This window comes from Sphaerodactylus townsendi, linkage group LG03, assembly GCF_021028975.2.
Source record: "Sphaerodactylus townsendi isolate TG3544 linkage group LG03, MPM_Stown_v2.3, whole genome shotgun sequence".
In the NCBI taxonomy this organism is placed as follows: Eukaryota; Metazoa; Chordata; class Lepidosauria; order Squamata; family Sphaerodactylidae; genus Sphaerodactylus; species Sphaerodactylus townsendi.
This window is the reverse complement of record NC_059427.1, coordinates 53359330-53431418: the sequence shown is the minus strand read 5'-3', so window position 1 is coordinate 53431418 and position 72089 is coordinate 53359330. Positions and strand designations below refer to the sequence as shown.

The 72089-nt window shown below is 42.6% G+C and overlaps 1 protein-coding gene across 2 annotated transcripts; it reads left to right on the top strand.

The window, feature by feature from the left end:
• The first annotated feature begins 38722 nt into the window (after nucleotides 1-38722).
• Nucleotides 38723-59262, top strand: IP6K2 (inositol hexakisphosphate kinase 2). 2 transcript variants are annotated; one of them, XM_048488123.1, is made up of 6 exons: nucleotides 38723-38831; nucleotides 51238-51540; nucleotides 53668-53890; nucleotides 54563-54738; nucleotides 55880-56055; nucleotides 58471-59262. In XM_048488123.1, exons 2-6 carry the CDS (start codon nucleotides 51339-51341, stop codon nucleotides 58966-58968), a joined length of 1275 nt encoding a protein of 424 aa, XP_048344080.1. In that variant the 5' UTR covers nucleotides 38723-38831; nucleotides 51238-51338; the 3' UTR covers nucleotides 58969-59262. The 2 variants fall into 2 exon arrangements, with proteins under 2 accessions (XP_048344080.1, XP_048344081.1); XM_048488124.1 differs by having other exon boundaries at nucleotides 38750-38827.
• Nucleotides 59263-72089: the final 12827 nt, after the last annotated feature.

The following is a 72089-nucleotide window of genomic DNA, read 5'->3' as shown; positions in this document are numbered from 1 at the left end:
CAGCACAAAATCTTCAGTCAGTGTAGATTTTTCCCTTCCTTTTTCCTTTAGGACATGAGGAGAAGAGACCTTTTTGGTAGTCTTCTCCTCTACCATTACTGTTCCTCTTCCTGCATGTAGATAAGGGAGCTTCTGAAGTAGCACCAGTGGCGTAACATCCATTTGGCAGATTGGGCTACTGCCCAGGGCATCAGTCACGTGATGGGGCATGTGAGCAATGGAGTCACGTGCTCTGAGTTTGCCTCGTTACGCCCCTGTCACCAACACATTTGCAGTGGCAAAGGGTAGGAAGGTGCCCCTGATGTATGACATGTTTGTCAAATATTTAATACTGGTGTTTTCTACGTTATTAAGTTATTAAATTATTTCCAAAAACTAAGTTATTGTTGAATTTTCTAAAGCACTTTTCTATTGTATTTTCTAAAGCACTTTTCTAAAGTTATTTTCTAAAGCACTTTTCACAGTAAAAACATTTTAAAAGCATTTTGAGAATGTTGTCTAATTTTTTTATTTCTGCTGTGTGGCATGGCCCATTGCTGTGTTCAGATTTGTGAGTTGGGGCATTTTCTATAATGTGATAATGATTCAGAAATGACCTGGTGCAAAAAAAAAATTTTTTGGTCGTGGTGGGGTGGCCGCCCAAGGGGGGGGGCATCCAACTCAGGTTTTGCCCAGGGCTACAGTTTGCCTCGTTATGCCCCTGAGTAGCACCTGTCTGCACTGCAAGACTATAGAGACTGGAAAAACCGGGGCCCTAGAGTCTGGGAAACACTATAGGGTTGGTCAATACTAAAAAAATTCGGTAAAATTCGGATTTGGGTATTTTGGGGCATAAAATGATTTGTATGCCCGAATCCGAATCATAGCCAATTCGGATATGCCCGAAAATTCGGTAAATCCGAAAAATTCGGGTCCGTTTTATTATTTTTTTGAATTTTTGGTGTTTTTACACGTTTTGGCCTGCAGGGGGTGCAATTTTAAAGCTAGCAGCACTAAACTTTCAGGATATCATCTGGAGACTGTCCTGATGATTCTCCCCAAGTTTGGTGCAGTTTGGTTCAGGGGGGGGCAAAGTTATTGACCCTCAAAAGGGGTGCCCTATCCCCCATTGTTTCCAATGGAAGCTAACAGGAAATGGGGGCTACACTTTTAAGGTCCATAACTTTGAACCCCCTGAACCAAACTTCACCAAACTTGTGGAGTATCATAGGGACAGTACTTGTATGATACCCTGAAATTCTGGTGACAGTAGCTCTAAAACTGCACCCCTCATAGTCACCCAAACAATTTCCCCAGATTCTGTGCTCTGTAGTGGCTGGCTGGCTCCATTGCAGCCAATGGGAAATTTCTGTGGGAAGGCTGTGGAGTGCACATTTCTCATGGTAAACCCACAAAACTTTCAGGGTGTCTTCAGGAGAGTCTCTTCATGACACCATCCAGGTTTGGTGACCGTTGCTTCAAGGGGTTCAATGTTATGGGTAGGGTCCATCTCCCACTGCCCCCACCAGAAATTCCCCATTGACAGCAATGCAGAAGTCACTGCAGAAAAAAGAATCTTGGGCAAATTTTGGGGGGTGCCTGCAGGGGCGCATTTTTTAGACATATCAGCACCAAAATATCAGGGTATCATCAGGAGACTGTCCTGATGACACCCCCCAAGCTTGGTGCAGTTTGGTTTAGGGGGGCCAAAGTTATGGACCCTCAAAATGGTAGCCACCATCTCCTTAGCTCTCATTGGAAACAATGGGGGATAGAGGCCCCCTTTGAGGGTCCATAACTTTGCCCCCCCTGAACCAAACTGCACCAAACTTGGGGGGTGTCATCAGGACAGTCTCCTGATGATACCCTGAAATTTGGTGCCACTAGCGTTAAAAATTGGGTTTTGATGTGTCATCGCTCCTGCTACATGAACCTTGCTGCAGTGAGTGAGCGGTGAAACACGCAATCCAGCATTTTAAAGCTAGTGACACAAACCTTTCAGGGTATCATCAGGAGACTGTCCTGATGATACCCCCAAAGTTTGGTGCAGTTTGGTTCAGGGGAGCCAAAGTTATGGACTCTCAAAGGTGTAGCCCCCATCCCCTATCAGCTACCACTGGAAACAATGGGGGATAGTTGCACCCCTTTTGAGGGTCCATACCTGAACCAAACTGCACCAAACTTGGTGGGCAACATCGGGACAGTCACCTGATGATACCCTGATAATTTGGTGCTGATACATCTCAAAATGCGTCCCCTGCAGGCACCCCCAGAAATTTGCCCAAGATTCTTTGTTCTTCAGTGACTTAGCTGTATTGCTGTCAATGGGGAATTTTTGGTAGAGGGCTGTGAGGTGCACATTTCTGAAGGTATGGTCACAAAACTTTCAGGGTATCTTCAGGAGAGTCTCTGAATGACACCATCCAGGTTTGGGGAATTTTGCTTCAGGGGGTTTAATTCTATGGGACACCAAAAGGGTAGGGTCCATCTCCCACTGCCCCCTGAAGTAAAGTTCCCCAAACCTGGATGGTGTCATCCAGAGACTCTCCTGAAGATACCTTGAAAGTTTTGTGGGTTTACCATGAAAAATGTGCACTCCACAGCCCTCTATCAGAATTTCCCTATTGACAGCAATGCAGCTAAGTCACTGCAGAACAAAGAATCTTGTGCAAATTTCTGGGGGTGCCTGCAGGGGGTGCATTTGTAGATGTATCGGTACCAATATTTCAGTGTATCATTAGGAGACTGTCCTGATGATACCCTCCAAGTTTGGTGCAGTTTGGTTCAGGGGGGCCAAAGTTATGGACCCTCAAAAGGGTAGCCCTCATCTCCTTAGTTCCCATTGGAAAGAATGGGAGATAGGGACACCCCTTTTGGGGGTCCATAACTTTGGCCCCCCTAAACCAAACCTCACCAAACTTGGAGGGTATCATAAGGACAGTCTCCTGATGATACCCTGAAATTTTGGTGCTGATATGTTTAAAAATGCGCCCCCTGCAAGCCGAAACGTGAAAAAAACCCCCAAAAATAAAAACGCAATTCGGCTGGTGATCCGAATCCCATGGATTCGGATCTGTTAGGATTCGGACAGTTCAGATTCGGCCCCTCCTCGTCCGAATCCGTCCGAATCAGTGCACATTCGGTAAAAATTCGGATTTGGACTGGCCGAATCTCCAACCCTAAAACACTATACAAATTTACATGGCCCTGCCACCAGGGGTGTGACCTAACCAGCCTGGATGGCTGAAGCCCCACTGAAGGAGAACCCAGGCCCAGGCCCCAAAATCTCCACTTATGAAGGACCAAACACTATGTACATGATGGAAAGATCTCTGCCTGAGTCTCTGGAAAGCTGCTTCCACTCTGAATAGTAGCGGAGTTACAAGGAGGCTGGGGGTACGCGTTGCACTGGGCGCATGCCTGGGGGGAGTGAAAATCACTCCCGATCCCAACCCCTTCCCCACTCACCCCGTGCCCCCTCAGCAGGCCTGGCCCTGCCCCACCAGCCTGGTCCATTTTCAGCTGGCAGAAAGCTGCTTTCTGCCAGCCGGAAAAGGTAGGGCGGGCGGGGGTGAAGCTGTGGGGGAGGGGCCACAGGGGGTTGAAAACACGGAGTGCACCCCGGGCACACTCCTGCCCAGCTAAGCTTTTGGACAATGCTGACCTTGATGGACATAAGGTAACTTCATGTGTGTATGTTCATGGGTGAGTAACACCTATTGTTTCAAAACAGAATGCTTGTTTTGATATCTATTAAAATATCTCTGTCCCTAGACTGGAGATAATGCAACATATGTGGCTATGGCTATTGATGTGGAGTGGGCCGATTTTTCTCCGTTTACTGAGCCTAGTTGATAGAAGCTGGTAGGCTTGTTCCTGTGGAACACGCAGACTGAGTCATCGTATTCCTTTGATTTTAATTGCCTTTCTCATTTGCCGCATTGTTTCTCATGTGAAAGAAGCATCAGGAGGCTGCTTTGAGCACAATTTGCTGAACAAAGCAGCGTTGCCCCCTCAAGTCCCCACGGTGCTCTCTTTTGCAGGAAATGTCCTCAGAATTAATTACTATACCAAAGATGTTCTCATGGCAAAATGGAAATATTTTTCCCTCCAGTGCGCATTTGTTTTAAATTGAGAAAGCCAAGCAGAGGCTAAAAATAGGGCCCTTCAAGCTGTTGCCCATGCGATTGTGGGCAATAGATTTGTTACATAACAGGGGCTGCGTTATGTGGGAAAGAGCTGCATTCAACAAAGCCAGAAAGAGACCTTATCTGCTCAGGGATGGGTGCCTTGCTGACAATGTTCAGTTTAATACTAGAGTCCCAAAAGACAGATTTGTGGTCCAACCCACAAAACACGGAGAGCAAGAAAGATCAAGATTTGGACTCTATATAAAAGAATTTATATGTATAAACTAGAAGGGGAGTTTGAAACAACTAGTAGAAAGTTGTCTGTGCAGTCTTACCAAACATTTATATAGTGTACTTCCAAGTGACCATGCCACTCACATTTTATTATTTTGGCAGCAGTCCTTTAAAAGGTCCAGCAAGGGCAGGGGGCGGGGGGTCAGCATTATTATTCTTCCTATGAGTACAAATGGGTGAGGAGCAAAGTTAACAGTTTGGCTATTGGCTGCATTGGGGGCCTCCCAGCTCACACACTTAGCCAGGGCTGCAGGTGGGATGGGGGTGGGGCTGGAATTCCAGGGCCCAAGTCAGTTTCAGAGCCCAGTAAAGCTAGATTTAATGAATGTATTTTAGTGCATTTCTGCACTGCAGCCATTACGAAGGAAGAGAACAGGAAACAGGCAGACCCTCTTTCTGGTTGGTCCTGTTTGTCGCCTTTTTCAGCAGTGATTTATAAAGACAGCTCTTCATGGCTGCAAACATTTATGCTGCTGTGACCCAACAAACCTCTTATTTTATTCTTATGAAAGATACAGGGCATGTAAGTAATTTTATCCTCATTTTTGCAGCGGGTTTAAAAATATTATTCAGTGATCCCACAGCTTCCTCTCAATCTTTAAGTATGGAACAGAATTATTGAAGTATGTGGGAATAAAGGAGATTACAGATTTTTAATATTGAGATAAGGCACTCTGTACATGCTCCAAAATATTTTTCTGCCACAATGCAGCTAGTGCTGAAAATAAACTCTTGGGCGAAATTCTAGTTAGATCTTTGCACAAACTAACTACAAAAGACAGGTTCCAAAGGAGTGACCATGGTAGTCTGTTGCGACGACTCATAAAGGTACCTTGTGCTTACCTGCCTCCTCTTCCTGGACAAGGAAATTGATTTCTCACATCACCCCAATCCCCCCCCCCCATTAAGCATTCTGTGAGTATAGGTTTTTTTCCTAGTAGATATATTTTCAAGTCTTTTTGTAGTTAGTATTGTTAGAGATAGAGGCTAATGTCTCACCAAATTCAACTGGGCTTTTTCCCAGTTAATAATTATTATTTTATCCATGGTAACAGAAAGCCAATGATTTGTTTTGTTATGATATTTATTTTGGATCAGAATAGAAGGAAAAGGGGTAGATGGTATTTTTGTCCAGGGGTCCATGGTGGCTTTTGTCAGCCATGCTTTTGTTGCTAAATTTATTTATTTATTTATTAGATTTATAGGCCACCTCACCCCCGAAGGGCTCAAGGCGGCTCACAATACAGCTGTTCCAATAACAGCACGTAAAATACATCACTAAAACTAACCACATTAAAACAAATTTCCATAGCAGCAATTTCTTAAAATTTAAACAGCAAAGTTAAGAGCAAGCAAAATTAAAGACAGGCGCCTGATTACACTGGCCTTGCTGACACAGCTGCTTGTGTCCAGTGTGAACTTCTACTGCTCAGCCTTAAGCAAGCATTCTCTCTTCAGCAAGTTTAGTCCATTCTTTGTCAGTTGTAAATCTCAGACTTTGATCCAGAACCAGGGTCCCAGATTTCTGGCATCGCGCTATTGTATAGCTCTACTCAACGTCTTCCTTTCTACTGCTGTTCTGTTTCTACACCACTGTAAAGAGGGAAGGGAGTGCAAACCTTAGATCCAGGAGTTAGCAAATGCGTAGTGGCAATGGGACATCTGGGGGGGCTTGCCCCGGCCGCCGCCATTGCCGTCACGTGTCGGTGGTGGGGCTGGGGTGTTTCGGGGCGTTTCTGGGTCGGGGCAGAGCAGGGGCGGGAGGGGGCACATGGGCAGCAGTTCTCCCTCCCTTCGTCACTGGGAGTTAGTTAAGAAAATATGGTGGGTTCTTTTTTCCACCTTTGGGGAACATGTATCTAAGAAAAGAAATTTTGGGTAAATAGTCATTCACTATTAAGTCTATAACCAAAGTAGAGATCAACTTCACCGCACTGATGTATTTATTTAACATAGTTAAAACATGAAAATAGAATTTTGATAAATTGATACTATATATGGTTATGGCAGCTAGATTGTTATACGACCAAACCTGGAAAGTTTGGAGAATACCCTCATCGGAGGATTGGCTGATTAAATTACATGACTTGGCTGAAATGGATAAACTATCATCTTTGCTGAGAAACCAGCTCTGGGATTTTTTTAACAGAGATTTGGAAACCATTAATAAGCTTTCTAAAAGTAAGATATCCCCATATACCAACTGCAGATTTTGAATTGTAGGCGATATGAGAAAAGAAAGTTGGAAACTGCATTTTGTATAGTTTATGTAAGCTAAATAATACCATATTGATTTTTTTGCATGTCTTCTTTTAATTAACTGTTCTCCCATATGTAATTTCCAATACATGAAAAGAATTTAAAATGGACTATATTTTCTCTATGGTAATAACTTCTCAGTGGCCTTTGATCATTTTTTGAATGAGTTATTCCTGGACAAAAGTTGGAACAAAATGTATAACTGTGGAAATCATATTGTTGATGGGTATTAGTTTATGTAGATCTTAGGATTTCATTTAATATGTATTCAAAAAGGAGCTTATTAAAAAAGAGAGAGAGTACACGAAGCAACAAAAGAGGCTGCTCTGTCGAGTGAGGGGTTGAGGTCCGCTGCCTTCTCACTCAATCCAGCATGTCTGTATTCTTCACTTGAGGGTCATACGAAATACAAAGGAGAGCACCCTATAAATAGCATCGTCTGAACTTCTGCCAGTGTATTTTGAGACTTCATAAATGATAGGGTGAGCCAGGGGCTCTACCTGCTCCATAATTGGTGGGTTACAAGGCAATAAAGCCCGGCGCCTTGTGTTAAGATCTGAGGGATTCTCAGGTTGTGGCATCTAGAGTTTTCACCAGTTTAACATTCCAGCTAAGACCCAGTGTTGCTGTGTGAAGAATCTGAGCCTGAGTTGTGTACCACAGGGACTGTCACCACACCACACCCCTCAGTTTGGCCAGGTTTTAAATTTCAGTGTTGACAGTAATTTCCAAAGCTGAAAAGTGAGTGGCTCTCTGCATTCAAGTACATGACTGAAGTAGGACTGCACAATTTGTGACACACAAAGCTGAATGTATCCCGCCAGCCATGATATGTAGCCTGTTAACTGTTTAACAGCCCCCTCCACCTTTGCTATTCTGACAGGCAGCAAACACAGAAGGGTTATTTGACTCCTGGGCCTGGGTAGTTGTGTGGGTTTGCGTTCAAAGGTCATTGAGTCGCAAGTATTAATCCTTTGCCTAAGAGAAGTTGTGTACAATGAATACAAGCAGCCCAGATTGTTGCTGGTTTCTCATGTAATGTCATCTGCTCCTGGTGCAGCACAGTAATTGTGTAAATGATCACAAACGCACTTGATAATCTCAGGACTTGATTTGACAATACAACAATCTGTGAATGGATCTGCAGTGTGTTTTTGCTTGTTTCATACATATATGAAGCTGCTTTACTATGGGCCAACCCATTAGTTTTTAAAGGTAATTGTTGTCTGTCAGCCATACTACAGGGCCTCAGCAAGAAATCTTTTCATCAACTATTACCTGCTCCTTTTAACAGGAGTTGCTGAGGATTGAACCTTCGACCTTCTGCATGCAAAGCAGATGTTCTACTGTTGAGTCACAGCCACTCTCCATTAGGGTAAATGACAGCTCTAATTCAGATCAGTGTTGTGGAACTGAAAGGGTTGTTGTTTTGAGGAAAAAAACCTCTTTCCTCTTGTGCCATTATCTGACTTCCAGTGGATCACCAGAGCTGCAGTTTGCCTCAATGGAGGGAAACAGTATGGTTTTCCCCAATTGCTCCATGGGAAAAGTTGAGGAAAATGTATGGAGGTGGAGAGTTATATAGACCCATAAGTCTCAGTGCAAAGAAAATCCCTACAGCTGCTATTTAACATGAATAAAAATAAGCTGGAGATGTGTCTCTCAGTCCCAGTATGTCATCCTCTCTTATTGTCAATCACAATTCCCAACCTTTTCAGTATGATAACACACAAATTCAAATTTACTTGGTATAAAGCAGAGGTGTCCAGCATAGTGGGGTCAGAAGCCATGGTGCCACCAATAGCTTTTCTGGTGCCTTCCAGGTGTCTTTAGGAAGTTGGTAGGCCATGCAGGACTTTTGCCCAGCAAAGCTTCTGATTAAGTATTGGAGATTTGATTGGCTATGCAGATTTTTAAAAAATGTTGCAGCTGCCACCATAGCACAAGGATCTGCATAATGTTGCTGAAGTTAAGCTGTGCTAATCATTTTGTGACTGCCATTTTGTTGCTGCACCCACTATGCCGTGTCAGAATTCCAAATGTGCCCATAGGTTGAAAGCCTGAGGCCCCTGGTATGGAGACCTATGCAAGGTTGGCTCAAGGTTGTTGGTTCCCGAGAGGAATATGACCTTGGCACCCCTTTAGTTCAGTAATCCATTTTCTACAATGACTAACTAGTTGTTTTTGAGAAACCAGCAAATATCCTACAAAGGGCACAGCTGCCCCTACTATGCCCCCAAGCAAGTAACAGCCTGATTGCAGCCTTTTATGTGGATGCTATATTCCTAACTTTAATCACCATCTCCTTCTCTATTATTCACTCTAACCTCCCCCCCAGATGCTCACTCACTCTAGTGACCATCAGTACACATGTTACTTGATTGATGCGTATATGCCATGAAGAAACGATACCAATTAATGTACCCCATGGATGATACTGTTTCCAGGGTCAGCTCTTAGCTTCCAAAATACAAAAGAGAGCAATGTCAAGGACAGCGCCAGCTATTAGGAGGGCTGGCCCAAGACCTACCTTCAGAGGCTTCTACATCCACTTTTGGGTCCAAACCCACAGGTTGGGAAACACTGACCTAGCTAAATATATCTTTTAGGGCTGCTTCTTGAAACACCAAGAGGAAAATGAGTTTTGTGGACTTTACTGCTTCTTTGTCCACTGCTTAAGTACTGTCAGAATTGTCTTATGGTTGCCAACTTTGGATTGGAAGATTCCTGGAGATTTGAGCGCAGAGCCTGGGGAGCATGGAGGTTGGGGGTGAACCTACCCTCCAGAGCTGCCATTTTCTTCAGGGAGCTGATTTTTGTAATCTGAAGATCAGTTGTAATTCTGGGAGAACACTTTGCTCCATCTGAAGATTGGCAAACTTAATTGTCCCTCTTTATACAATGGGTTTGTCTTAAGTTATTATCATATTAAAGCAAAGGAGAGCATCCTCTTCAGATGTTCACTAGATCAACCATATTGTTTAAAATGATTCTGCACCATAAGAAAGGGAGATACTAACTCCATGGTGCCGAACCTTTGGCACTCCAGATGTTATGGACTACAAATCCCAATTGGCCATGCTGGCAAGGGCTGATGGGAATTGTAGTCCATAACATCTGGAGTGCCAAAGATTCGCCACCACTGCATCTTCTGACTGGGCCGCTCTGCTAGATGTTGCTGCTGGTACCTCATCTCCTGTCCCCGGGGGATTTGTTAGAGCTTTGGGAGAGTGATTTAAAGTAAACGTTTGGTTGATAACCTTCCTTGTTCTCCTAGTCTGTATGTACATGTGGTATTATTTTGTGTTCTGTTTCTTTTGCAGCTTTCCCTTCACTACCCTGCTGCTGCATACCTGGCACCTCACAGCTGCGATGACACTTCCTTTAATTTCTTTTCCCACCAACTCAGTTCAGCAAATGTGTCTCTGAGGCCAAGGGAATTGCTTTCTTTGCTTTGGGGGAGGAGTGCAGCTGTTCCTCTCTTCCTTCCTGTAGCTGCCTTGTGATGTCTCATGGACCCAGATCTCTGACCTCTTTTGAAACTGATAACAAGCTTAGCAACTCTCCCGCCCCCCAGCATTGGCTTGCTTAAAAGCAGGAGGGCCACAGGATCCTAATCCAGCCTAATAAAAAAGCAAAGCAGAACAAATCTCACGACAATAATTATAGTACTGCAGAGCCTTCCCTGCAGATGGGATAGAGGGCATGCAAATCAAATTTGCGGATGACACCAAATAAGGAGGGGTAGCTAATTGCAGGGTCAGAATTCAAAATAACCTTGACAGATTAGAGATCTAGGCCAAACTAACAAAATGAATTTCAACACGGAGAAATGTAAGATATTACACTTAGGAAGAAAAAAATGAATGCACAAATATAAGATGAGTGATATTTGGCTTGAACTCAAGACGAACATGAGTCAACAGTATGATTCTGGGCTACATCAATATGAGTGTAGTGTCTCAATCGAGGGACATAATAGTACTACTCTATTCTGAGTTGGTCAGATCTCACTTGAAATACTGTGTCCAGTTCTGGGCACCACAATTCAATAATGATATTTAAAAGCTAGAGCAGTGATGGCAAACTTTTTCAAGACCGAGTGCCCAAATTGCAACCCAAAACCCACTTATTTATTTTACTTATTTAAAGTGCCAACACGGCAATTTAACCTGAATACTGAGATTTTAGTTTAGAAAAAATGGTTGACTCCAAGGCATGAGTTACTCGGGAGTAAGCTTGGTGGTAGTCGGTGGCTTTGCTTTGAAGCAACCGTGCAACTCTTCCAATGGGTGAATCACAACCCTAGGAAGGTTTACTCAGAAGCAAGCCCCATTGCCAGCAAACGAGCTTACTCCCAGGTAAAGGATTGTGCTTTAGTTCTTCACATGAAAATCAGTGGGGTTTAACAGCGCTTAACAGGGTTACCTACACTGCTTCCCAAACTAGGTCTTAGGTTTAATGCTAATAATCAAGCCCAGCAGCCCAGGCCAGCCTAGATGTGTGTGGGGGAGGGGTGATTCCCCCCCCCCCACATGATGAACTCTATTTGCGCGTGCCCACAGAGAGGGCTCTGAGTGCCACATCTGGTACCCATGCCATAGGTTCACCACCACTGAGCTAGAGCATGTCCAGAGGAGGATGACCAAAAAGATAGAAGGTCTGGAATCCATGCCCTATGAAGGGAGACTTAGGGAGCTGGGTATGTTTGTTCTGGAGAAGAGAAGGTTAAAGGGTTACATGATAGCCATGTTTAAATATTTGGATGTCATATTGATGTGGGAACAAGCTTGTTTTGTGATGCTTTAGAGACTAGGAGAAGAAGCAATGGATTTAAACTATGGGAAAAGAGATTCTACTAAACATTAGGAAGAACTTCTTGACAGTAAGAGCGGTTCAACAGTGGAATATGCTGCCTTGAAGGGTGGTGGACTCTCCGTTTTTTGGAGGTTTCTAAACAGAGGCTGGATGGCCATCTGTTGGGAGTGCTCTAATCAGTGGCGTAGCTATGGAAAATGGAGCCCAGGGGACACTCCACATTTTCTGCCCCCCATGGGCCCCCTGCCCCCCACCTCCCATTTACCTTATCCAGCAGCCGGGCCTGGTGGGGCAAGGGGGAAAGGAGGGGCGTGTGTGGGGGCGCGACGTCTCCAGAGAGACGGAGAGTATGCCCACGGTCCACCAGGCCAGCCAACAGGCACAGGCCTCACCCCGGGTGGCACGTACACATCGCACCCAGGCCCAGCTATGCCCTTCCTGCTTCCTGGAAGTGTTGGGGGTGATTTTCTGTCCCCCCCATGTGTTGCCAGGGGCAAATGTCCCCACATGTCCCTGTTGCAGTCCCCACATGTCCCTATCCCTGTTCTGTCCCCCCCATGTGTTGCCAGGGGCAAATGTCCCCACATGTCCCTGTTGCAGCTATGCCTATGATTGTGTGTCCTGCACACCAGGAGGTTGGACTGGACGGCCCTTGTGGTCTCTTCCAACTCTATGATTCTATGATCACTCCAGCTTTTCTTTTAATTTTGAAAATTTCCCTACCCCTATCTCATCGCCTTTCAGAAACAAGTCTATTATATAGAACTCTGGGTAAGTTTATTCTCCTGCTTATGTGAGCCAGGCTGTAATGCTCTATTCTTTGGCACGATAGGAGTTGATAACCTCATAGTAGGTTTTTTTGGTGTGTCATTCATTATTATTGCTTCAATTGAAGTGTGTGGTTTGAATTGTACCATAGCTTGGATTGTTAAAAGCAATTCTGGGCGAGCATTCTGAATCAGCTTGAGCCTGACCCACAGTGCAATTACAGTTGTTCACTCCTTCACGCACAACTCTGTAGAAGTTCAGGCGGAATTGCACTGCAAGAAAGATCATTGGATTTTGAGGCCTACGCGGTTGTCTGGTGCGCCTTGAGCAGCGTTTCCTGTCCAATCCATCTTGTAATGCATGGGAGCTTGGCAAAAGTAGACTAGTGCTCCTTTTCAGCACTGATCTGTACTATGTGTGTTTTGGAAACCTAGAACAGCAGTTCGCAACCTTTTTGGTATGGTGACCCATAAATCTAAATTTACACAGTATAGTAACACATCCAAGGCTGGCCAAAGGCTGTTCGTGTCTGAGGCAACCTATTTCCTTGACACCCATCTAGTTCAGCATTTCATTTTCTATAGAGGCTAACCAGATGTTCTTCACAAAACAACAAACATCACATAAAGGGTAAGTGACATTCTGACATATACAGCCTTTGCATATGGAGGTTACATGGCACCCTTTAAACACGCTCTCCCTCTCCATTACTCCCTCTAAGAAATTCACTCTAGTAACCATCAGAACGTATTTTTTTGGTTAACATGCATATGACAGCAAAGAGAAAATACCAATTACTGCATGACATGGAGCAGTGTTTCCCAATCTTTTTGACGTTGCAGAATCCTTGCCCTCACTCTTCATATCTCATGGTATCCTGTGGGTGGTATGCCCCTGCCATCCACCCCCACTTCCCCTCCCAGTGCCCCTGCTTGCCACTCCCCCCAGAGGCATATCTAGGAAAAATGGAGCCCATGGCAAAATCTGAGTTTTCCGCCCCCAGGCTCCATTTTCCCTAGATACGGGGGTGGGGGGGGAGAGAGAGTGAACTGTATGCTGACCTCACAGAGGAGTGCCCAGGTCTACCGCTGGGCAGGCCAGAAAGGGCCCAGGTCTACTGGTGGGCAGGCTGGGAGGGGTTCAGTCAGCTTGCTGGCACAGGCTCTGGAAGGTCAGCGGCTCATAGGGCCCAGCCTGCCCCCTGCGAGCACCCTTGTCCTGCCTTGTGACCTTCACAATGCACACATGGAGATTTTCAGATTGATAGGCTGACAGGGAGGCCTGGGGGGGGGCAGAGGCCGTGATTGCTGCTGCTGGCTTGATTGGTACCGTGTGGGGGGCGATTCTGCAAAAGGAGGGGGGCCAGTAGCATTGTCGTGGTATCCCTGGAATGTGGTATCTCAGGGTACTGCGGAATCACGGTTGGGAATCACTGACATGGAGTACACTGTTTCCAGGGTCAAATCCGGGTTTCCAAAATACAAAAGAGGGCAACAGAAAGGGCTGCACCAACCATTAGGGAAGGCTGGCTCACAACCCATTTTCATAGGCTTCGTGATCCACTTTTGACCTGAACCTACATGTTGAGAAACACTGACCTAGAAAACAGCAGTACTCCTGGCTTTAATCTGGAATTGGCAAACTTGGTGGTTTGATATCAAAATCCAAATTAGACACAGATCCACTCAACTGAACAGATGTGAGGAGATCAGAATTATTGCATGGACTGAGGAAAAACAGCAGGCAAGGAATCAAGCATACTTGTTACAATGTTTTTGATACTGCTTATGGACTTTGAAGAATTACTAGTGGGAACTCACTCCGACTGGAATTACTTCTGAAGAAGCAATCAAGGGCCCAGTATGCATGGCGAGCCTACCGTGACCAGAAGGAACATTCAGTCCTCAGTCTTTCGTTGAGGGCATGTTTGCTGTTATTATCCATTGCTCTGTTTCCCTACACTTCTCTCACCCTGTCTGCAGTGGGGCAGGCATTACCCTTTACCCTTGGGTTCAGTGCATTTGTTATGGCGAGACTGAATGGCATCATGTTCGCTGGGTTGATAGCACTGCCCTGCATAGGCCAGCCCAGCTACATGCATATTCCCGTCGCATGTGGTCAGATACCCCCCTCCCCCCTCCAGAAAAAAAAAACCTCATCTTAGTAGTTCAATAGCTAGAATAATTCAAATATGCAGCTGGGTATATTGAAATTTATATTGAAATTTCATTATTGAAATTTTGGCCAAGGGTGTGTGTGTGCTGTTTTCACCAACCACAGCAGGAGAAATCCTCTTGCAATAATGTTGGTGCTTTTTTGGAGGGAGGGGGACACTTCCTTCATGATACTGGGGGTGAGGGGAGACACAGCCCCAATCTAATGATCCTACTGCAGCTTGCCATTCATAATTCATCCTACCGGCATTCCCTCCAAGCCTGTTGATAACTGCAGTGACTAGTGGATGAGAGAAGGTGAAGAAAATGGCCTATCTGCCATTTAGAACCAAACGTCATGTTTTCAGATTCAAGAAAAGGTAGCAATTTTGCAATGATTCTCTGCTTTCATCAGTATTGTGCTATAATAAATAATAAATATTGAAATAATAACAGATCTGAAAAGATTCTTTGCCCACTGTTTGTCCATTGTTTCCATCCTTTGGCGGGGGGCGGGGAGAGAAAGGGAGCAGTGATGATGGGACCTGGACCACCATTAACAGTGTGACCCACCTTTTGGCAAACTCTCCCAATCCCCAATCCCCCCCCCCCCTTTCCCTACAGGCTACCAATGTGTTCTGTTTAACACAAACTACTTAGTCTCGAGTCTGTCCAAGCAGACAGCGCTAACTATAATCTTTATGTGTCTAAATGCTACCCATCTGGGTCAGAAAACAGTTGGCCTGTCGTGGGGGAGCGATTGAGGGAGGAGGGAGGAGGCAGCTGCAGGGAAGGGGGAAGGGGAAAGGCATGTATGGGAGTTTGAGGGAATGAGAGGGGGTGAAGCTAGGTAGGATGGCGGTTGGCTGAGGGGAGATGTCTGGGTCAAAGCTGTGCTTACTGGCAAATCACCATTGCTCTAGCAGCTAAGAAAATTAAACTCACACTTAAAATGGGGTTGCTTGGTCGGTGTGGGGAAACTGGAAAGTGAGGGCGGGGCTCGGGGAAATACGTTTGTACAAGAAATCTTGCCCTGACAGTCATTCACCCTTGCCTCAAGGCAGAGACCTGTACATAGTTGGCCTTAGGATCATGCTGCAGAGAGATTGCATGCAGCTACTTGAAATATTACAGCTTCACTGGCCCATTTACACCGACACACATTTGGAGTTTTCATTATTAGTATGCATAAATGAAAATCAATTCAGCTGAAGCAAGGAAAGGATGAAAGAAAGAGCGACTAACCACTAGGATTTAAAAAGTCATTTTCTCAGCTTCAAAGGCTAGTAAGAACATTATGAAATATAATCACATTGCAGGGAGTATGTCTTGGAACATGTAATTCCACCCTGAAGTTCCTATTCTTAGTTTCACTATTCCTTCAGGGGAGGTTGAAGGGAGGCTTCAAAGGAAACTGGCGTGACTCATTTGTGCCACCAAGTCTCAGTGTATGAATGCAGGCAGAAGGGAAGCGTGGCTGATGTTGTTACATGTGCAGGGCTCCGATTATGACTCAGCAGATGCCCCCAAGCTCTGATGGCTCTTTCTCTTAGGAGTTTTTCTTCCTTTGGGAGCACAATTAAATGAAAATTTGTGCCCAAAAGCCAAATCAAAGCTGCACAATATCTAGGGACCCTACCTGCTGTTTTCCTGAAACAGTTTGCTAAACTGAAGCAACCCAAGCTGCATAGAGAGTTTACCATTTGTTTCTCAATGCAATGGGAGAATAAGCGACTGTCAACTACAGGGCTCAAGACAAAAGTCACACAGGGTCCACACTGAGACATGATCCCACCTCGTAATACAATCTCATGGGTCATGAAAGGGGGCGGGGAAAGGCCTATTTCATTTCTGGAAGAACATAAATAGATCATACCATGGTATTAAGCTTACAATTCAGAAAATGGAGCATGTGAACAAATTACTTCAGTATTCCTTCTGTATTTTTTTCTGACATGCAACAGTCCTGGATGGGTGTGTGTATGTGTGTACTATTTGGCCCTGACAGGAAATCCACATGTACACATGGGAGTTCCCCAGTTAGCCAAATGATCCTCCAGGACTGTTTCAGGTCAGGAAAACTGAGGTGATGGTAGTGAAACCCTTTCTCCATTGCACACCACAGTCACAATATGAATCTGTCATTGCAGCAGCCATGAGAACTGAGCAGGACATGCTGCAAGTCAGGTGTGACTGCTATACTGTCAGGATTCAGAATAGGGTTGCCAGACCCAACCTTGGTACTCTGTAGTGTGCGAACTAGTGAATCACCCATTTGTTGGAAGTGAAGGACTGTGTGCTGTTTCTTGGACTCCAAAGGAGGATTATAGAGAACATAAAGAGTCAAAGGGATAGATAGGTAGGACCTGTGCATCCTTTCCTTCCTATTGCTCTGATGCTATCCTTTGGATGTGCAGTTGCCGCTTGGGTTGGGCAATCTTCCTTTCTTCTGACAATCTCCCTTTCTTCTTTCAATCTTCCCTTCTTCCTCATCTTGCTACCAGGACAGTAGGAGACCCTTTCTGCATCTCCATCCCTTGTAACTAGTTAGATGCAATTAGAATCCTATTTCTATTCTATCAGATCTATGGTTTACCAGTGTATGGGACAAAATGCTTATTATGAATATCTGCCCAGCAGCTACAAGACAACATGTTTTAAATAATAGTCACCTGTTGTTACATTTTTGAAAGTATAACTTACCTTCTTCAAAAAGACAGCTAAATTTATTTGCATTTAATGTTTATGAACAGTGAATATTGGTAAGCAAGACACCTCCCCCAACCCTTTTTTATTTTCCTCCCATTTTTCTTCTTCCCCTATTTAAAAAGCTATTTGGACGCTGATTGTTGTTGTTTGGTGTTTGCTTACTGCTGTTCAAAGAGATTAAAAATAAATGGGGAAAATTTTTTAAATGAAACAACCTGGGTGGTATAAACATTTTTAATTGCACAGTGGCTTAATAACAGCTCTCTGCTTACCATTTATTGGGTTGCAAACAACCAAGCAGTCATTACAGCAGTTTGAGTGAGGAATTCTCTGCAACTCTGCAGGCCTTTTGGTTCCTACTAGACCTGTTAATATGCAGGTTCCATTGGTGCTTTTGACAAGTCCTTGCCTACTCTGAAAGGTGCACCCCCCTCTCTCTCTAAGTCTCTCTCAACCCCCCTCCCCCTTACTTCTGATTGTTGACGGCCACTGCAATCTGTGCTAGAGTACATTTTTTTTAGTATTGGGAAGGATTTGGTACAGCTCAACTGTGAGAGAAAATAACTGTCAGCGCTTCAGTAAGAGAACACAATGCCAAGTATCCTAGGAACATGTTGTGCTCATAATTCTTTTTTTAAAAAAAATCAAAGGTACCTTTTCTAATGAAAAAAAAAGGCACCAGTTCAAACATGAAGGAAAAGTGAGAGATTTGAAACAGGTCAAATCTGAATTCAGGTATTTCTAAGAGATGATTCCTAGTACAGTATGCCTACAGACAGCATTGAGCGAGGCAAGTGGCATCATTAGACTGTGCTGGCACAGACTATTACTGATCTGCACTAGCAGTGTCAGTCTCCAGGTGGGACCTGGGGATTCCAAGAAATTACATCTAGAATACAGAGATCACTGGAGAAAAGGGATGTTTTGGAGGGTAGACTGTATGGCATTGTACCCCACTGAGGTAATTGTCCTCTCCATTCTCATTTTCCAAATTTCCAGAAGTTTCCAAACCTGAATCTTGCAACCCCCCCCCCCCCCCCCCCGGCCCCACAGGTGGCCAGGAGTCACTGGCAACCCTAGCCTGCTCACAGGAGTGCTGAAGTAGCCTCAGAGCGCAGGCTCTACCTTTTGCACAGGGCACTGCTGTCTGCCTCAGTTGGCAGATTCCTTGGTCTCATTGAAGCACAGTAAATTATTACATGCTTTTCACTACAGGGGCACCCATTAGATTTCCTGCCTCCAGAACCAAAATGTCTTTTGATCCATTCTTAAAGACTACACCAACATGAAAGGAAATAACTAATGCTACTCCCCTCTGATCCTACTCAGTAGTGGTAGTTAATATGTTCATGGGTGTTGCCCCTCTAGCCAACTGTAGGCCCTTTTCCCTTATGGTGCAACAAGACACTTCCTCTTCCACTGCTGCAGCTCCTCCTTCCCCTTACTATCCCCACCATATACTGCACACTTCCAAACACCTTGTGAGGGACAGCTGTGAGAAAAAAATTCAGTCTTTGTAGTGTCACAGATTGACAGCAGGAGAAACTGTTTCACCTTAGGAAGGGTTGGCAGTTATAGAGATGAACTGGTGGTTGTAGAAACATGTTGGGAATTTTTTATTATTATTCCAGACCTACATATTTTCACATTGTGTGGAAGAAATAAGGAATCCCTCTCATATGAGTCACATCTAACCATTGGCTACTGTGTTCTAGCAAGCTTCTGCAGTTATAGGCCAGAATCCAGATTGACTAGGACCTTCTTCACATGTTTGTGTGTGTGTGTGTTTGGGGGGATTGAAAAGATCTGGTGTGTGTGTGTGCATGTGCACGCGTGCATGCACACACATGATGCACCAGCCAGACAGCATCAACAACCATGTATCTATCTGCTTCTGTCAAGGGGGTGGTAGATGCCACGCACTGTTGTTTCCAAGTTAGGTCACACATCATTCTGTTTTTGTTTTCTTTATCAGTATCGGCACAATTTCTTTCGCCTGTATGTTCTCTAGAGATGTATTAAAGTAGAATAAATCTTGACGTGTAAGAGACTGACTGGATTCCTACCTGAATGCTTTTCTGGAGTGCCAGTGTTACCAAACAGCTGCATTTGAAGCTCCTCCTGGCATCAGACAGGTCAGAGGAAATAATGACCAGGAGATGGTGGAGGTGAGTGACAAAAGGGAAAGGTCACTCAGAGAGTTGGGGAGCTGTGAGATATCCCTCCTGAGGAGGTTTGGTTTCTCTGTGCCAAATGTCATCCTCACCTTTCTGGGCTTCTGTGTGATGTTGTGTCTTGCTCACTTGTTTGTTGGCTGTGTTCACAAGTCAAGAGATAGAGAGTAATACACTCAGAGGTACTGAATATTACACAAATACCAAAGTGTTCAAGCTAAAAGGGAATGATTCTTCACTCTTTCTGTAGCAGAGGTTTTTCCTGGAATTTTTGGAGGTACCGGTATGTATGAAACTATCAATTTGTCCAAGAGTGCCTCTCCACACCCAAGCCTGCATACCAGCTGAAATTAGAAAACAAAAATTTCTGACATCACAGCCCAAGCGACATGCACGTGTGCAGTGTGCTTTTTGAAACATCAATGGAACCAAGCAACCCAATCTTATACATGAGTATGACTAAGTACCATTGGTTTCGGAAGAATTCCTGAATAGCTTTTAAGTTGTAGGAATCCAATGAATCTCCTAAAAACCCTATTTAAATGCAAATGTGTAAGATCAATAGCTAGCTGTACACATGCCATCTCTGTTGTGGCCCCATATATTTAAAGTCCTACCTGAGGAGATCAGGAAGGCTCCCACACTTCTGTCATTCCACAAACTGTATTTCCTGCTATTTAGGACTCTGTAGGGCTGTGGAACTTCTAGTTAAGCAGTGATTCAGAGCTAGAGGTTTTAGACTGAGAAGGAGGACCATGTTTACGCAAGAACCTCACTTCTGCAAATTCCCGGATGCCTCTTTTCAGTGACTCACTGAGAAGAGATAGCCCTCTGTCTGAGATTCTCATGGCCCATTCCATGGCAATTATCTAGTTGATTCATACCATTACTTGACAACTCTCTGGTCCTGCCTCTGTATTATTCTGTAAAATCAAGACGAGAAAAAAAATGGCTGTTCCACTCCAACTGAAAATAATAGCAAACTTCCCATTGGTGTTAATGAAGGAGGATTCCTGCTGGGGATAATTCAAAGTTATTTCATAATTCTCTGCATGTTCAAGAGAAGGTTATGCTAGATTAGGGGTGTCAAACGTGTGCCAGGGACCCGACCAGGCTCCTTGAGAGGACTTATCAGGCTTGTGAGCCAGCTAAGGCAACCTCCCACGCCCCCCGCCCCCCCCAGTCACATTTATGTCCTATCAGGCCCTCATAACAAATAACTTTGACATCCCTAGGTTAGATTGTTTCTTCCTATTGTTTTCAATATGGAGGGGATCTTTTTTTATATACAAAGAAGCTGTTCATTCCATGACACCATATGCAGTCTGAAATGGTATAATCCAGACAGAGGATTAATAGACTCACTGCGCCAAACTACATGTGATGCTTGAAATGGGGGATACTTGCACAAGAGCCAGAGAATCTGGAATCAGCGAGTGATGACAGAAAAGAATGGCAGGATTTTAGCATTCATGAACAGGGGCACATTAAGAGATCTTGAAACCCTAAGCAATGTCAAGTTTAAGAAGGCCCATAGTATTATAAAACAATGATACTTCATTGATAATTGATAATTTTTTATTATTGATAATTAAACAATGAAAATTTTAGTAATGCTACACTTAACTTTCTGCTTGTCTTAAACCACAGGCTTTCCTCCTGTCAATCATCAGTTCCTTAGGCAGACTGGAGTGTGCAATCCTCCCTCCCCTTAAAAAAAGCATTTTAAACGGTCTGTGTTTACTTTTGTTTTGGGGCTTTCCAGAGAATTCTCATAGGCCGTTTCCGCACGGACAAAAGGAGCGACGCGATGACGTCGTAAATAGCAACGCATCCGCGAAAAAGCGTTCACACAGACAGGCGGAGCTGCGTGCATCAGGAGCCCCGCAGAAATGTGACGGTTCGCACGGAAGCGCTGCGGAAGCGGCGTCTCGCCACACTCCGTGGCGGCTGCGCACTCGCGAAGCAGCACCATTGGCTGACGTGACTGCCCTGATGTCCTGCCCATCCCCCATCTGTCATTGCCTCCCCTCCCAGCTACTGTCAGTCCCAGTTCATGTTACCTGTGAGACCAGAGTGTGTATGGGCAGCCACCACCTGCACAGGCGACATGGATCTGGGAAAGGTGCTTGACCATGCAGGGAAATCACCAGGGACAAACGTGTGTGTGTGTGGGGGGGGGGACGGTGACCAAGCTTGGCCTTTTGGCAGTCACCATTGTTGAGAACGGCTTCGTGGCAGCGGTTCGCACGACTGTGGCGTCGGTGCGTCACATGTGGAAAAAGAGCGCTTTGAAGCGTTTTTTGAATATGGCGTCTTCGCGCCGATTAAGCATTTTCGCGACGGCTCGACTGCGCACCTCCGCCACTATGCGTGCGAACGCTCTCGCTCTGACGTTTCTTTTCCCGTTTCCACGACGTCATATTTCGCCCGTGCGGAAATGGCCATAAAGAAACAAAACATGGTGGCAGCAGATAAAGGTATTCATATGTGGTTGCACTTCATTCATATCCCACACTTAACTGATAATGTGATATAGGGGAATTTTGCACACTTCCTCACAGAAAAATATCCTTAGAAAACCTATAATAACTTGCACCTCATTTAAAAAACTTGCATAACTTGAACGATTTGGCAGATTACAATCGGATAATAAAGGTTAAGGCTGCCAACTCAGGGTTGGGTTGTTCCTGGAGATTTTGGGTGTGGAGCCTGAGGAGAGTGAGGTTTGTGGAAGGGAACTCAATGGGGGTATAATGCCATAGAGTCCCCCCCTCCAAAGCAGGCATTTTTCCCCTGTAATCTGGAGATAAATGGCAACTCTGGGAGATTTCCAGGCATCATCTGGAGCATGGCAACTCCAGACAAAAAGGTTAAAATAACATGAGGGAAAAGGGATTGGAGGCTTAGTACTGAGTGTGTGCAAGACACAAACTGATTTGGGTTTAGTACTCCCTTTAATTTTGGGCATTTACTATATATCTTAACGTTTGGACTAGGCAGCAAAGTCCAAAAGCCATTATAATAAAACAGAACTACAGGAAAAGTTAATTTCTATTTGCTTCCAAACATCCACAGCCCTATTTAAAATTATCACCCCACCCCCATCACCGTTAGCCTAGCAAGGAAAAATGCAAGATAACAGTAACTGAGGGGAGATCAGGAAAATGGTCCAGAGGGGCAAAGGATGAGAACATTCTCCCCCTGTGCCGTTGCTTCAGTCAAGTTCAGTGCCTCCTTGTGGGTGCCTCAATGTCAAAATAAAAACAGTATAACAACTGGTCACTGATCTCCCAAAAACATGCATTTTGGCCGGCTTCTCCCTTTTCATGTACAGAAAGAAGAGTGTGGCGTCTTTCTTCAGTGAGTCTTGTTCCCCTTGCTTACTGAATTTTGGCTGATCCTTCTTGCAGTGATGCCTCAATAGGTCTGAAGTGCAATTTCAAGCTAAGAGAAAGTTACCCTTTGTCCTCTCTAATCCTTGTTTATCTGAAGATCTGTGCAAGTAGTCCGTTTCAAAGCCACAACATAAGTAGTTTAAGCCTCAATTGATGTGGAGCAGCCTAGTAAACAGACTTTTTGAAAAGAAGTAGAGTTTGTGCTGGCAGAGGGGAAAACATGTCCGTGCAGCCCTGAGCCACCTCCTCAAGTGGATTCAGGCTCCCCTCATCTGGAATGGGCCATTAGTCCTTTATGAATCATGTACAGAAGATCCCAAGAGCTAACAGAGCTTCTTTCTCATCCTGTTCTGAGAATTTCTAAACTCCCGTGTGGAGTCCGTCTCTTTCTGGGGTCAGTCCTAATATTCCTGCTCCCCAAAGGAAGAAAATACAATTCAGTTTTCCCCGTCTTTGCTCTTTAGAGACAATAGTCGAGCAAAGTGTTAGATGGTAAATCAGTTGACCCTCATCCACCAGGTCCAGCTGCATAACTAAAGACTGAAGTTTTCTGAGCTTGGGGTTTAAGACTCATCTCCTGGTGCCTTTTGCAACTGAGTTCAAGTCCACAGGCAGAGTATAGCCCCAGCTTTGAAAATACTGATATGATTTCTAGGGTGGATATTATTTTTCCACCACTGCCATAAACAAATGGCTATTGTCATACTCTTTTGCCATCCCTGACATGAAAGTCAAGCAGAATATATAAGCAAAACTGTTCAAGCTAGAGCACGTTTGAGAAGAGCGACCAAAATGGTAAAAGGTCTAGAACCCATGCTGTATGAGGAGAGACTTAGGGAGTTGGATATGTTTAGTCTGGAGAAGAGAAGGTTAAAGGTGACATGATAGCCATGTTTAAATATTTGAAGGGATGTCATATTGAAGATGGAGCAAGCTTGTTTTTTGCTGCTCCAGAGACTAGCACAAGGAGTAATGGATTCAAGCTGCAGGAAAAGAGATTCCACCTAAACATTAAGTAGAATTTCCTGACATTAAGGGCTGTTTGATAGTAGAATATGCTGCCTCCAAGGGTGGTGGAGCCTCCTTCTTTGGAGGTTTCTCAACAGAAGTTGAATGGCCATCTGTCAGGAGTGCTTCCATTGTGTATTTCTGCATGGCAGGGGGTTGGACTGGATGACCCTTGTGGTCTCTTCCAACTCTGATTTTATTATTCTAATAGGCAAGGAATGCTGCAGTTCTACAGCAAAAGATGTAGCTACAATATTACAGTCTGTTTACAGACTTTTAAAAATTTACCATGCAGTGGTGCTAATTTGTGCTCATGTATTTATACTGAAAACATCTGGATAATTGATTCTGTAGATGTGAGCATCACTTCAGTTGTACTGCTTCTGCAGTACAGAGGTTGTTCTGCTTATATGCTCCCTCTCTCCTCCCATGGTTTAATTCCATTTTTAAATCCTAGGTTGCAGGGAAGAAACCAGTAGGTCCAGGCACCTGCATTCAGAAGTTGATTAAAGGTTTCTGAAACCAGAAAGTCTTCAATTGTGCGCTGTACTTCAGGGAAGATGGGAAGGAGCATATCCATATGATAGCAAACCAGATTTGTGCCCATCACAAACAAATCTGCATTAGTATATCTGAATGTAGCACAAGTCAGAATTGCATCACAGTGCAGGTCAAACCTGTAAATATGCTATGGGCATGACTGGCATCATATCCCGTGACTTCCTTTTTTAATTGCAATCTGTGCTGACGATTGCCACATGAGAGCCTCTCTGGAATGCCTGGATCTTATCCTTCACCAATACAGAGGACAGAGAAAAATCATGAATAATAATAATCTTTTAATCACTTTCCACCGAAGATCACCATGTGCTTTAAAAGGATATATGTTAAGCCTCTCCAATCACTGTGATGAAGAAAAAACTCAGCGTGATCCCTTCTCCATCTGCTGGAGCTGCAGAAACATGTGTGTGTGCCAGCTGCTCTGTCCAGACCTTGCTGATATGACACAGTTTCTCACATGGACTTCCCTCGCCTCCAGTTTAGGTCTCCAATAAAACCTTGCATTCATGGCAATGAAGTTGCTGGGCTTGTAATTATGAGGATGATAAAATAATAATCATAATCATAAATGCCATGAATGATCCATATTTACGATGCCTGCTGACAGTAAGGGAAAAGAACTCTCTAGGGATATTTATAAAACTCTTTCCACAAAGCTGCTGAATGGACCATGTAGCTGGGACAGTGACTGCATGTGTAAATTCTCTGTTGATTGATTAAAAACTTCACCTGACCTGAATTTTATACACAATGATTACTCTTTAGGGCCTGTTTCTGCTGTCTGACTTCTTCTCGGGTAAATAAAACAGGATTCCAACAGCATCTTAAAGATAAATTCTGTCATACTATTAGATCCATGCTTTCTGTCATGTATCAGATCACATGAGGAGTTTATACTTATCCCAGAGTTGCTCTTGAGTGACTTGTTAAGACAAGCCCCACTAGATTCACAATGAGTCCTCACTCCCAACTCACTCAAGTATTCTTCACAAGACAGTGACCAGCAGTTCCTGGAAAACCCCAGACTGATGATGCACATATTTCTTGATGCACATATCTCTGAACATATTTCTTGATATATACAGCTGGCTCTCAGTCTGTTGCCTACCCACTTCTCTGCATTATATGAACCATCATATTTCCATCGTTTATTTTCAAAAATTTACATCCTACCTTTCTGACCTCATCAGGGTCACCAAGATGATTACTTGATCAAAAACAAACATAATAAAAACACATCTTAAAAGCCACAAAAAACCCAACAAGAACACATTCAAACAATACAGGACAATAAAATACACATTAATAAAAATGACAGTTAAAACACAGGGCAGGATGGAGGGATTGCTGAAGGAATGCCAGATTGAGCAAAAAAGTCTTCACCTACTAGTGCAGTGGTGGCGAACCTTTGGCACTCCAGATGTTATGGACTACAATTCCCATGCTGGCAGGGGCTGATGGGAATTGTAGTCCATAACATCTGGAGTGCCAAAGGTTCACCACCACCGTGAAGATGGCCACAGAAGGGGACAGGCAAGTGCCCCTCGGGGAGAGAGTTCCAGAGCCGTGACTGAGAAGGCATCTCCTGGGTTGCCAACCACCCAGTCTTAGAAGGCAGGAGTACTGAAAGCAGGGCCTTGGAAGACGACCATAGTGGTTAGGTAGGGTTGTTAGGGAGTAGGTGGCCCTTCAAGTATAATGTTCCCAAGCTACATAGGGCTTTAAAGGTCCACACCAGTACCTTGAATTGTGCCGAGAAACAGGGAGCCAGTGTAAATGTGCCAAGATTGGCGTGATATGGTCCCTACAACTCATCCTGGCTGCAGCATTCTGCACTAACTGAAGTTTCAGAACGCTTTTCAAGGGCAGCCCCACATACAATAATTGCAGTCATCTAATCTAGATTTAGGGAAGGATGGCAAGAATTCAAATCACCCAGAGTCAAATCACCAAAACAAAAAACTTTGAACAAAAATAGTATTTTAAAAAGCACAATTTTCGGCACATACAAAGAAACACAAAATAGCCGTTTAATTGTGGCCTAATTCCAAACGAACTGGAAACTCACAGATAATGTTTTGGCAGAGAAGTGCCTCTGCAAACAACATTCTCCTGACAGGGAGTCTCTATTGCCTCCCCTCTTTTCTATAATCCTATCCCAGAAACCCCGCTCCCCACCCAACCGTAATCCCGTTTCCCTACTCAGGCCCCTAAAAGTAAACCTGCTCTTTCTGCCTCCCTCTTCCTAACTACCCTCCTCACAATCTCCTGTGAGGTTACCTGTCTCCTCTGGAGACCATATCCATCCATTCCTCCCATTTCCTGGACACATATGCTGTCCCCAGTGCATAGCACTAAGTGTATTTATCCAAAGGCTCCTAGCTTTCTTTGTAGTGTTCTTTAGGTTCTATTGCTTTAAATAGAATATGGGATGGCAGAGGGGAGACATGGAGTATTAAAATTCAGACCAGTTCAAATGAAAACAGTCTTGGAAAGCAATGCTGGATTATATAAGCAACTGTAACAGGATTATAGCAACTGAGGAGGAATTTTAAAAATTCCCACACTGACAGCCTTCCCCTGAGTCTGCCTGGAATGAGTCAGTGCTTCCCCAGTACTCCTAAACTAGGAAATGGTATCTATTACATTGTGCAAGCCATCCTAAGCACAGTTCAGAGACGTGGAATAGGGCCATTGGTTAATGGCTGGCTGGATTTCCAGGCATGTAGACAGTATTTGCTGGGAATAGGCAGCTGGCATTTTGCAGTGACTTCAGGTGAAGCTGAGATGAACCAGAGCATATTAGAAGAAATGGTTCTTTACAGTGGCAGAAAACTATATGTTCACAAAATGACACTTGGCAAGATAATAGGCATGCTTTCTCAGGCATATCAAAAGTCTTAAAGTTAATTGATGTAGTAGGCAGCCCTTTCCTACACAGTGATATTTTTGTCTGCCTTTTAAGATATGTGTATTGTGTATCAGAGTATAAGAGTTGAACTGACTTAATATCATCCCCTTTCGAGGTAGATTTATGGTTTCTTAATATAGAAACAATAATAAGGGATAGATCGCTTTCAGGTGGCTAGCCACCTGAAGTAGTAGTAGTGGAACAAACATTCAGTGGTAATCTAAAGATCAGCCAGCTTTTCCAGAGTATAAGCTTTCATGAATAAAAACTCATTTTGGCAGGGGAATAGATCAACATATTGACTTACCTAATGTCAGCAAGCACAGACAACAGTTTGTCAAAACAAACACTTTGTGCAGGTCGCCCAGCAGTTTTGGGCTGTTTCTCTGAGTCCCAGCCATTTCTCAAGTTCCTCAAGCACCCCCTCCGCCACCCTCCTGGCAGCATGTACAACTGCCATGGCACCCAGATTCATGGCAATACATTCTACATTGACTGGCCATTGCCAGACAGTCCTTTTATCCCTTTTCTTTCTTTTGTGTGTTGAACTTGCGAAGCTACGCAGCTTCACTCCAGTGATGCCAAGGCTGTATGTGTGTTATGTGGACGGGCCAGATTCTCGGGTTCATTCCCAACACATGTCATTAGTGGCCATTGTGGCTGTGTAGCTACGCATGTGTTGATAACAAAATTAAAAATAACAACAACAGAAAAGAGCTTTCATGCAAAGGCAAGGGGAAAACCCGATTGGTTTCCATGGCCTCTGATGGATCAGAAACGCAGCACACATCATACGCGGAAACAGGACAACATGTTCATTTCTACCAGTTGTAACTTGTTACAACTATGCTGTGTGGAATCCACCACTTTCTCACATACTCTCCTTCTCCACAATCCCGTCATTGTGGTGCTGTGTTCCACCTTTAAAGGGTAAACAGCCCATTAAGTCAGCTAATTATAATACCTTGTTTTTTAAAGTCTTATCATTTGTTTTACATCTAAGTCAATGTTATTTTGTACATGCATGTTTTCACTCTGCCATTTGGGAGTTGTCGCTCTCCCCATTTAATTACTTGACCATACTGCACAATGAGAGAGCAGCCACAAGACAGAAATAAATTAAACTCCACCACCATAGATACTGTGCAGCTACAAAGCTGTTCAGCACACTGCTTGAGTCAGTCAGTAGTGAGGCGAGGAGCTCTCGAGTGATCACAGCGGCCAAAAACATTATGTTCACAGAGAAGTTCTCAGCATCTTCAAAAACTGCAAGAACCCTTCCACAAACTGATGTAAGCTATAGGGACAACATACATGTTTTCACAGCATACAAAAGTGTACATTAAATTTCTGCCCAGGACTGGTATCCCAATGGAAAATCAGTCTTGAGCTAAAACAACCCTTTGACCAAGAAATCAGCTAAAGAGAGCATATGAAAAATGAGTCAAGGGATTCTAGTTGCTTGCATTTACTTTATTAGTGTGAGCAGTACCAAAAGTGACCAGACTTTAATGTCTAAAGAAGTACAAAAGAGGCTGTCCCCAAAGCAATATTTTTAATGTGTGGCTTTTCTTTTGTTCCATCACGATTGCTTGCTCCCAAGTAGTGATACTGACATCCATGGTAAGTTACATGGTGGGCATAATACAAAAAGAAAACACAGAGCATATCCTTCAGCTATTTGGGAAGCCCAGTTTTCAGAATTTATACCAAAAATTAACACTTGATCAACTGTAAGTATTTCTTTACTGTTTCTCCTGCCATTGTTCAGGCAGGCTATCCACCTATCTGATAATTTGTCAGTTTACTAATTGAAAGGCACATATGTTCTATAGGGGAGGAGGTGATACATGAATACACAGTGGTGATACACAATGGTTAGTATTGTGACCAACTGACTTATGCTGCAAACAGGCAGAACTTTTTTGCAGAGACGAAGAGGAGCTTCAAGGTTGGACTGAATGCAAATGAGAACCTTCCAAATCAGCCCCACGGCTCTATTTCACTCTTCATTAAACATGGATGTTGGTGATATTTTGTTTGTTTGTTTTGAGTTATAACATCTATAACTCTAAGGTTTCTTAATGCCCTGGTTGATCTGTATAAAGATTCTTTTAAAGTTTAGGTTATTGATGTTTCAGTATGTTTTGTTTGTATGAATTGTTTGCATTTAACTGTATTTTGTAATCTGTTGCAAGCACCCATCGGTTTAGTCAATGAAAGATTAAATTTCTGCAACAAATTGAACTGTACAAATATAATCCTGAACTGCTTGTTTATACTTCAAGGGAGTCTGACAGTGTCTTTCCCACATTATGCAATCGTAAAGCATTTTAATAAAATATTAAAGCCACGGGAGAAGGGAATATAGATACAGCACTTGAAAGCTGCTGACACACTGCATTCCTCATGCCACTTACTCTGAATTCTCCCACTTGATATCTGATGGAGCATCCAGAGGTGTAAGGGTGCACAGGGATTTGGTACATTCATACCAGCACAGCTGACAAAAAAAAGAGCTTACATAAAATGTTATTTAATTTTGATCAAGATTACACTTAGGAATTGCTCCAGAAGAAGTTGTATACCAAAGTAGATTGTCCTCTCTTTAAAGAAAATAGAAAGGATGAACAAAGGAAATACTGTTATTCTTGTTTTAGTAATTGGGAGTACGGGGGTGCAAAGGAAAGTAACTTTCCACTGATATCAACCTGGACTGAGTTAGAACTGATACTTCAGATACACAAAATTCCATCCATTTGTTGAGCCGGCCAATCTTGTGTAACTGATATAATAAAGAGTGTACATTTCAGGCCTCCGAGCTTTTCTGGACTGCCATTTACAAAACAAATAATTGCACATTACGGATTAATTAGGGTTTCACTGGATATGATCAGGCCAATTAAAATTAGCTTAGAAAAAGTTAATGATCATCCATTAATTACAACCCTAGGCAAGAAAAGCACAAATCCACCTGTTATCCCCATTTCCTGGCTTACTGGAAATGGCAGCTGCTCACACACCCACTTATACTTTAAGCTTTAGGGGAATCCCAGGACTAAAGATACATTCCAGATAACAAAAAAACCCTGACACTTACACTGTTTTAGCCATATTTTTTGTAGGGATGCCAGTCTCCAGTGGGATCTGGGGATTCTCTGGAATTACAACTCATCTCCAAACTCCTCGAGAAAAGGGATGCTTTGAAGGTTGTACAGTACTGAGATGTCTGTTCTCAGGCTTTATTCCACCCCCCCCCCCCCAAACTTCAGGAATTTCCCAACTTGGATCTGGTAACCCTACCCACATCCCCAACCAGTGTCAGGGGGCCTGGCAACCCTGTTCTTTTGACATTGTTCAGTAGATTCAAAAGGAGCCTGACTGGGACATTCCTTTGCCAAGTAATTCTTTTAACACTTAGAATGGGACCTCATGTTTTGATGACTTTTCCAATCAAACCTTTCCAACTTTCTTGCTTTTCAAGTGGTTTTGTTTTAATTATTATTTCATGAGCTCTCTAAGGGCTGTAAAGAGACCTCAGAGTGCTTTTCTACAATGTTCAGTCCTAAGTACTCTTTGAAGCAGGCTGCTCTTAGTAGCATCTAATGATACTGATCTCCATTAGTCAGTTAACTCTTTCATTATTTCAATAAATGTGAATAGTATGATCTTTCTTAGCTACAGCATGAGGGGGATTTCTATGAACAAATCTTTTCAGTGTAGGAGATGCTATACTTCCTGGAATTCTCTTCTTCTGCACACCTATTAAAACCAAAGGAGTTTCTAAATGAACAACAGGGTGTACTTCCAGGAGACTTGGCTATCAGTCATCAACTGGCTGGATAGCTTAAGGCAAAACATTGAGTTTCAGCCTTGCTTTTCCATCCATAAAAAACAGGAACTGAAAGCTTATTGTCAGGCTAAATAAGAAAATGTTAGAGTCCCAGAGCCTTCAGAAGGTTATAAATCTAAATGAACAGTTTTGAAACCTTGGTGCAAAATAACTTTGCAAGCAGTCTGCAAGGAGTGAAGAGACCTGGAACAACTCAAGATTTAAGATTCTTGTCAGAGTTGCACATTCCAAAGCACTAAGAACAAAACATGGCATTTGTCTGCCGACTGGAAAGCCACATAGATATGCAAATGAGACTGTGCGTTCACATATGCATATACAAGGCATAGTTATATATTTGGCAATATCTACTTATTCGACCACCTTTTCAGGGGAAGGAAAAGCTCAATGAGTAAGCATAAAATCTGGATCCCACATTTAACTCCTGGTAGATTTAATGTTCTTCACTGCATTTGCTGACAAAGAGAGCAGGATGAAACAGGGCTCAAACTCAAGTACTGAGGTATCTGTCTCCATTTTAGGATTCAGGTGACTTCTGGAATTGCTAATAGCAGATCCAAAGCTTCTTGGAGAAAAAGAGCAAATGTTCGGACAGCAGACATTAGGTACTGTACATGTGAATGAGGGACAACAGGAATAACACTAAGAAACAAGGAATGAGAGCCAGGCAAGTGAGCCATAACCTCACACTTGCCACACAGGTTCTGATCTCCTCTTCTTATTACAGTTTTCAGCTATAGTAGTAGGTAAACTGATCATTAGTAAGCATGGGAGGTCAAGGCATCTAAATGACCTGTGTACGCTGGAACTGAATCCCACCTCACTAATTAAGGAGGACTGAAAAAAGTAGTGAGGCCTGGCGAAATCTAATATGACCATAATAATGCAATAATTACCCTAAGCCATATGGGAGTGTAAGATAATCTCGCATCTTACAATAATGGCTTCAAAAGGCTGCACTCGGCTTCCACTAATTGCTTAATACTATCCAAATGAGCACTTTGGGACAATTACATAATTCATAGTTTTCTGAAAAGAACATTATAAACTGCGACAACCAGCCTACCCAAATTATCAGTGAAAGTATGTCTTAATTGCAGTTTAGCCTTTGTATGGTAATTGTGTTCCAAATGCATAGTCCAGAACTCCATAAGCAGAGACAATAGAGGTCAATTTGAAATATCCCAGGATACTCACAGTAGACATCCCGGTTCAAGGAGGGACTCCCCGCAGCTTCCGACCCAAATTCAACTCTGTCCCAGCCCTGCTCTGTGATATCCTCCTCATCCTGGGATTTTCAAAAATCGCCAGGAAGGAGGATCTTTTCTGACAATCACGGGATGAGGCAGGTATCATGGGGAATCGTCCACCATTATCCCGGGTTATTTTTCCCACCCTGAGTCTCCATTTGAGCTGTCAGTCAATCACAGGACATGGGCATGCTCAGAACAGGTGACTCAGGGCAGGCAGGAACTCGCCTTTTTTAATGTTTTCTTCTTGGATACGAAGCTATGACCATGCAAAAGAAAAAACTGGAACGCCTTTTTTGTGTGCTGTCCTTGGCCACGAAGCTCTATGCTTTGTGATGACATCACATAGCCACGTAGCCAAGATGGGGGAAAAAAGGGAACGCTTGTTCACATTCCTGCCCCAAAGCAACAGCCAATCAGAGAACTAGCAACAAAAGAGCTGCCGAGCTGATCCCTGCCTCGTGGAAAGGAAGTGGACGTTTTGATCCCCGTTTCAACTCGAGACCTCGGCTGCAGTGGGGAGGGACATACCAGGATAAAAAGGTACTAGTATTTTATGGTCCCGGTCCAATCCCAGGATATTTCCCCCGTGGGGAATCGACCAGAGTCACCTATTCAAGCAGAACTATTTTTGGGGGAGTGGATAAATTCTTACAGGTATTACTGTCTGCCACTTAAAAATAATCAGGTTACATATATAACCCAGAATTGGTGTTCCTAACTGATATTACATGAAATTAAACTTTAAATCAATAGAAAAGTAATACAAAAGGCTCACAAAAATTACAAGATATTGATAACCCTCTTGCTGCTCATCTTCTTAAGATAAATCAGAGGAATGTTTCCATGCTGTAGTGGTACAAGAAAAGACTACCTTAAAGTAAAAGCACGAAAATAAATTTTAAAGGCCTTGTATATAAGGAATTCTGTCAACAGTCACTACCAATATCACAGGCAGTATCCACATGCATAAGATTCAGAACATTCAATAACAGCACAAAAGAAGCTAGCTGACTAACTCTACCACAACAAATTAATGTCAAATATTTGTTGTGAACTGAAACGTGTAATATCCACCAACTGTCACTACACAACATCACAAACTAGCACGCTCTTAAGTGACCAGTGTGAGAGTCTTCTTATAACACCCTGTACTAAAGACTGATAGAATACTCTTAAAATATTTTAAACTGGAAATGACTAGGGTAACAGATGGAAGAGTGGGCCTGGTAACTGTGAATATCAGGGTGTTTTTTGTTTGCTTTTTAAACTGAAAATAATCTTCCCTACACATTGATTCATGTGAGGACTCTTAGATCCACCTCCAAGTTTTGTCTTGCAGTAGCAAAGGAGAAGGATGCTGAAAGAAAGGATCCGACTTCATCAGACAGTGGGCAAGGAGTCAAAAACAAATCAATACGTTCATATTAAAAACAATATTGGCAATGACATTTCAAGTAATTCTAGGACGACTCTCACAATTATTTCTACAGAGGCACAGGGCATTTTAACAGATAAGAAAATGAAAGTCTCATTTATGGTGTCTGTGTGTTCATTTTATTGAAAAGCAATTCCCATAAAAGGGTCCTGACCTTGAAGGAATATCAAGTATAATAAATCATCCAGCATCTCTATCTCTTTCCTTACAGTATGCCTACAACATCTTTGCCTGGTGCTGTTCACCCTTTTTTTGACATAGTTTGAGAAAGAGATCATAGAGTTGGAAGAGGCCTTACAGGCCATCTAGTCCAGGGGTCTGCAACCCGTGGCTCTGGAGCGGCATGCGGCTCTTTCAGCCTTATACTGCGGCTCCGAGTGTCCTGGAGGTCAGCAATTAGTGTGGGCGTGTCTCTCCAGCCCTCCAGAGCAGCATTGGAAGGAAAGGTGAAGGGCTGAATCGGAGACGGCTCCATGCGAAGCTGCCTCTCCGGCTCATTAGATCTTCGGGGCAGTGGAAAACGGGCCAAATGGCTCTTTGGGTGGTAAAGGTTGCCGACCCCTGATCTAGTCCAATCCCCTGCTCAATGCTGGATCAGCCTAAAGCATCCCTGGCAAGAGTTCGTCCAACTGCTTGAAGACTACCAGTGAAGGGAGGTCACCACCTTTCAGGCAGTTGATTCCACTGTGGTGTGGACCTGCTCTTACTCTTATTATTTTTTCCCTAATGTCCAGCCGGCACCTTACTGCCCATAATTTATACCCGTTATTGCCAGTCCTATCCTCTAGTGCTTGACCTTTTCTAAGTGACAGCTTTTAAAATACCTAAAGAGAGCAATCACATCCCCCACCAGCTTTCTCTTTTCCAGACTGAACATTCCGAAGCCCTTCAGCCTTTCCTCATATCAGTAGGGCTTGTGTAACCCCTATGTTCAGAATGGCATGACTTAGAAAGGGGTGGAGACTGAAAGCAGCAGAAGGCTGCAAAACTCATGAAGTTGGAGGAAGCAAGGCTACCAGCCTGGAACCCTGACTGATTATTATAAGCTCTTAACTGCAATGTTGTTGGGAACTAGTAGGAAGGGAGTTTTTTTATTTTTGTTATATTGTAAATGTTAGAATTTATTGTTTCAGGGCTTTTTGTGAGTGTAATTGGTGAAAGTTCTTTTGGGGACCTTTATAATCTCAAATCCAGTTCACCAAGCCTCTGGAGTCTTCATGAGCCAACCACCAGCAGGAAGAAATGGATTGTCAGACTGTAATTGGAAGGACTTGGAATGAAACTTAAACAGGACCTTGAAGTGTTATGTTAAATGTTAATGTTTGATAAGTGTTATATGTTAAGGAAAAGTAAACCATTTTGTTTAAAATTTAGTTGTTGCAAACTCCTTCCAAGTTCTGCCTCACAGAACCCACAAGCTGAGGTTACACTTGGCCTTCAAGCCCCCAATTATCTTTATCACTCTCCTCTGTACCTACTCCATATTGTTTTTGAAATGAGGCTTCCACAATTGTACACAGTATTCTTGGTGTACCAATGCGGTGTATAGTGGAGCTGTGGCAGCTTGTGATTTGGATGTTATATCCCTGTTGATATGCCCCAAAACTGGATTAGCCTTTTTTAGCTGCTCATATTCAGTTTACAGTTCACCTGTACCCAAGATCTTGTTCATACACACTGCTACTGAGGAGTGTATTCCCCATTCAATAGGCTCTTTTTTGTCACCCAAATGAAGAACTCTGCACTTATCCTTGTTCAATTGTATCTTGCTCACATCTGCCTACTTCTCCAGTGTGTTCAGTGTCTCACTGAATTTTATCTCTATTTTCCATGATGTTCACTCCTCTTTCTAGTTTGGTGTGTCATCTGTAAATGTAATTAATAGACCCTCCCCTCACAGATTATTTATGAAAATACTGAAAAGTACCAGGTCCACTGGGCAGCTTCCTTCAGTCATATGAAATGTCATTGACAACTACTCCTTGACTGTGGTTCTCCAACCATTTCCCTTATCCACCTAACTATCCTAGAGTCTAGTCTGCAGTGCACCAGCTTTTCCAGAAGAACATCCTCGAGGACCCCGTCGAAAGCTTTACTGAAATCATGGCAAACAACGTCAAAGGCATTCCCATGATCCAGTAAGTTTGTCATTCAATCAAAGAAGGAAACTAGGTTGGTCTGGCAGGACCTGTTGAGGACAAATTTGTGCTGGCTTGTCTAGATCACCAAACAGCCCTTTGGATGCTCTCAGACTGACCCCTTCAAAATCTGCTCCAAGATATTTCCTGGGACACAGGTCAGACTGGCCTGTAGTTTCTTGGGTCATCCCTCCAACCATTTTTGAAGACTGGGATAACATTCATCCTCCTCCAGTCTTATAGTAGCCCATCTCTTATTCTCTAAGAGGTCATGAAGATGATGGAGAAGGGCTCTGCAAGCTCTCTAAAAAAGTTCTTTAAGCACTGTTAGGTACATACTGTCAGTCCCAAGGGATTTAAACACACCTAGATGCCTCTCAATAACCACTGACTAACCACTCTTTCCATGACAACCCAGATGTCGTAGCTTTCCTACTACCATCTCTAGATGAACCTGTTCTCTTTTTCCGGGGGAAAAACTGAGGCAAAATAGACATTAAGCCAAAGAACTCAGCTTTACTGCTGAACTTTCCTTACTTTCCCCCATTATCTGACCTGTCAATGTGTCTGTTTCCTCTCTCTCCTTTTTATTCTTTCTCATCCAAAGTAAACATAATAAGCTACTTCAGCTATTACCCCGGCAACTTATCTTTTCAATCTCATCAAGTTCTTAAAATCATATTCAATTTGTCTATAACTTTACTGAACTGCAGTTTCCAGAACCATATGCAAAACTTCAAATATGGTCTTTGTCCTTCCCACTACTGAACAGAGAAATACCATTGACTTTTGGGAAGTTGTATATTTCTCTTATTACATTCTAACATATACCATGTTATTTCATTGTTGAGTCACACTGTTCTGTAGAGATGCTCTGAAAAATCTAAGTGTGGTTCTCAGATATACTATTGAATTCATTATATGAAATGTAAAGAAACAATGCAGTGGCTTTTGCCAGTTTCATCCTGCTGACCTTTAAAATGTTTAATATTAGAACAAAATGCTAGTAATTTAGGCCTGAACAATTGTGTCATTCCAGGAATGTGATTAGCTGGGTTGGCACAGCCCAATTACATTAATTGCCAAAGAGTGGTAACTTGGCAAACGAAACACTCATCATTCTAGTTTGCAGCTGTTATTCTTCTTTCCAGGATGATAACTCTATTATTGGCTCATGGACAAAGTACAAACACTGGCTGCAGTGGGATGAGAATGCAGGTAAAGTTTCAGAGCAAGTGCACAAGAAGAATCCAACTGTGCAGGACAATACAGGAAATGCATGCATTCATAAATGCAACCCATGCAAATTAATAAAAACATCCCTTTTATTTTGGAGATCTTAAAAATGCTCACAGAAGGCAAAAGAATTGCATAAATGGTAGACTGGAAAATGAGCTTAGTGACTAAACCACTTCAACATTGAGAGTAGGACATGTCAAAATAATGGAGGGAGACATCCTCTGAAGATCCCAGCCACAGATGCAGGCAAAACGTCAGGAGAGAATGCTGCTAGAACACGGCCATACAGCCTGGAAACCACACAGCACCCGAGGGAGACATTATTTTATTGCTGACATTTTAGCCCATCATTCTTCTAATAAAACTTGATGGTACAAGAATCAGTTTTGACCAATTGCTAGTGTTGAATGTGACCCTTATTTATTTAGAAAATTTATGTGCTGCCTCACCAGAGGCCAACTTTCACATTGACAGACCTCTTTGACAAGCATATTAATTATATTAAAAAGTTCTTTATATTTCCACTTTAGTCTCTGATTCAGTGCTTCTTTTGCCAAATGAGAAGTATTAAAACCTATCAAAGAGCTGTCATGGGGATCAATAACTTGAAAAGCTTGTTTCATATTAAGGCTCCAAAATCTTTGCACATGGTTAACAGTAGATCAGCTTTCCACCGCTTCAGAGAGATGCAAAAAATTTAGTGATTTCTTCATATCTTCTTTGATCTTGTTGTTAAGACATGTTCTGTGCATTTTGGTGTCTATACACTGTTAACATGACACTGAGCAAGTCTTTTATGTTCCATTTCCTGAAGTAAACCCATTGAATGCAGAAGACCTTCGTGTTTTCCAGTGAAATCAGACTTGTGTGGTTCTTCTGTTGCTGCAGATACAACACAAGATTTCCTTGCATTTTCCCTTTCCCCATCCTACAAAAACAGCCATACCCTGCCACCCCTATTTATTTTTTAGGGTTTTTTTAAATCAGCAATTGAATACTGTTATAGCAATTTCGTTGCAGAGGTATGCCTTGGCGTTCCATACCTTCACAACAAAAGGACTAGATGATAGATAGGCATTCATAGATACATAGATCTGTGTATGTATGAATGCCTGACAGTTAGATTGTTAAACATAACAATCCTGAGTTAATTATTACTGTTGTTGTTGTTACTATTAGGTAGAACAAAAGAGTCAAGGGAAACTGTTCAACTTGCTACAGATTGTAAAGGGGTAGGGGAGGAGTTGGACAGGAAAATGGGGGCATCCATAGCCTGAAGCGATCCAGATCAAAATTTCACATACAAAGATCGGTGCCCTGATATTCTTGGCAAGAACCAGTACTTTCTACCGAGGAACACGGGGCAAGCCGCGCTCAGTGTACTATATCAGGAGCCTTTACGAGACCCCTTCTAGGCCCGTTTTTGTTTTGGTACCCGGAGCGCATCTCTTCCCCGCTCCCCCCGGTTTTCTCCCTTCCCTCCGTCCCCGTCCAGACTGCCCCCCTCCCCTTCCCATCAAATCATCACGCATCGCACGATGCCTCACTCCCTCCCTGGCTCCCCTAGCAACAGAGCCTCGCTCCCTCGCCGCCCAATCAGCTGCGCCTGGCTCCGTCAGGGCCAATGGAGAGGCATGGGGCGGAGCTAAATCGCGGCGAGCGGGGGAAGGGCCGCCCCGCTCGGCGCCGCCATTTTGGCTTGTGAGAAACAAAAGAGCGGAGGTCGAGGCTGTTGCGGAGCTGATTGGCAGGTATCCGTGTTTCGGTTTCGTGCTTTTAGGGCGTTTTAGGGATTAGTCCCTGACCCGGGAGATCTTAATCCGTCCGACCGCCTCGTTGCGTGTTGTTTAATGTTAGGATGGAGTGATGCTGCCCGGCGTTTCTTTGAGTATCGGTTTGATCAGGCGATGGCTGCATTTAACGGCGATCGTTAGTAGCTGTTGTTCTCAGGATCCCGGAAGGTGGGGGAGGGGGAAGATGCCCGACTTCATCCTGCCCGTTGCTTTTGGCGGCCCGACCTCTTTACTCCAGGGCAGCCCCCGTCTCAAGCAGCAGCATCATAATTCTTCAAGGGGGGCAGCCCAGGATGCCCTGCAGGGAACCCTTTTAGGGGGTCACACTGACAAAAATAGCATGCCCCTCGCTTGGTAGACGCATTTGCTTCCAAGGCATGATAGGTTCCTCCCTGGCCTCTCCTCGACTTCAAGCCGCTGTTAGTCTGTGTGTGTGTGTGTGTTGCGGCTCCTTCGTCTTATTTCCCTTTCCCACCGACGGCTAATTGGCTGGCAGTTACGTGGCCGAGCATTGCTGTTGATGTACTATAGGCGGGAGGGGGGGAGGGAAGGATGCTTTTGGAATGAGTGTATTCAGCATCCTTTAAAAAATAATAAAGAAGGCTTTCCTTATAAAGAAGGCCTCATCCGTGTGAGGCTCAGGACGTCATAAAATGGTGAGGTCATCAAAACTTCTGGGTGTGTTTGTGTGTGAAAGCTCATTGTGATGGGAAATGTATGACTCATTGTTACTCTGCAATTTTGAAGTGCCCTCGGGTGGGTTATGGGCACCTGGTGTGATCCTCTCTCCATCCTCCCACTGCTGCTCTGTATGCTTACAACAAAAACCTGCACCACTCATTTTGGGTACACGGCAGTCTTCTTTTGTAGTGAGAGAATTCTTTACTTGAATTTCTAATTGACTTTATTCTAGAACATAAATATTAAATAGTGGAAAATAGTTTTTATTGGTTAATTTTTTGGGGGGTATGTTTTTAGGGATTTCTATATTATGGACATGAAGCTGTTTTTATTGTAACGCAAGAAGCATTGCTTGATTGTTGTAACCTGCCCTGGGGTGTCTTTGAAGGGTGGGATAAAAAACAACAAACTGAATAAATAAACCTCTTGTCCCATCCCCCTAGCTTTGCAGCAAAAATTAGAGGTGTTTGAAATTTTCTCACTTCAGTGGCCGTGCAGTAATGGCGTCTCTTCATCGTTTGGGTTTTCTTATGAATGTTTGAGCTTTGATTTATAAGCTATTGTTACCGTACTTGGGAGTGAATAGCCTGTCATTCAAATTATGTCTTTTTGTTTTTGCTTCTGCTTTATTTAATTTTAACCTCACGAGTCTGTCCAAACAAAAATATCATCTTAAGAATGTTTAAGCAAAGGAAATTCTTTAAACTTTTTTTTGTGTGTGCTTTTGACTTTACAGTTTGGTGAGCGAGTTACTGTTAATAAAACTATTGATCTTCAGTGAGTTACAATATCTATATTTGGTTTTTTCATTTACCTTGCTTGATGTGCAGTCAAGAGTGGTGAGATGGGCTCTTTTACGAAAGTGAATAACAGCTGTCATCTTCACAGTAGTTCATTTCAACTTGATGAATTTTTTTAAACAAAAGTTGGGCCACGGAAGGAGGGCGGTGAAGGGGCTTGACAGGAGAGTGCTGGCAGAAACTATGGAATGCCAGTGCGTAGTTGGCACATCTCTTGATTCCTCACAGTGCTGGGGGAGGGTGAACTTAAATAGCATCGAAAATGTACCTGTCCACAGTTTGGAATATTATTATTATTATTACTACTACTATTATTTGGAGGCCTGAATGTTAGTTACTAGATCTGAACACAGGATCAGATGTTAAACCAGTGTGGTGTAGTGGTTGGAGTGTTGGCCTACCATCTGGGACATCCAGGTTCAGTTTCCTCCTGTGCCATGGAAACTTGGTGAGTGAACTTGGACCAGATGCGCTGTCAGTGTAACCTTCCTCATTGGGTTGTTATAAGGGTAAAATGGTGGAGAGAAAATGCTGTAAGTTCCTTTGGTCCCCATTGTGAAGAAAGTTGGAGTGTAAATGTTGTATATAAATAAACTTCTCACCATATAAAAATACTTAAAAGCCTTTGTTCCCCTGCATCTTGACTGTTCAGTAAAGTGCAGTAACCAGTGCAGGCTGGTTGTCAACAGTGATTTTTCTCCCCTCCCCAGACTACCATTTTAAAGAGTGTGTAATGGGAAAACAAGCTTAGACACAATGCTTATGTATGTAGCCTCCTTTCTCCCTTGTGGAGTTGAAGGTGACTTACATAATAAATTATAACAATAAAATAATTTGAATAAAACAACAATTATAAAAACATGTACAAGGTCACAATTTAAAAACTCAAATTAGATCTTCCAATAAAAATAATAAATCAATAAAATGCAGTCCTAAATCAAACATTTCTTAACTGGTCCCTCACTGGTGAACTTTAGGAGGCAAGGGGCATCTCCTTGGGAAGGTTGTTCCATCATTTTAGAGCTGCCCTCTCCCTTCTGAGATTTGTAGGACAATCAGGAGGGCTTCTCCTTATGATCTTAATTCCTATGCAGGAATATCCAGGAGAAGACTGTGCTTCAGCTATCCCGGTCCGTACAACGTATGATTTGAAAGGACAAAATAAACATCTTGAATTGGGCTTGGAAGTAGATTGGAAGTCAGTGTAATTGCTGTAGTATTAGACTTTATGGTCCTGGGAGCTTGCCCCAGCTGCAGCTGCCATACACTCTTCAAGGGTAGCCCGAAGTAGTTCACATTGCAGTAATCCAGACCAAGTGTAACCAAGGCATCGATAGCTGTAGCTAGATATCACTGAGCCAGGAACAGGCGTAGCAAAAGCACTCTGAGGCACTGCAGCTGCTTTGTTTTTTAAGGCGAGTCCTGGGTCAAGCAGCACTCCCAAGCTACAACTGACTTCTCAAGGAGAGTATAACTTCATCCAAGACCAGAACAATTAAAGTATCTGGTCTGTTTTTCTGTTATTCCAGAACCGAATTCATTAGTTTGTTCCCAGTTGCTTGAGTTTAGCTGGCAAGGGTCTGTTCGTGTTATGCAGGCTTGCTTACATGAGTTTTCCACAGCTCTTAAATGTTTTCACCTGCATTGTCAGTTGTAACATATGAACCAAGAACATTGAAAACATCAATTTCAAGCTGAACAAATACGCTTCCCTATTACACAATCAAGAACTGTTTATTCTTAGACCTGAGAGTTTTGAGGAACACGTTCCATTGATAAGCTGGAGAGATGGATGGCACCCCTCCCCCCCTTTCAGTTCATCTTATACTTATTTTGCTTGTTCCGAGGAAAACTTTGTTTTTACTGAGAGTTCTTCCAGGACAGTTCAGACTGTTGATGTCCTCATTGCTCCTTTTACCCCTCCCCTCCCCTCCCCAGCTTAACCAACAAAGCCTGCTGCGTTAGTAGTGTCTCCCTGTTATTGGTTTCCCCAAAGCCACTTAGCATAGATAACTTTGATTTGGAAAAGGAAGTGATATTTGTGGAAGCTGATGTTAAGTCAATTACGAATTGGGCTTTAATTGGATGGGCTGAGATCATGGTCGGATGGGGGAAGAGCTTTACAAATTCCCTTTCCGAACTTGGGAGGCCTCACTAGTTCAGTAGCAAGAATCAGGGTCTCCATGTGTAAGGTGATGTGGAGTGGAGAGGAACAGGAAATTAGGGTGACAGGAAATTAAGCCATTGAGGACTGTTCTCTCTCCCAACATAGCAGAGAGTCCATTTGTTGGGAGAATGATGGAAGAAAGACATTCTTCTCTGTCCATGGAACATCTGCATGATGCCAATATAACTGAGTGGTTCAGTTTTACACACACACACAAAGGCCTGAAAGTGAAGCACATAGTACAGTGGTTCCCAACCTGGGGTATGTGTACCCCCAGGGGTACACAGCAGAACGTTTGGGGTACATGAAAAAATTATGTAATGGAGGAATAAGGTGTGTGCATGTGCCCTGCAAAAAGTGACCCCCTTCTAAGGTTCTTTAAGCTGCATCAGGAAAATTCCCAGCTCCCAGAGCACAGTTTCTTTGATCAGCACAGGTGGGCTGGGGTTCAGTCAGATGCCCCTCCCAAGAGGAAGTGAGGCATGAGTTCAGTGATGTGTGGCAAAGGTGTCTGTAAGATTAGCGAGGCAGTGTGGGGCAGCACATTGTGGAGGCTCCTGACATCAGTGGTTTTGCAGATTTCTTTTTTTGGGGGTGGAGAACTCCTCCTACGTAGTTCCCCAAGTCAAGAGGGAGCATAATCAAAGACATGAGGGTAGCAAAAGTGAACTGAGGCCTAAATCCACATTACATGCAAACGTGAGTACCTGAGCCTCGGCTCTATTTTTAAAAGTAACTAGAGAGGAACAGAGAAACAAGGAGAGAGGGAAAAAAGATTCTGCCCCCTCTCCCCCCCCCCCCCCCCAGCCTCCTGGAGTGGCTGGGCACCATAGTCAGGTCTCTCCGTTCAGCTACAGGCAGAGCTTCCCTGTTGGTTTGTTTGGCACACTTTTCAGACAGCACCAAAAGTGCATGCATGCAGTTTACCTATTGCTGAAATGAGAGGCCTGACAACATCGCCAGTCTCCGCCACAGCCCATGGGCGCTCGTTGCCCCCCCCCCCACCTGACAGCCCCCTGTACCTCAAGTTCTGTTGATCCTTGGACATAATGTAAAGTACCAGCCAACGTGACTGCTCATTGCTCATTCTTGTTAAGAGTATCTGATTAGGGTTTGGGAGACTCAAGTTCAAATCCTTGCTCTCCCATGGAAGCTTTCCAAGTAACCCTCTACCAGTCACACTCAGCTTAACCTGGCTCACAGCGTTGTTGTGAGGATAAAATGAAGAAAACAATTTAAGCTGCTTTGTGTCCCCATTGAGAAGGAGCAAGTCGCAGCATAAGTCAATAAATGACACGGATACATTTTCCCCTGAACATAAGAACATCAGAAAGAGCCTTGCTGGATCAGACCAGAGTCCATCTAGTCCAGCACTCTGCTACTCGCAATGGCCCACCAGGTGCCTTTGGGAGCTCTCATGCAGGATGTGAAAGCAATGGCCTGCTGCTGCTCCCAAGCACCTGGTCTGCTAGGGTTTAGTCCTCTTTGATAGAGTTGAATAGAAATGGTAGTATTGGGTCTTTTCTGACAAAGCAATTAAGTTGCAGTTGCCATTTGCAAATACAGAGCTGGTGGAAAGGGCTTTGTCTTCTTATACCTTTATAAAACAAAGTGCTTTAAAACAAGCTTAAGAATGGCACTGAACATTTGTTGTTTGTTTTATAAATATCAGACCGTATTAAAGTTCTTGATCATAAACAAATCAGATGTAAAAAACTAATGTGTATGCAATGTCACATTTAAGACGTCCTGTAGTCAGTTGAGGGAGAAGAGGGTGGTGATGGTATTGACTTGAACTTATTTCATTCTTTGAGTTTTGTGTGTGTGTGTCTGTATGCATCAACATGTAAATTTGAAATGACAGCAACTGTGTTAATTAACATATGGGGATACAATTTTAGGGAGATGGGTTGCCAAGGGGTACGTGAGTGAAAAAAGGCTGGGAACCCCTGACACAGTAGAATGCTTCATACATGCACAAAAGGTATGAAAAAGGGTTTGGGCACATCATATTGTTGAAGCTTGCAGTGTTCTGCTGTGCTCGTGGAATTAGATCTTCCTTGCCTTGTCCATCCCGCAGCAGACCCAGTACAAGGCCAGAAAGACAACGCTGACAGTGTGATTCTTGTGGATTAAAAGCCAAGTTGGACATAGGGGCTGCTGTGAGGAGGAGGAACTGGGCAACATAATTTCCATGCCTCTTCCACCACCTTTAAGAGTAAAGATAAGGGTAATGTTTTCTTCAGAGGATGTGTGACTTGTAAGTGAAGAGTCATAAAAATTAACTCTTGGGGTCATTCACTTCCCAACTGAGATCCTTTATAGCTTGAGGTTAAGCAGTTGATGGTTGGCCTGTAGCTGTATCAAATTGTGGAAGTTTCTACTATATTTTTAGTTTCATGTTTATGTATGTGCTTTTCTGTTTTAAAGTAAAATGCGGTGCCATCCAGCAGAAGGACTTTCAAATCCCACTGGTTTCAAAGGTGTAATTAAGCATATTCTTTGTTCTTTTCCTGTTGAATTCAGTAGGATTAACAATAGTTTGACTGTTCTTTATGGCTTGTTGTCTTTGTGGATCTGACTTCATTTGTTATTCCTACAAGTGACTGTCAGTGTATTGCTTTCTTTCTATCAACTGCACAGAGCAAATAGAAAAGCCAACTGATTGTAAGCATTCTGAAAATATGCATGAAGTGAGACAAATACAAGTTCTAACTAACCAAATACTAACCACTGTCCCTCTTTCCAGCATCTTCTTACTATATAATAGAGCAGCATGTTCCCAATGACAAACCAGAAAAAGTGATGGCTGATGGGAAGTGTAGTCTTTGGCCATCTGGCAGGGCCCAGATTCCAGCTCCTCCCAGAGGAGCAAGGACTACACTTCCCAGCAGCCTTTGCTGTAGGAAGCCATTCTCCCCTCCTCTTCCTATGGTGTGCTTCTCCCTGGTGGCGGTGAGCCTTGAAAAGAGGGGAAAGTGCAGGAGGAAGCCATACTTTCCTCCTCCCCCCATGGTGTGGTCCTCCCTACCAGACCTAGGTCTCTGAGGTTAACTTAGAAGAACTTCCTGCCTGAGAAAATGGGACAAACTGTCAAGCTGCAGCTGAGCTGGAAGAGCCCATTTGCAAAGTTAAGGGAGCGTGTATGGCCGGGGGGGGGGGGGGGAATCTGTAAGTAAGCTTTTAAAAAATTTAGTAATTAGGCAAGGATTTCATTATCTGTTGTAAGTTGTGGGGCCAAGCATGGAGGAAAAGCCAGAAAGTTGGCCACCAACAGTTTTCTAGAGCCCGTTGTATTTGTTTCTACAATGCTGTTCTAATAAGAGAAAAAAGTGCAGTATTAAAGAGGCACTTTCCTACAGCTGCTGTTTAAAAAATGACGCATGGTTGTGTATCTTTCTCAATAGTTTCCTTTAGGATATAGTAGTCAATTCAGGTCCACACCCATCTTTCAGGGTTTCATGTCTTCTTCCTAGATCAGAACTGTGCGCACCTGCCAAACAGATGGTCCGTGCTGTCAGCTTTGATGGAGCCAGTCACCTGGTTGACAGGATTGAATCTAATACCTCTTTCCCCCAATGATTGATGGGTATTAACATCATGCTGATCTTCTGTTCGTCAGTGAGCTCTTTACATGTGGCTGAGGGTAAACAGCACATGGATTGGTCACTTGCAAAAGCATCTGGTGGTGGGATGCTGTTCAAAAGAGGAGGGGGATGCCTGGTCATCTATTTAGTGGCCTTTTTGTGGCCTAACTTCACTAAGCCTCTTGGATGGCAACTCTGCATTCATCATGTGCATTAACATAGCTGTACAACTGCTTCTTGTCCTTCTGTCCTTGTAGGCTTCTTCATGCAAGCAGATGTACGACTATAAACACTTATAGAAATGGGGTAAAGGAAACACAAGTTGAATGTGTAACTCATGAGCTCATTACTTGTAGTGACAGCACAAAGTAACCAAGTGTGCCACACATACACACACAGAGCTGCCTAGCACAGACTCACTATTGGTCCATCAAAGTAAGCATTATTTGCTCTGACGGGCAGCAGTTCTGCAGGGCCTCAGGCAAAGATCTGTCACAGCACCTATTGTGTGGTCCTTTTATCTGTGGATGTCAGGCATTGAATCTGGTCCCCTGGGCTTGCCAGCGTGATGTAGTTGGCCCAGGATCTGGGAGATTCAGATTTGAACCCCTCCTCTGCCGCTGGAGCTTGTTTAGTGAGCTATGGCTAGTCATGCACACTCCACTTAACCTACCTAGTAGAGAAAAGGGAGGAAAGGGAAACAATGTAAATTTCGAGGAGTCCCCACTGTGGGAGAAAGGAAGCAAATAATAACGAAATGAATTCCAGGCAACTGTCCTAGTACCAAGCCACAGCCCTTCCACCATTAGGTTATGTTTTGTTTTCACAGTTGTATAATGAGACTGTTAACTTTAAAAAGTGTCTCCTTCGTGTCACTAAGAATTAAGCTTATTTAATCTGTTCTTTGATAGTGGTCTGATAGCAAAACAAATATAAATAGCAAAACAAATCTTTGAAGTTCCAAAAAACAGAGTCCCTCTTCATTAGAAGCAATCAGTTGGTTACAAACCAATGAGAAAAGCTTTTCAAGTTCCCCAGACCATGACGGGGGGGAGGGGTAGGAGAGAAAAAATATTGTTTCTAGGGCATTATAGAAAAGTCCAAAGTTTGCAGTTCTTGGGGGAAGAAATGGAGGAGCCAAAAAGTGGTGCAGGCCTAACTGGATTAAGTGTTCCTAAGTGCAAAACTACCCTGACCTGGGTAGCCCAGGCTAGCTACGGTTGTCATGTTTTGGAAACTACTCAGGGTTGACCCTGGTTGGTATTTGGATGAGAGACCACCAAGAAATACCAGGGTCACGGCACCCTGTCAGCCTGTTTCCTGGAAAACCCTACAGGATCCCCCAAAAAGTGACTGTGACCTGAAGGCAAAAAAAGGGGGAAGGGTGCGAAACAGATTCCAAGATGCACCAGAGAATCAAAATGTCTCTTTGAAAGGCAGCGGTTAGATTCCTCCATAAACAAGGCAAATTAAACATAATGGACAAGTCCCTACTGCTTTACCCCTCTTTCCCTGGCTTGCGTAGACAACCCCTGAATGTGTCTGTTCAGCAATGCAACGTAATTTGTAATATACTGCCAAAATTCAGATGACTGTACAGTATAGGCTCATTCATAATACAACAGCATTTAAAAAGGGGAAGTCAAAGAGTACATGGAAACAATGGAAAAATCCCAGTCTCAGTGATGCAAAATTTTAATCTCTTTAAGCAAGCTGTAGAGATGCTAAGCTGGATTGGAGGCAGCTGGATAGTCACCCTGTGGTCAACAGAAGAGGTATTGAAATGAGAAGCAATTAATGGTGAGATCTGATCCTGTCCCACTACTTTAATTACTACGTACATGCAGAGGTTTGTATTGCAGCAGCTAAAGCTGCACCATCGTACTGATAATATGACAAAGCTTTGGAATTCTTTTTTGCCTTCTGTTTTAAGAATGACTGGTTTTAAAGCTATTGCTCCCGTTTAGTCCTACTCTGTTTTGTCCTGTACTTTTTCTAAGGAATTCAAGATGCATTTTAATACTTGCAACAATCCTGCAAGGTAGGCGCAGAGAGTGAGACTAGCCCAAGGTCATTCAGTAAGCGTCACGTTCCTACATGTGAATACTGAATATTTGACTGCCCTACATCACAGAACTGTGGGAGGATGGGGTGGGGGTGGGGGTGGGGGGGTTAGAATTAAAATTCACGGCCAGACATGTTTATGTTTCCTTTGGACCATGAATGCAAAGAAAGGAGCAGGGAAGAATTTTCTTCCATAGTTTCATTCTTGGTTTTTTGCTGTGAGTGGAAGAGAAATGCAGGGACCAGTTACTGGGGGATGCTTTCTTTGGAATGCTCCTGGGTCTTTGGGAAGCAGCAACATCAGAGATGGCCAGGTGCATTGCAGGGGGGTGGGGGGAGCAGCTGTGACACAATGATGCAGAGAGAACCAGAAGCGCAAATGCTTCTTCCTTATCTTCTGTACCTCCATCTTGTGTCCAGGAGCTTTCATCTCTTCAGGTTGCCCAAGGGGCCCCCAGGGACCCAAGTCTGTATAATTGTCATTAGAGCATGATTGGAAATTGGTGTATAATATTGGTCTATTTTGCATGCCATCGACGTGAGAGTTTTCCTTCGGATCATTTTTGGGGTGGGGATTGTTGACTCATGTCCTGAATAATACCTGAGAGGTTGTTGTTTTCTGCCTACGCCAAATTCAGAATTCCCTATAGGTAACTTTTACATCTATGGAAGAAAACAAGTTGTGAACTTGCTTGAAAAATTAATGAGCTCTCTGGGGATGGCAAAGGGGGGAGGGGAAGGAGTGCTTTTGTGAGTGGCGTCCCTTGTTTTTTGTAAAAATCAGAGGAGGCAGAGATTATCCTGAAGAACTTTATAAGACATTCTTTCATCTTTTTTGCTGTTATAAAGATGAAGACAATGTATGGTAATGTAAATTGGAGAAAAACAAAGAAATCCTATGCATATTTACTCAGAAGCAAGTCCTCCTAAATTAATTGGATGGTGCCTGAGGTAAGAATGTATCGAATTGCGGGTACAGCTTGATAAGGTAATTTGTTTCACTTGGGAAAAGTAGTGTGTGCGCCACCTTCTGGTTAAAAGCATGTTGCAAAAATGGACATGGTACAATATTGAAGGCAGTTTTTCAGACCAGTTAGCTATGCAGAGTGTAAAGTTTGAGGGTGCTTAGTCTGGTCCTGTGAGACATTTGTAAAATTCTTGAGCTTTGGAGGTTCAGTTGGGTTGGATGAATAGCATTTATAATGAAGTTGTCGTTATGGTCTAGTCTGCTGGCACCTACATACCATTATGCTGTGCCGAGAAGTCTCTCTATTGCTTTAGATTGGTCACATTTGATAGAGAATTTCTTTATTCCTATAATTTTGCCTCAGTTAAGTAAGGTTGCATTTCTGTATATTCAGTCAACTATGATAGATCTGTAATGAAGTGTATGACTGGAACGTTTTTGCTCTCACAGAATTAGGTGCATTAATGTTTATGTATTACTCTTTGAAGACAAATAAAGTGGTGAGTTATTTTTAGATGCAAAACTTAATGATTAAAGATCGTTCCAATTGTACCATTTTGTTTAATTTGGTAATAAGATTTAGATATGTCTTCTGCCATTCTGGTTTTCAGAGATGATCTTTTAAGTTGAAAGATAATTGAATTAGTAAATAAACTATTGTCAGGTAGTCCTGAAGACACAGCTGTACATCTAGGTATCATTTGTTTTCCAGTAAGCAAAACACCCTCTTGGGCATTTGCAATCCTGGGGGAGGGGGAGTTATATTGGTACCACGGTTAGGTATGGCACAACCATGGTGCAGCTATGCCACCTCCTAAGAGGCTTGCTACACTTTAGCCAGCAAGCTGAAAGCTGTGCTGCCCCTGCTCCCATGAATGAGGCCACTGCAGCATAATCGTCCGTGCCACTGAATTTACTGGTGTAAGTCCACATTTTCAAATGGGGGCATTCCCAGGGCTAAAGGGCTCCAGAAGCTGACTAAAGTTGGCCCTGGAAATGCCTCCTTCAGTACTGACACAGACTCCTGCTAAGCAACTCTCCGACACTAGTGTAAGTGCCTCAGTGTCGGCGTTGATGCTTCTTCCATTAGCACAAGGTGTATTTATGCCAGTACCAGATGGCTTTCCGAGCTGTTTTGCCTCCTCCCTCAGGCTTGCCCTGTAAGTACAGTAGCTGGTGAAATAAACTTTTAAGATCAACCTGATTTCTAATTTAATAAATAATGCTGGCTGTATTGCACCTGTGAGAATATCCATGGAAGGTTTTGGAGGAGGTTGAAAAAGGAATGAAATGGTGATTGGTATTAGCCCAACTACCGGGCTTCTAAATGTTCCTTTTCACAGCCTTCCTCCACAGAAGTCTAATCTGTTCTTTAAAGTCCTTGCATTTAAAAAAATAAATAAATCAGGTTAGGGGTTTGACCCAGAACTTTCAAAGTAAAGTGTTCTTTGTTCAAGTGCTTTTTTTCTTCTGGTTATCCTTTTTATAAAAGCTAAATTGCTGTGTTAACCTGGGGTGGAGGGACGTAAAGGTCAGTGTCTGTTGTATTTTGTCCATGATGTGTCTATGTATACATGCATGCCAGAAGGGAAGAAAACATGAAATGGAAACTGAAAATCTCAATTACATGTGGTATTTGTTGTCTAAAGCCTAGGATTTGCAATGGAAAGTTTAGAGACTAAAGAACAAATATGCATCATTTGTCTTCACTGGCTCCCTGTGGAGTACAATATTGATAAGCAAATGCTGCTAGGCTTAGTAAATATGAACAGCCAAGAGCAGTTTGAGTGTCTCTTCCACTTTCTGCACTGGCTTCTCCTTGCTAGACACACCCAGTAGGTTTGTACTAATTCCTATTGGCCAAGGCCTTGGTGGGAGTGGTTTGCAGACGTTTTTCCCTGCTCTGTTTGCATGACCTCACTTCTGTTTGTCTCCGCACTAAGAGCTCATGAGCTCTTTTCAGTTTCGGCTTCTGTGAAGAGCGTTTTGACTTCTGTTTTCCTCCTCGGTGGCTACAAAGGAATCTGTTCACTTTGCTTTTTCAGACGATACCAAGTTGCTGAACAGAGTGGGGCTTTTCCTGTGTTTGTTTTCACAGACTGTGTGAACTGGAATAACCATCTTCTGGAGCGACAACTCTTGCTGGGAGCGGAGCTGCCGTCACAACTGCCACACTGGTCTGTCTGATGCACTACAAGGATGAGCCCGGCATTTGGAGCTATGGAAGTGGAGCACTATTCCAAAGGTGTCCTGCTGGAGCCTTTTATCCACCAGGTCGGGGGTCACTCCTGTGTCCTCCGGTTTAACGATGAGACCATCTGTAAGCCCCTGATACAGAGAGAGCACCAGTTTTACGAGAGTCTTCCTGCAGACATGCGTAAATTCACTCCTCAGTATGAAGGTATGTGGCCAAACTTAGAAGGGGGCTGGGCATTTGGTTGATTCTGTAAATCCCAAGTGTGTATGTTTGGTCTCTAAAATCTTCCATTCTGAAGAGATTTTAGGGAGCTTCTTTTCATGTGTTTTGATGTTGTCTGAGCCAGGCTGTGGAGATACAGGGTGGAGATGCTTGCCAGTGGGTCTTTGGGCTGACTGACAGCATTAGAGTAGAACAACGCTACTGATGATAGCCTGTATATCGCCCCTTAGGCGCAGGTAGGTGAGTATATCGATACCAGCTTGTAAATGTTTTCAGTAGTAATGTGCTGATTCTTTCTTTCTGCTTTTTCTTCTTTATTTTTCTTTTTTTGTTTAAAACAAACTGCAGAAGATTTACCTGTTTTGTAGAAGTTGGGCCTTGATTTTTTCATTATTATAATTGTCTAACAATTTGCTCATGATATAACCAAGTGGCAGCATAGCAAAGATAGCCAAAACATATTGTTAAATGTATACAGCTTGTTTTTACCCTTAAGGAGAGGGGGAAAAACTGTAGTACTTAGTTAGGCAAAAGGTAAAGTACCATTGACAAGGTTGACTCGGTTGGTATGTAGAAGTGGATTTTCCAGTTCTGTTTGGTGTTGTGTTGACCCAAACACCTGGCTCTTCATGAGATGCTGTGTTACCTTTTCGAAATTTTAATTGACGACACTCAAGTCTGAGTAGTTTTTTATATTGTATTTTGCTTTTTCACTGAATCCACTTTGTTTCAAAATTTTGATTTTTAACTGGAGAAAAGACTAAGGCAAGATATCAGTTGTATTGCTGTATGCCATGCACACTTACTGAAACATTGGAAAATGCCTGATTACAAGCTCTTTGAATGAATAGATTTAAATGTGCTTTATGTTTAACATAATGTAACAAGAATGTATTAGCATATGTGGTTTTTCTCTTTGGGGGGATGTGTGGGAGGGATTTAGGGGTAAGGGGGGGGGGCTCATTTGGTCCATCTCTGTTGTTTTTTCCAGGATAAAGCCAAAGGCCATTTTCTAGCCGGCTTCCCCCCCTTTCCTGTAGCTCTTTCCTGTGTGAGCAGCAGGACTGTCAGTCAAAGCTTCTGCACTCCCCACCCTTGCTACTGTAGGTCTCAGAGCTGCCTGCCCTGCTCAGAAGTGCCAGTCTCTCGCCAAGAACTCTAGTGATGAGCGGCAAGAATGTGCAGATTGATTGATTTCAGGATAAAGAGAGGACTAAGGAAAAAAAACCCATTCGGCCTATTGTTACAACTTCTGCAGTAACATTGCTATATGGCATGGGGGTCCACCCCTATCAGAACTTTCCTCTGAGACTCTCAGACTATAACGCAGTGATGATCTCTAGAGACTTTTGAGAGGAGGAGGCAAAAACGTTTCCAAGGTTCACCATGTTTTGATGTACCTCGGTCAAATTTGTTTTGTAATTTGTTTTGTTGTTTCTTTTGCAAGATTGCTACAGAAATAAAATCTATTTCCCCAAGAAAGACAATATCAACTGTACAGATATGTGTGGCGATTTCAAGTGGGAAGCCTTTGAATTAGTTGTCTTGTTGTAATGTGTGATGTTCTCGTTTTGCTCTGCTTTTTGCAAGCCTTTCATTTTCCCTGGTATTTATTGATTCTCTTGGCAGCTTTTGTTTGGATCAATGCTTTTAGCTTTGCTGTTAAGCAAAACTTGAAGCTTTTGGCGGGCAGGGCATCTTCTACTCCAAGATGTAAATATAAATTGTTTTACATCTCTTGTAGGGACAGACGAGTCAGATTTTTTTTTTCAAAATAATAAAATGTTTCAATAATTGAAAACGTCTCCTGTTATTATTTGACTGCTGTGCGATTCTGCTCGCAAGAGAGAAGAATCTCCTGTATTGTTAATGTTTTGTCTTCATGATAAATTGTCTTCTCTGTGAGGTGTCACTTTGTCTAGATGTTTTGATATTTGTTAGGTTGACAGATGAGTTTTGGCCTGTGGCAAGATAAAAAAATACTAAGGACTTGGGTAAGAGAAAAACCAAAGTTGCTATATTCTTAATGTAAAATTATGTTGTGTGGTAAGATGTATTTGCTTCTCACTTCTCCGATTCTTAACTGGATTTTTAATTTCTTCTCTCAAGGTGTGGCATCTGTAAGCTTTGAAGAGGATGAAGATGGAAACCTGTGTCTAATAGCATATCCATTAAATGGGGACCACAATAGTTTGGAAAACCTAGATAATTCTGACTGTGAACCCAAAAATAAATTGTTACGTTGGAGTAACAAAAAGACTGTATTGCTAGAAAATGAAAAGCTAACTAAGGAGTGGGTCCGGCAGCATAGAAAAGAAGAAAAAATGAAAAGGTAAAATGCTTTGTGTTCAAACTGGCACAGAGCCTTTAAACCTAAGCTTCTGTTTAGTTATGTATACTTAAATTTCATGGATTGCAAGATTATTTTGTTTGGCATAACTGTATAGGGTTATATCCTGCATGTATTTGTGCCTTCAATCATTATCTGTTTTCTAGTTGTGAAAGGGAGCTCAAAAGTTCATTTTTCATTCTTCCCTACCAGATATTTCATTTTTGCTGTTTTGGGAATTAATTCCCCTGGAACATTTTGTGACATTAATCTGGAAAAGCGCCAGCTTTGGCAGCCTTCAAAGTATGCCTTTGAAGGAAAAACATGCCGCGCCGCTCTCTTTTAATCCTTTAAACTGGTCTTAGTCTAGTTTATCACCAAGCGAGATCCTCAAACTTTTCTTTTTATATTGGTGTATCTAATAGGCTTCAGTAGTTGAACGTACTGCAGATTTATATACCCACCTGACTTAAGAGGATAATGGGCAAGTTGCCCAGATAAGAGAAAGACAGTGAATGTCATCTGTGGGTTGTGAAGACTTGAAATAGGCTAGCTGAAAGCATTTCATGAAGAAGGCCAGCAGAACACCATGTTTATTTTCAAATGATCGTTGAAAAGATGCTAATGCTCATTTGGCCCCACATATTAATGTATGGATGGATGTTTCTTTTTCAGTCATAAATTAGAGGAAGAATTTGAATGGTTGAAGAAATCCGAGGTCCTGTATTACAGTGTCGAGAAAAAGGGGAATGTCAGTTCGCAGGTCAAACACCACAATCCTTGGAGTATGAAATGCCACCAGCAGCAGTTACAGCGAATGAAGGAAAATGCGAAACATCGCAACCAATATAGTATCCTTTTGTCCAAGCATATCTTGCAAGATAGCCAAAAATGAACCTCTTTTGTTGAACGTTATCTGAAATGTAAACTTTTGGGAGGCATTGGGCCAATTTTGGAATTTTTTTTGTTTGATGTCTGGCTGCTAATTATAGCAGCCCTCCCTTTTGCTCAGGCTGTGTTTGCCTAAATCTGCAGGTCTGTTTTTGCTCATCAGTTGCAAGTTGCTGCACCAGCAACCCCTAGATGTTGACCAGTGTGATTGCAGTGATGGTGCCTGCACTGGATCAGAAGCCTTGATTGCTTTTTGGATGTCATGTGACAAACATCCATCTTTAATCCAGTATATTCTTTTGTGGGCTAGTCTCTGCAAGCAGCGCAGACGCCTAGTTAAACCAAGAACATACTCTGATGCAGAAATATACTTACCTGGCAATTCCGTGTAGTGGTAGATAATCCCAGTGGAGTACAGTTATTCTACTTTGCTTTTGAACCACCCATATTATGGTTATTTGAATGATATCTGAGGGCTCCGTGGCGACGTCTAACATGACTGTTTCTGCATGGACATGATAGTTCTCTCTTCTAATGAGGCTAATTAATTTGCCTATTTGCTTCACATTTTATTTATTGAAAATATTTATAACCCTCTTTCCATGTTGGATTGTAAGGTGCCTTGAAGACCTCATGTTGGAGCACAGCACAGTAAGGAACTTGGAACAGCAGGCATAAGAACAACCAGTAGTAACACCTCAAAACAATGAAAAAGCTTCAGAACATGGCAATACAATCATTATCAGGACAGGCCAGGGCAGATATGTGTATTTACACTGTTGCTTATGGTACAACTATCCATTTTGTTATGGATGGTTCAAAGATTCATTATATTATAAGAAAATTATAATTTTCACAAACCAAATAGGGCATTTGAACAGCTGGATCGTGCTGGATCAGAAGATACCATATCTAGGAAAACATGGCATTACACTATTCTTATTGTTATTATGCATGACAAAAGTGTGGCCCAACAGAATTTAAAGTAGTAGCCCTTAACACATTCTCTTATTTAATTATACTGCTCAAGTTCTAATTATGCAGAACACTCAGGTTTCAGAGAAGAGTCTCAGTTGTTAGGGCTTTTCCTTAATTAAGCAGAATTTATCTTGCTGGAAAACCTGACCTCCCGATACGAGGTGCCTTGTGTTTTGGATCTGAAGATGGGGACCCGGCAGCATGGAGATGATGCATCTGAAGAGAAGAAGGCTAATCAGATCAAGAAATGTCAGCAGAGTACTTCGGCAGTTATAGGAGTCCGGGTGTGTGGTATGCAGGTGAGCAGGATGAGGGTTTGGAATTAGTAGTTTTTGCATGGAAGAAGCTACAAATGAAACTGACTTCTGCTTGCATTTCTCTGCATTAAGATATTCTGGCTTTTCCTTGAGACAGTTATGAATTAGAGAAACAGATGCTTCTGATCAGTCTTGTGGTATAATAGTAGAATCAAAGGTCATGGGAATTTTATACATATTAAATATCTCCGTGTAGTCTAAGTTAAAGTACTGCCAAATTGTTTCCTTACAAGCAAAATAAGGTAGTGGTGCAATCTTGGAAAATTCTGTAACCACCCTACTTCATACTTTTCTAGCTGAGATTGTACATTTTCTTCACCGTCTTGCTGAAGAAGGCTCCAGAACATGGCAGTATCACTGTAATCAGGAGGACCAGCCACTTCAAAGCAATTGCTCTCCCTTATCAAGAGTGGAGAAAGTGAGCCGCTGCATGGAATTGGCTGTTTAACCCGACAGGCTGACCTTCATTTGATTAGCACATCTAATATAGGAGAGTTTGTTTACACATTCATGTGCATGGAATGAGGCATTCACACACATGTGCGGGCACACAAAAATGCTATCAAAGCATTCCCCTTTGCTGTCCCTAGCTGACAAATGCTGCACAATGGTTAGCAGACTCTCCACTGGAAAGTGGGAAGGCTAAACTGGTACGCAGGTGAGAAGCTTGGCATTAAAACCTAAGGGCAATCCCATCCTTTTTTGTTCTGTATTTAAACCTTTAAATATACGATGGCTTCAGTGAGAACGGAACAGTGTTTGTAAAAGGATGTGGCAGCTAATTTTAGTTGCTTTTGGAAGGGATTCTTAAGATGGAGAACACAATTTGGCATCACTTTTATTGCAGTTAGAGTTGGAACATCCTACCAGTCTTTTTTAGAACCGCCCTGAGGAAATATTTTTGCGCTGTCTTTCCACTTGATCCTCATGGTAGTAACGTAAGAAATCTTAAAACAATTAAAATACAATTCAAACTGTGAAGCAATTCAAAGTGTACAGCAATTAAAAACACACAGACAACACCAAAGGGAGGGCCAGTAGTAATTATTGGTGTGCCTGATGAAACAAAAAAGTCTTCACCTCCTAGCAAAACTCACTAGTTGAGGGAGGCAGATGGATCTCTCTGGTGAGTTCTCAGGTGGCTACTCATCTAGCTTCAGATGGTCAGGGGCAACCAAATAGAGCTTTCAAAGATGACTTTAGAGTGTATAGGTAGGTTCATATGAGAGGCAGTGGTCCATGAAGAAGTGGAGCTTATTGAATGCAGACAGCTCATAACCAAGAGGAGTCTCCTTACATGCACAAATAAGATGAAATTAGTGACTGTGAAATAGAGGTACTTTATATCACCACAGAGTTTGTGGGGGCTTTGAAAAACTGCTGGAAGTAGCACCTTCTTGCTAGCTTGCTATATGACATTTTATTTTCTATGATTGCATCTCTGTGCTGCTTTGCAGTTTATGGCCCTCCCACCCTGCTGTTTGTGCTTTTTTTCTATTCTTACCTCATGTATATATGTCTTTGGTGAAGACCCACTGATGTGATTCTGAAAGTCCATTATAGTCCATTACAATTTATTCTAGAACAAGATATCTCTAGTCACTTTTTCTTCCCTAGTAACTTAGTAAGAGATGTCCACCCTCAGTGATAGCCAGTAGTGTGGTACAAATCTCATCTTCATAGGTTCTCCCTTTTTTCAAGTAGCACATTCCTCCAGAGGTTTCTCTGTTTATTGATTGAGTTTGTGGAGAACTGAGTCGTGATTGGTATTCTTTCCAGCCGTTAGCAGAGTGTACCTTTAATCACCTCCATTTTGAGTCTGCTGCAAATAGCATTGTTGAATATTGTGCAGTCATCCTTACTGTTCCTCTAACAGGCACTTATATGAAGACCTGTTAGATAGTTTCATTATTCCCATCAATTACATAAAGTACAGTTCTCTTGTGGAGCTTTCAAAAGTAGCATTGGGGCATACAATACCTTCTAATTTTTAAATGGCATTTTCTGTTAACAGGCAGGCTGAATAGTAGTTCAGCTGTCTGTAGTCTTGCAAGTGTCCAGTGCAGGCATAATGGAACTGTCAGTTTGTAAATGACGAAGTGCCACTGCACATGTTATAACTTGACTATGAGAACCTGACCAAAATCGTTCTAATACTATTTAGTCCCACGTCATTTTCTGAACAGAAAAACAATCACATGGAGCTAAATAATAATTTCACTAAGAAATGTCTTGAGGAATCCTAGTTCAGAAAATTCCTTGCCTTTACCTTCTTTCCACTAAATCAGAGGAGCATACTACTGATTATTCATGAAAGAGGTGTATCTTTATGAAACCTAGAGACTTTGCTTCAAAGTTCTACTGTTGCTGATCAGGCCCTTTCCTTATTTTCAACAGGTTTATCAGCCAGGCACTGGCCAGTTAATGTTTATGAATAAATACCACGGAAGGAAGCTTTCAGTCCAGGGATTTAAAGAAGCACTTTATCAGTTCTTTCATAATGGCAAATACCTGCGAAGAGAACTCTTTGAGCCTGTTCTAAAGAAACTGACTGAATTAAAATCTGTCTTGGAGAAACAGGAGTCTTACCGCTTCTACTCCAGCTCTTTGCTTATCATTTACGATGGAAAGGAATTGCAAGAAGTCACTGTGGACTCTGACCCAGAAGACCTGGAAGGCCTTTCAGAAGAGTCATCCGATGAATCTGCAGGCGCATATGCCTACAAGCCCACGGCTAGCAGTGTTGATGTTCGAATGATAGACTTTGCCCACACAACGTGCCGGTATTATGGAGAAGATAGTGTGGTGCATGAGGGCCAAGACACTGGTTACGTTTTTGGACTTCAAAACTTAATAGCTATTATTAAAGAAATAAGGGATGAGAGCAGTGAATAAACATTTAGAATGCAGAACAGTAGACAGCACTATAGTGACTCTTTGTATTCCGGAACTGTTGGCCACTTTCTGGTGATAGCAACCTGTACGGACTCCGTTGGGGTGGCCCTATCAGAGTCGGAGCTGTTTGAAAGAGGGCATTTCCTTCTAGAGGTGCTAGAAATAGCACTGATGCATCTGGGTATCTTTATTATTTATTTTAACTCTCAAAAACATTCCATATTTGTTTATTCAGATACCTCTGTTATCCCTGTGTGTACATGTTCAAATAAAATTCTTTTTGTTCATTGCAAATGATGTTATCTTTTTAAGGTGCTTGTCCTTGGCCAGGGTAGATTTGATTGAAATCAAATGGATTTAAGTCACTCGTCAGTAAGACAGTTTGTATTATGGCTTTCTACATAAAGACTCATTCTTGCCAGTATAATCTTAATATTTACAACCAGATGAAGGTTTCATTTTTAGAATAATAACATGTCGGATTAGTTTTACAGTTATATAAAAATTCTGATTTGGGTATACTTTTATATAGATATAAAAGTATACAAAGATACATATAAAAGTATACATAGTATACATATAAAGTATACATTTTATACATAGATAATTCACAATAATTTCATAATTATCTTCGTTTTCTTTCGGCCCATTAGGCCTCGCATTTCTTTGTTGCAGTGTTTGCATTTTGCATGCCTGCCTTCTTACTCATAAATAGGGAAACTTCATTAAAATATTCCCGAAGTGGCTCACTTCTATGGCCTGCTGCCATTAGTAGATTTTCTCCTCCTGGGAGAAAATGATATGATAACTCTCAGGCTGTACGCACAAAGAGCCCGAGACTTGTGAAATATTCTGCTCAAAAGGTTTCATTTTTACTTCTTGACCCACCCTCTTGATTTGCAAAGGAACAATGAGAAGAAGATCTTTATCTCAACTTGCATTTTTACTGCGAATGATTGGCATGTTATCACTGCAGATACAAATTTGCACTTTTGAGAACTGCAAAACCAAGCATCATTGATTATATCTTCCAGATTTTAAAAAAAATGCCCAAAACAATCTTCCAGAAAGCTCTGGAACTACATGACGTTGTGAATGGATTACCAGAATTCATTTGCCAAAAAATGTAAACTTTGCATGAATATACAACTTCATGCTAGATAATTAAAAACTAATCTTTATTTCATGATGAATAAACTTGGGGCTATAATGTATCAAACAGAAAACTGTCTTTAGATAGATTTTTCCCCTCCAAAAGCATTGTATTAAAATCAGGTTTAAATTTTAAAATTTAACTTAAAATGTTTTAAATCATTTTTTAATTTTTATAAAATCATTGATTTTCATCCACTTTGATCTTGGTAGATACTTAACAGCTGGAATGTACCCATTTAGTGCAGATAATCTATCCTTTTTCATGTTCCTGTCAAAAGAAACGAACCGTTGCTTTAAAGTGTTCTTTGCTTTTAACTTGCGTGCAAACAATACCTCAAGAGCAAATTGAGAGTATGTAAAAACTAACACAAAAGTTGTTTCCCTCACACAGGGTTGCCAGTGGAGCACCTCCAGGTCACTTCAGGTGCTGCTGTTCTCCAAAATGGTCTGCGGTAATCTTGTGTTCTTTATTTAGGAAAGATACTAACTCTCCAGATACCTGTTTGAGGCAGTTGACAAAAGCAAAAATGTTGCCTTAAAAACCCAGCCCAATGTAAAACAAAGACCATAAAAGCAGACCACTGAAAGCTTAAAATAAGTTCCCCAACTAGAATGGTATTAGAAATTGACCTCTTAATCAAAAGCCTTGGTGAACAGAAAATTTTTTGTCCTGGCAGGACTCGAGCATTTCAGAAAGGGGGGTGCTACTACTGAAAAGGCTCAGTCTCCAATTGCCACCTGCTGCCCTTCTTACTCATAAATAGGGAAACTTCATTAAAATATTCCCGATGCGATGCGAGGCAGCGATGGACAGCAGCGCTTGTGAGACCTATTTAAACTGCTGGGCTGGACAGTATGTAAGGAGGTGGTCTTTTGTGTACCCTGGACCCATTTAGAGGTTTAAAGTTAAGAACTTTGTGCCCAAAGAGAGATGGACAGATCCTTCAGTGCTAGAAAGGGATTTGGGAGTCTTGGATAATAGTTCCATGGGACTGTTAACTCAGTGCATGGCAGCTGTGAAAAAGGCAAACTATGCTGGGGATAATTAGAAAAGGAATTGATAATAAAACTTCAAAGATTGTCATGCCCTTATATAAAGCAGTGGTGCCACTGCACTTGGAGTTCAGTTCTGGTCGCCACATCTCAAAAAGGATATCGAGGAGATAGAAAAAGTGCAGAGAAGGGCAATGAGGATGATTGAGGGACTGGAGCACCTTCCCTATGAGGAGAGGCTGAAGCGTTTGGGACTTTTTAGTTTGGAGGGGGGAGGGTATGATTGAAGTCTATAAAATTAGGCATGGGGTAGAAAATGTTGACAGAGAAATTTTTCTCTCTCAATACTAGAACCAGGGGGCATTAATTGAAAATGTTGGGGGGAAGAATTAGGACTAATAAAAGGAAACATTTTTTCACACAACGTTTGATTGGTGTTTGGAATATGCTGCCACAGGAGGTGGGGATGGCCACTAACTTGGATAGCTTTAAAGGGGGCTTGGACAGATATATGGAGGAGAAGTCAATCTATGCCATGGCTACCAGTCTTGATCCTCCTTGAACTGAGGTTGCAAATGCCTTAGCAGACCAGGTGCTCGGGAGCAGCAGCAGCAGAAGGCCATTGCTTTCACATCCTCATGTGAGCTCCCAAAGGCACCTGGTGAGCCACTGGGAATAGCAGAGTGCTGGACTAGATGGACTCTGGTCTGATCCAGCAGGCTCTTTCTTATGTTCTAGACTAGAGCAATACATTCCCAGTATTCTGACCCTGATAGCATTTTGGGTGAGCTGAAGAGTCTGGATTGTTTTCAAAGGCAGCCCAGTGCAAAGCACTTTATAGTAAACTAACCTGGATGGAGTCAGAGCATTGATCACACTGGCTTGATCTTGCTTTTTTAGCAACAGCTGTTGCTGGCCTATTAGCCAAAGCTTATTAAAAGGCAGAGGCGATCTAGGCCTCCAACTGTAGGCTAGGATCCAGTAGTATCCCCAAGCTGTGAACCTGCTCCTTCAGGGCAGTACAGCCTCTTCAAGGACAGAATGACTCTCTCAGTCCTAAAGCAGCTTTGTCACTGATGAGCAGCACCTCAGTCTTGCCTAGATTGATCTTCAGTTTATTAGCTGTTGCAGAGAACCAATAAAGTTTCCTGTATTCCCCGTGTATAGGAATCACAGTGTGTGGACTGCCTTGCCATTTTTTAAAGTGTCACACCCTAGCAGTTTCCTTCCCTTTCATATATAGAGGCAAGCAGGTGGTGGTGGTGCTTCCAGTTTCAGTTGATCAGCTAGGTTTCCATGTAAGAAGTGGTCCATCCAGTCTTTCAAAATACCTCGGTGGTTAGGGATTTGGCAAATGCTGTTCTCCCTTAACCACCAATTTGAGGTTCTCTCGCCTTGGTTTTCCTTACCATTATCAGACAGCTGCTCTCTTACAGGTTAACGTATAAAGGTCCTGTAGAGAAACCTGAAGGGAAAATAAATGCCTGTACTTAAGGCCAAAGAACTGATGAGGTATCTCGACAGAATAATAGCTAGAGTGGTAACCTTACTGGCTGTAGCTCTTAATCATCAAGGTGTCTTCCCAGTTCTTTGTGCCTTGCTGATTAATAGCATCCCATAGTGAGTTGTGTTGTTTGGTGCTCTGAAGATGATAATGAGGCTTCACCTTCCACAGGTAGATAGTTAATGACCTATCTTTCACAGCTCATTTTTTTTCTTCCGCCTTGCTTGGGTATATTAAAATGCTTCACACTTGGAATGGTAACAACTGCTTCATAAAATCTAACCCAACAGTTACAGATTTCACTTCACTTGTATGCAGGGATAGCTTACCCAAGAAGTGTGCCTGCACGAGCTGGTCGTCTGCAATGGGACAGGAAATTGACCAAAAAGAACCCTTTACTTGCTCCCTTCTTGAAGCATTTGCTACAGGCAGACAAAGAGCAGGATTATATGGAACACAGAGGGCGTGCAAGAGCAAATACTGCCACTTAGAAATACTGCCAGTGCCACCCTGAAATTACAAACAAAATAATATCTAAATTGAACCCCATCTAGTTATTTTTCTTCAGTGCTACAATAAACATTTACCTGGTTGATCAGTGCTGGCTTTGGAATCCTGTGAATGTTGTAAGGGTCAGGCCACACCTCTCTCTTATGTCATCAGATCACTTATCATTTGATTACTCAGCAGTGGATGCTGAGTGTGCTGCTGAATGTGGTGAATATTTTCTTGCTAAATGCTGCATTCGGCTAGTGATGAGCGTGCATGTTCGAAAGGCTGGATACTCATGGGAAGGGTTTGCTGTGCTTCACAAATGGCACGTCTCTGAGTCTGTGAATCTTGATGCATCAAAGGCTTTCAACTGGTGAGGCGTGCTGTGTTGTCTGGATATAATCTTCACAACTGGAAACAAAGCAAACAGTTCTGAAGCCTACGTCTGGGCTGATTCGGTAGTGGATGCTATGGGGAGCTACTCTCTTCCTCATGACTAAAACTGATTAGGTGAAAGACAATTAGCTGCGAATGTTACGGAAAGGGCTTAATTTTGTACACTGAATGCTTTTAGAGGCAGGTCACTATTACAGGCATCAGAAATGGAAAATTCTAGGCTTAGAGGCCACAAGGGAGAAAAGGGCAGTGCCATTTGAAGCCCCCGGAGACCTTGTGGTAGAGAGTGGTATGGACCCTGATGTATTTGGATTAGTGATCTGACCCCCCTCATCCTGATCTTTATGGTTCATGTGATTAATACAAGAAGTGATGAGAGTGGCTTGCCATTGCGAATTTTATACTTTAGAGCTTATGTTGTTGGGTAAATAATGGGATTTTTCCTGTACTACCATGTCAATTAGGCATCTTGAGAGAGCGCTGAGGTTCACCACTCACTTTGCCACATGTCACAGTAGGAAATGACAGCTGCCGACTGTCAGACTGGAAGTACAGAGAAGTGTGGTCCTTGCCTATGAAATATGCCCACCCACTGTAGTGATTCACTTACTTCAATGAACATGTGTGGAGGATAATATAGTGAAACCAACTGGAAAGGAAGGGCAAGTTCCAGGAGCTCTCAGGTTTTCATGGAACTTCCTTCTTTTCCAATCATGCTCAACAAGAGCTTATAAATTTTGGCAGTGATGTGATCGTCATTTGTACATTCTTCCATTTCCAAGTCAGTCTTAGAATCTTCAAGCCATAAGATAGTTTAGCTGTTTTAAATCTTTGTAATAATTGTGCATAGAAAAAGCAACGACAGGTATGTCCTTCTGCTATTAAATCTCTTGATTTTATTTTGCATTCCCCTTGAGAAAAGTTTAATATATTACAATATGTTCCCATATAGTTTCTTGTCTGTATATAAGGCTTCTTGTGATGAAAGCCTTTTCTAAGCATGGCTAGAAACTTAATAATCTGATTCAGTGACACTTTTTGATATACAAAGCAAATTGTTTGAGGTTGAGAATGGTATAATACAATCACTTGAGAGTCTGGGGAAAAGAATGGGGTGGGAATTCATGGCAATTCAAGAGGAACTTGGATTACATTGAATGGCACCGTGGAGTGGTTTGTGGGATAGCAAAACAGGCTTTTCTTCCTTGCTTCTTCGTCCGAAATCCTTTCTAGCAGCTTCTGTGTCAGCAAAATGTCAGTTACGTAACTGCTTCTTCTGAGATTGCCAGGGTAAAGTCCTGTTACTCTGTGAGTGGAAGTGCAGAAGTGGAGAATGTTTGTCTTTTATTATACCAGTACTCAGGTGGCAGAGATTGTCTCCAGAATTGCCGTTTGTTTTCAGGCCTGGTAGGAGAGATGGAGGTTGGCAGGAATGATAGTGCTCTGCTACCCACTTGACAGGGGATTAATGTTTGGGGTTCTGATTGGCACAAGGTAAGCGGTATGATTGCCCTCCTTTTCTGGAAACTGCTCCGTGATTGCTATTTCCAAGGAGACTTGTATTACAGGAACATTGAGTAGGGGGCCCTGGATATTTTCTTAAAACCAGTTTGAGCTTGCTATGTGCCACTAAAGATGAGCTTTTGCTTGTAAGTAGTCAGAAGCGGCCTTTTTTTAAGCAAGCAAGCAAGGGTGTGTTTAGCTGCTTCACTGCTATCTGGTGTCAGTGAGGTGGCTGGCAGCCTGATTCCAGTCACGTTTTCAATCACTGGTATTCACGATCACCTTGGAGCACTGGAGAATGACCTCATGTAGCAGATCATGCAGCAGCAGCAGCAGCAGCAACCTGAGCCTTGTGCCAAGACAGCCATTGAAAATAGTGCTGGAACAGGAATGCACCTCTTCTATTTTTATACTACAGGTGACCTTTGGCAACAGCTTTCCAAACCCCCGTGGCACAGTAGTCTGCCTTGTCTCCTATATATCATAATCAACTGCAGGTTTACAGTTACTCTTCTCCATTTGGTAATTCATGAGACACTTGAGTCTACCATGAGCGAGTGTCAGCTGTCAGCAGGTGGGTGACTAAAGCACGCAATAGCAAATTCCACTGTAGTGAGCAGCTCATATGTAAGCATTACTGGCCAAAACCCGGTGTGGAAGAAGGAACCAGCCTCATGGTGCTGTCCAGCATTGTTGCCTCCTAGCTGATATGCTGGGGGAGGGGAGAACGGTTTCAGATGCTTCCCACATCGTTAAAGGACAACATGTCTGGGAACAGGTTCAGTCCAAGAGTTCAAGTGCACCTGAAAAACATAAAATTGCTCTGTAAGGTATACGTCAGCTGCAAAAGGGAAACTGCACAGCAAGGCCAATCTGTGAGTTTGAAGAAGTGAAGGCAGGCGACTGCAAAATGTGCAGAATTGTCAATTGATAAGGCTGAGTAGAAAGATGAAAACTTGCACGTGGACTTTGAAATGCAGGAAAGCAGGAAGTTGAAACACTTCTTCTCTGGCAGTGCAAATCCAGAGCATGAGAGTTGTTTCTCTTCTGTTTGTAGGGCTGTTTTGTGTGTTCTATAAGAATTTTTCTTCAATTCTCCTTTTTCTGGTGCCACTGTCTTTTCCTAGGCAATCCAGTTTCTGAAATTTAAATCATCCTTCTCTTAGTACTTTTTATACACACACACACACATTATATATATAATATACTATACATATAATTATATTATATAATTATATTATATAATATAATATTATCATATAAAACAAATATTAATGTATTAATTTTATATATATACACACACACATTTTATATTATATTATTACCTATCCACACACACACATATAATCTGTCATGCTAGAACAGTGGTTCTCAACCTGGGGGTCGGGACCCCTTTGGGGGTCGAACAACCCTTTCACAGGGGTCGCCTAAGACTCTCTGCACTAGTGTTCTCCATCTGTAAACTGGATAAATGTTAGGGTTGGGGGTCACCACAACATGAGGAACTGTATTAAAGGGTCACGGCATTAGGAAGGTTAAGAACCACTGTGCTAGAAAGATGTAGACTGATTGGAGAAGTCTCAATATTCTATTTGGTAAGTATGTATCTGCATACTAAGATGTTGAATTTAGTGGATGGATCCATCGCTGATCACACCTTGAACTAAAGCGATCAGGCCAGAGGCATCACCTTTATGTTATTTCAAGAGGGAAAACATGAAAAGGGCATAAGAAGAGGGAGAAAGATGGGGTTGTACTCCTTTTAAAAAGTAGGTATGTTGCAGGTAGGTGTTAAAGTTGGATTCCTGATCTGGAAATGTCCAAAGCAATTGTGCTTAAATAATGACTCAGACTAAATAAAGCTACCTTATAAGCTACATATAGAAAAGATCTTTCTAGTGGAGAAAAGACACTTGTTTTTCAGTCAACCAGGGCTGCTACATAGAGGTAATGGCAAACCACCTTTGAATGTCTCTTGCCTAGAAAACACTATGAAGTCACCATAAGGTAGCTGTGACTTGAGGGCCCTATACACAGACATAAACATACACATGTGCACACAAAGTGGAAACTCTCAATGATATATGAGGAAACCAGTGTTTTTCTCAGTGAAAACACTTTGCTTTGTCCCCTGTCACTATAAGAACTGGCTTTGTTAAGGACCAGGGTATCCTGTGTTCAAATCCCCATTCAGCCATGAAGCATAGTGGGTGCTCAAGGTCCAATCACTCTCAAGAATGAGAGAACCATGTAAGCTGCCCTGAGCTCCTTGTAAGAAGGGTCTGATAAAGAAGGTAATAGCTCGCTTGTTCTGTTTACTTGGGCCTAGTCTATGCATACAACAATATGTGGGGTCTGAGTTGAGAGTACTGACCAGATCCTCTTCTATGTACGTAAGAGGGAAAGTACCTTTCTCTAGACATGCTATTGCTTGGCTTACACTGAGTTATTTCTTATGCAGGGAGGGGACTGTTTGAAATTAGTATTCTCTGCCCACAGTCTGATGTGAAAAACTGCAGCTAATGGAAAGAGGTTTAGTTTTTGCCGATTCTCCTCTTCCACTGCAGATTTCTTATTTCCCACTTATGCTGTTCCAGGAAGTCCTGTCAACCGGGGACACCTTTCAGGGGACGATTTTGGGTGGCAGTGGGAGGGAGAAGGAAATCCTCTTCTGTTGACAGAAATCCCGACAAATGGAAACTGATATCCTGAGCTCTTTAGAGATATGGTAGCGGGAAATGTAGCAAACATGAAAGTGTGGCCAAATTATTCTTTATAGAAATTACTGATATAAAGAAGATCCAGTTGTTTATAGCTGATAATTTACTAGGAGCATCAGTGGTGTAGGAGGTTAAGAGCTCTTGTATCTAATCTGGAGGAACCGGGTTTGATTCCCAGCTCTGCCGCCTGAGCTGTGGAGGCTTATCTGGGGAATTCAGATTAGCCTGTGCACTCCCACACATGCCAGCTGGGTGACCTTGGGCTAGTCACAGCTTCCCGGAGCTCTCTCAGCCCCACCCACCTCAGAGGGTATTTGTTGTGAGGGGGGAAGGGCAAGGAGATTGTAAGCCCCTTTGAGTCTCCTGCAGGAGAGAAAGGGGGGATATAAATACAAACTCTTCTTCTTCTAGTGTGCAATGAAGAGAAAGTCTTTCCTCTATAAATGTAAAATGTGTTAGTATAAAAAGTTAAGCGGATTTTCTTATATAAATAAAACCTTATGTGGAGGCATCCTGCATTCTTCGTGGCATGCTAATGGAACCGGATTAACCAAACCCACAAATATTGACTAGTACAATCAAAGCTAGTCAGTCATCAATCCACTTCGACCACCACATTCTCAAGGTGGAGATTATGATGGTATAGCTGGGGGGGTGGGGGGAGGTCTCATAACAACCCTGTGAAATGGGTTAAAGGAAGACTGGCTGAAAGCCTATCCAGAAAGATAACTAATCAAGGATTTGAGCTGAAATTTCCCTCTCAGTCCATGGCCAATACTTCGTCTGCACTGTCAAGTGGTTGTCACATTGGTTAAGCAGGCTTTGGTACACACAACTTTCCTCTGACCTAGAGCTATCTATAGGGGGAGAAACAGTCTGTTAGAGGCAGATTACATAAATCAAAATAAATGGAGAATCTAAAATGAGTACACATTTTCATTGATTTGTGAAAGAAAAAAATGAGAATGGGATGCTTTTCAGTAAAATACCATGGCTGACAATATAGCTCCCCATGTGTCCTACCAGAACAAGGTGGCCATGGGACCTTCATCCTCTACTCATGCTTGTGGCTATTGCAGAAGTGGAAATAGATGCTATGAATATCAATTTTTGCATAGGCACCCCACCAGATCCGCCTGCTTTCCTTACCTCTTTTATGGAGACTGGTGGTGACAAGTTCTTCCGTAAATTGAAGAACAGGTTGTATTCCCAGAAGAAGCTGGGTCAAGTGGAAGTTACTCACAGCAGCCATACAACTACAGGCCCACATGTTGTGTTTAATCTTTAGCAGAGATCTACTTGCACTTGCTTCCAGCCCCCCACCCACAAATGACAATAGTTTGATCCCATGCTAACTTTAAGACCATTTCATTTGTTTATCTCCATTCCTTCCCCCATGATGGTCTTGAGAGGTTATGCATGGTTTCCACAAGGTCCTCCCACTCAGGTTCGGAGTGTTTTCGTGTGTATCAAGCCAACCAAGCTTCAGCGGTGACTTCACAATATTCTCATTGAGCCAGTCACAGCAATCAAGTTCTTCCCTTTTGTGTTCCTTTGCATGGTGTTAGATTATTACAGTTTATTCTTATTAGTTCCCAGTAATGGGAATCTCATATTCCTTTGCATTGAGGAAAGGAGTATACAGGAAACCATGTTTCAAAAGGATACTGGATCCAGTTCTTTATGCCTTAGTATGGTGGTTCCTAACCTTTTTTCATGTACATATCCTTTGGAAACCTATTGCCCTAAAATTGTACCCCCATATTAACAAACCCATTATGTAATTTTTTCACATATCCCCAAACTCTCTGGCTCATATGCCTCGGGGTACACGTACCCCAGATTGGGAACCACTGCCTTGGTAGACAATATATAGTTGCTATCTAGTAATGACCCATCTATCATCCTTCTTAGAAACACCATGCAGAACACACAACTATTGCTGATGACATGTACTAGGAACACAGTAGCCGTTACGTCCACCAGCTGTGACCCCCTGGTAAATTGCAAGCAAGAATAACTCCTTGGATTAGAGACTAAAGAGATGTTGTAGGACAATGTCTTAGACCTTCTTCTTTCTTCAAATAATGTGTAGTGATAGAAATGTGCAATTTGGCACCACGGAATTCAGGGTTTCTCTAGGCTCTAACCTGGAGTTATGCTGTAAGTGCACATGAACACTCTTTCACAAGTGTACCTTTGGAATCCCAGATCAAAGACTCTTTTGTCTGTGCTGGAATGGGAGCAAATTTGGATTTTGGAGCAGCAGACAGTGATGGAGACAGCACTCGAGTTTTAATCTTGATTGAACATATACATTTGTCAGAAGAATGAGTGCATAGATTGAAACAGCAATAGACATCCTAACTGTCAGGATTCAGGAATCACTGAGAAATTAATAGCTAGGCAGCCTATAGAATCTTACAAGCATTTGAAGAATTAAGCAACAAGCAAATCAGATGATTCCTAGTGGAGGCTGTCCTAGTTATGTTCTTCCTCAGGCTGGTCCAAATTCAGAGCCAGTGTTGGTGTTCGTAGGAGCATAGTGTCTCAGGGGGAGGGGCAATGACATCTAAGGTTTTTCTATCCAAGCTGCAACCTTCTAGGGGGGAACTGGAGGCTAAGACTGGGGAACAAGGGGAGCAGATTAGAGAAGCAGAGCAGATTCACTCAACACAGTTGGAGACATTCTGAAAGAGGAAAGGGGAGGGCTAGAGTTCTGCCCAGTGATTTCAGCAGTGGAGGAGCAATCCCAAGACTGAACTTAATCTTTTGCTGGGATGCCACTTTTATCCTATTTTCCTGGGCATTTCCCACTGGGGCCAAATTCAATTGCTGACATTTAGACATCTCCAGAATTCTGTTTGTGTTGGGAGAGTTATGGGAGGCTCTGTGACTGGAAAAATTCTAACAATCCTTGTTGCCTTAGATAGCCCAGACTTCCCTTATGATTTTGATTTGGTTGGTGTCTCCTCAATAACAGTAACTGTTGATGGTCATGCATGTTCATATGTTTTTGCTGAATTTTCAAGATTTTATGTCTGGTTTATTTTATATATCATTTTAATGTACGACAGAAAAGTGTGTCTCGTAAAGCAGATCCCTGAATGGTCCTATGAAGTAGGTTAGTATCCTTCAAACCTTGATCATTAATTATAGCCAACATTTGGATGAGCCCTTAGAAAATCAATGAATAGTGTCATTGTCAGGGTGTTTCTGGGATTCCAGCGGAAGTTTCTGGGTGTTTCTGGAATTCCAGAGGACTGTGTCAATCAGCTTTTCAGTTGCCTGTACCCTGATCTTAATTTCCCAGATGTAATATCAAAAGGTATCTCTTCTGCAACCTTGGATATCATGTGATTTCAGAAGTTTGTGCATATGTGTGTATGCACATATGCATCCAAAACATGTTTCCTAACCCAGGGGTGCTTTCAGGGATAACATGGGATAGTACTTCCAAGGGTGAGTAAATGCTGAATGTGATGACATCATATCTGGCACTAGTTAGTTCCGGTGTGTGGAGATCAAATGAATGTCCACAGCTTTTGATCATCTACAACATTTGACTAGGTCCTTAGGAAACTTGCCCATCTCACAGAGATAACCAAAGCTGCATACTGATATGCCTGACTTCTATCCTTCAAAAATATCAGCAATGGCTGACTGAAATAAACCAGTGAGGAAAGCCTGGGCGGGTTCTGCCTCTGACACAAAAGATCCAGAGAGCCCTTGTTTTTATCTAGTCACTGTTCCTTGGCATCAGCAGAGAGGTTTGTCAGTTAGACATAATGCAATTTGAACAATCCAAAGCGCAGCTGTGTCGAGGACATTTGAAAAGGAACATGCATTCCCCATGGGGAGGAATTCAGGCAGAGCTAATGCAGAGGGGAGGCAGCAAGACCAAAGTGCTCATTAAGGTCAGGGCTGGCTGCAAGCGCTGCCACTAACTGTAGCTCGGCAAGTCCCAGTGGACTCTTTGTCCTCTCTGGGACCATGAAACAACAGGAAGCATCGCCTGTTATATCTGAATAGCTGAATCTTAAAATCAGCTTTTGTGTGGAGATCAGACATCGAGTGATGTGACTCTAAAATCATTGTATATCTGTATACAATCTTGGAATCAATTTGTGTTTTCAAATGCTGCTCAATACCTCCCCTACTCCAGAGTCCCAGACCTATCATATTTTCCAGAAAGCCTTGATTCACACTAGCAAAGCTGTAAATGCCAAATTCCAGTGGTAGATAGCTAATTTATTGACCAAAGCTGTTTCCAGGGGTGAACTGGCCATTGGACTGTCAATGAGTTTCAGGGCACACTCGGGGTTTCAAGCCAGGTTTCCTCAGTCATTTTTATGCCA

What these genes read in the sequence shown, in the direction of transcription:
- IP6K2 (XM_048488123.1), top strand. Translation starts at nt 51,339, where the DNA reads ATGAGCCCGGCATTTGGAGCTATGGAAGTGGAGCACTATTCCAAAGGT. An exon ending in AAAGAAGAAAAAATGAAAAG is followed by an intron (nt 53,891 to 54,562) that starts GTAAAATGCTTT and finishes TTTCTTTTTCAG; the next exon opens with TCATAAATTAGAGGAAGAAT. An exon ending in GAAACATCGCAACCAATATA is followed by an intron (nt 54,739 to 55,879) that starts GTATCCTTTTGT and finishes TTAATTAAGCAG; the next exon opens with AATTTATCTTGCTGGAAAAC.